The following is a 71,064-nucleotide window of genomic DNA, read 5'->3' as shown; positions in this document are numbered from 1 at the left end:
GTGTGAGTTTCCCTGGACGTCTGATCATGTGTTTGTTTTTTTCCAGAAAACGTTGAAGGAGAACAACCTCTTCAACTTCACTAAAACTCTGTTCAGTAACAGCTCTATCCATCTCAAATGTAAGAACAACTTTTCCTCCTCCAGTGTTTGTGCTTCCCGTCTTTAAAGGAGCTGTCCTACATTTTATATGGATGATAATCAGGTGTGTGTGTTTGTTGGCAGTGGTGGCAGAGACCTGTAACTCCTCAGCTCCGTTTCCGTCTGAACATCTCCTGGTATCTGAGGAACTCGCACTGCTACGATGAGATCAGCAAAATGAACGTAAGACGCTCTACTGAAGGCGTGACGATACGCTCAGCTGTAAAGAAAACTTTGATGACGTAAAAATGGAAAGATTCTTTTATTTGACTGAAAATCATAAAATGCCAAACAGTGCAGGTGCGTTTTGAAACGTCTCTGTATGAGTTTCTAACTTCTAAAAGTAAAAAATAAAATTTTAAAGTGGCGAAGAAGGAGGTTGACGGCCTCGGGAAAACATATGCCGCTTTTCCATTACAGTTTTCACACTACTCGCCTCTACTCGACTACTCTACTCGGTTTCAGTCGTTTTCTATTCCAACTGAGTGCCACCTCAACATGGGTGGGGTGGTCATAGCAAGGCGGGCTGAAACTCCCATGGCGTCATGACTCATCCAATGCACCACCACCTGATGGAGACCCCTAAAAACCGGGTTGAGTCGAGTCGAGTAGAGCTGAGTAGATGCTGCAGGAAATCCTTCAAGTTGCTCTTCTGGAGAACGCGTTCAAAACAAATCTGCTCCACCTGAACAACATCAGATTTTAATGCAAACACTTCAGGACGCAAACACTTTGTCCCGTCTGTTGTTTATTGTTTGTGTGTCTCCAGGCCAGATATTACTTCAGGTCGACGGAGGTCCAACCAGGCGGAGGAAGTGGATACTATGTGTTCCACCAGTATCCTGAGATCAACTGCCAAACACACGTGAGCCCCGACACCATCTCACACTCACACACTCACACACACTCCAAAAGTAAGAATCTAACAGCATGTGTGTGTTTGTTTTGTGTCACAGTTCGGCCTGGATACCTTTGACGCGAAGGCACGACTGAAAGAACAGCCTGTCGCTGCAGGTGATCCACTTCCTTCCACTTCCTGCCTCTTTGCTCTGTCGTAACCAGAGCTGCACTTATAAAGAAGAAGCAAATGGCAGATCCTGAGTCAGCATGACAACTCGCTATGAAGAAACTGACCGCACGCTAGCTGTGTTTATGTGTTTAGTTTGTGATATGTTGGGCTGCAGGGCACTGATAATACCTGAATATGAAACTGCTGTGTAATCACCCTGTTTGCACACAGTAAGTCAGTAATACAGAGCAGGGATCACAGTGAGCAGAAGGTCGACAGACGGCAAACAAACCACATTTTTATTAAAGAGGAAGCTCCTTTTTGTTCAACCAGAAACAACGCTGTTTATTAATACCAGACTCCATTGACAAAAGCAGCAATTTTAACTCACCAGAAACATGGGGAGCTGCTGGAGCTCTGCTGACTCGATCGGTTAGTTTGTTTTTGTTGTTGTGTGGTTACTCATGTAAAGTATCTGATTACTTCTTCCACCACTGAGAGTTACTTAAGAAAACAAACAGAGTGACAGGTTGAGGCAGCAGTAGATTAGTCAAGTCCCCTGTTCTGCTCGGTAAAAATCCTGTTTTTGTCAATGGAGTCTGGTATTAATGAACACAGATGTTTCTGGTTAAACTAAAAGAATCTCCCTCTTTAATAAAAAGGTCTGTCTCTGTAGAAATCCTATCATAATGTTGTCACTTAAACACAGCTGGTTGAGTTATATTTATGTATTTGTGAATGTGTTTCCCTGTTTTTTTTTCTTCTTCTTAAATCTTCGTTCTGTTTTTCAGACAGCCACAGAGAAGACTTCAGGCCGGAGGAGGAGAGAGGTGGCGCCTCCAAAGCCGAAGGTCTGCACATGCAACACACACAGTCAAAGTAGAGTACAGAGTAAAACACAGTAGAAGGTGATTTGATTGTCTGTTTGACGATAAATGCTCGACGTTCCTCAGCGATTTCTTCTTTGTAATTATTAAATCTCTCAGCCTGCTGCATCAGCGAAGGAAGGTGCCTCAGCAGAAACAGGAAAAGCTGCTGTCCCCTCTAAAAAGGTCAGTCAGCCTGCTCAGCTGGATTAGGAGGTTGCTGGTTTGAATCCTGGGATGTAGGTCTGGTATTACAGACACGGTATTTAACCAAATCCACGGCGCTAAGCCAGCAGTGTTATCTCTGCTGACATTTTCCTCTCCACTCAGACAAAGCTGCTGTGTCTCGTTGTAACAGAAGGATGCTGGTCTGGATGTGGTGGCAGAGAGCTGGGAGGACGGACCCTACATGTTCATCCTGAACATCCGAGAGATCAAAGACCCCGCTAACCCCCCCACGCCCTGGAGCCTACACCGTCAGTACACACCTAAACACAACACACACTTTATCAGTCGTCTGAGCAGGACCGTGCTGCCTGTTTAACCATTGACCATCAGTGACGTTACCTGTTAGCTGTGCAGCAGTGTGAATGTTTGAATCGAACAGCTCTGTGCTACGAAGCAGGATTCGCGGTTAGTCACCATGGTAACTGATGCTGAGTGATCAGATCACTGGAAAACTAGTGTCATCATTTCTACAGAGTTCACTATAAAGATCAATAGATATCTTTTATAGATCAGTGGAATCGTTTTGTTCCAGTCTTTCCATATGTCCACAACAACAAAAGCTTCTAACAAACAAAGAGTTTAACTGTTAGATCTTCACTTTGATAGAACAAAGACGCTTTTATCCACAAACTGTCGAAGATTTCCCACGATTCTAAAAGAACATTTCAGTCCGATCGACCTCAGACATGAACTCTCTCCTCAGCCTGACTCTGATAACTGGAAATGATTTCTAGTGTTTCTGTTGTAGTCATTTGATCCTCTTGTTCACATTTCACCTTGTTAAATGTCATTTTTCAACAGAAACGACCTGCAGCTGTCAGCATTACCTCTCATATAATATTAGATTCTTTTCTCATGGTTCTGACAACTCTGCCTCTGTCACATGAACCATCAGGAAATCCTGGGTCGACTTTAACGGTTGATAACCAGCAGTCGTACGACCGCTCAGCCAGACTCTGGTTCAATTCAATTCAGTTTTATTTATATAGCGCCATATCACAACAACAGTCGTCTCAAGGCACTTTTCATATAGAGCAGGTCTAGACCATACTCTTTAAAATAGGTATTTACAGAGAGAGACCCAACAGATCCACCATGAGCAGCACTAGGAGACAGTGGCAGAGGAAAAACTTCCTTTAAGAGGCAGAAACCTCGAGCAGAATAACACAGGTTCTTAGGTTTAATGAAGCAAGATAATGATAAGTTATCCTGGGTATGTTGAACTCACTTCGTAGCACGGGCCTCTGGTTTTTCCTGCTGTGCTTCCAGTGTAAGAGACTGGGTAAAATCCACGTTCTGTGTTCTGTGTATTCAAAAGTTTGATAATCAGGCAGCCATCTCTTAAAGTTACAATCTCCTGAGTATAAACCATTGTTTCTTTGTGTAGCTGTGACACAGAAAGACTCACACCAAAGACAGAGGAGAGGAGATTGTGTTCCTCTTCACTTCTTTCTGAATAGAAAGTGATCTGTGGTCGCAGCAGCTTAAGAGGTCTAATATTGTCTATTTCTGTTTGCAGTGCAGGTCAGCATGGAGGGTCCTCACGGCTACATCTCAGCCTCTGAGTGGCCTCTGATGGTGGTAAGAACACACACACACACACACACAAGAAAATAAATCCATCCCTCGTTACTTTCTGAATTTGAAACTCCTTCTCTTCTTCGCAGTTCTACATGGTGATGTGCATCGTGTACGTGCTGCTGGCGGTGCTGTGGTTGGCTCTGTCAGCCTGTTACTGGAGGGATCTGCTCAGGATCCAGTTCTGGATTGGAGGAGTCATCTTCCTGGGCATGTTGGAGAAAGCCGTTTACTACGCCGAGTTCCAGAGCATCAGATACGACGGCCTGCCAGGTCAGTGAAAACTCCCACAGAGGTGATTTGTTGTTGGTTCTGCTGACTGGTTGAAAAGCACGATAACGTGTCCTCCTGCAGTCGACGGGGCGGTGGTGTTCGCTGAGGTGCTCTCCGCGGTGAAGAGGACTCTGGCCAGGGTGTTGGTGATCATCGCCAGTCTGGGATACGGCATCGTCAAGTACGTTTTCACCTGCTCACAGACGTCTGGGATTTGTAGTCGTAACATCCTGAGGTTTTCTTGTATCAGCACCCAGAACCTTCAGGAAACTAAAAGTTCCCTTCAGGCCGTTGGTCGCCTGCATTTCCAATCTGGTCTAAAGACTTGGGGAGATTAGGAAAATTAGTGGCTGACGGCTTAAAAACTGACGCTGCAGGAGGCTGTTGCACTCCAATCCAGCAGGTGGCGATAATGTTAAAGCTCATACAACAGAAGTAAGGTGCCTGCAGTTTTCTGCTTGGTTTTCTTTGTAATGTTTAGAACAACATGTCTTTGGTTGAGTAAACAGATCTCAAACGCACCTGTTGACGCCTTATGAAGCGTCGGATTTTGCTTTACACATATAATAATAGAGTCGGCGCTCTAAATAAAAAACATGTTCAGCTGCGAATTCTTTAAAACTGGTGGCTGAAATGAAAGTACGACCCCTCCACCCCCCGAGCAGGGAGCTGTTCAGGGGTCAAAACTAATGATCATTTTCATTAATATACTGGTCCAAATTACAAATACTCATCACACATCATCAGGTTGTTTGTTTTATCAAAACTCTTCAATATTTAAACCCTCTCACTCTTGATCTGTGTCTCCATCAGGCCCAGACTTGGTGCCTTGCTCCACAGAGTCGTCGGCGTCGGTCTGCTCTACCTGATCTTCTCCATCATCGAGGGAATCCTACGGGTCAACGCTGTAAGTCACAGTGTGTGTGTGTGTGTGTGTGTGTGTGTGTGTGTGTGTGTGTGTGTGTGTGTGTGTGTTTTAACCTGTCTCTCCCTCCAGGATCGAGGCAACAACAACAGCAGTAGACTTTTGTGTGACATTGTTCTGGCCTTCATTGACTCCTGTATTGTCTGGTGGATATCCTTTAACATGTACACAAAGATGAACATGAGCATGCACGCACTTCCTGTATCAGTGCAACACAATGACACACAGCAGTGATGGTTTGTAATTAAAACCACAGTTGACTGCTGTAACAGAAGAATCTGGGCTGAGGGTGTTGAGTAAACAAGCTGCTGTAACTGCAGCGGCGTCTCGGCTTCGAAACCTGCGCAGCAACATCGTGTTGCATGATGGGATTTAGGTCTTTTTTCAGTGTGACCAAGACATCCTTTAGACTGTGTTGATACAGTCAGTGGAATGACGTTGAATTAAGGTTGTGTGTGACCAGAAACACACCAACATCTGATGTGTTTCATCCAGCTACAGTGAAGAAATCATGAGGGTTGGTTAATGATCATAAGCAGGAAATGCTGCAGTTAATCACCACACACAACTTTCACAACCGGCCTTTTTGAGGTCAGACAGTTTGTTTTTTCCAGAGCTGTCACGACCAATTTCAAACTCTCACTTTATGTCTGCTGGGATCAACCCAAACATGACCGCGTTCAGTTCAGTGTTGGCTGCGATTAAATCAAACGTCAGTGAGGAGAGACACAGGAATGTTTTATCTCCAGCTGCTGTTCCTGCTGCAGCCACAAGAGGGCGATAAAAGCCCAGAACCTGCTTCGTCCTCTGTCTGTCTTCCCGTCTGGACTCTGGCTCCTCTCTGCATGTCGGGCTCTGCAGATCTGACCGTTTGTGTTTCGCTCGCCGGGTGGGACAGTAAGGTTTTTCTGTGATGGCTGACCCCCTGTACAACCGTTAAACCCCGCCCACCTGGTGCCCCCAGTCAGTCAAAACAAACAAACTGAGGATGACCTGCAGCTGCTGTTTTACCTGTGTCTGCGTTTCTGTTTTCACGTCTCTCATCCCTCTCTTTTCCTTTCACTCTCTCTGTTCGCCAATCCACCCTTCATCAATCTGCTGCCTTCTTTCCCTCCCTCTCCCTTTCTTTTCTTCCTCTCTAGGCTGAAGATGATGTAGTTCTCCTGGCTGCTATTCCTCTGGCTGTGCTCGACTCTACCCTCTGCTGGTGGATATCTGCTACTGCACCTTCCCCCCTTTTTTACTATTACTGAAAGTTTGTTTATCTCTCTCTCCTCTATTTTTTTCTACGTTTCTGCTTCGTTCATCAGCGCGTATTGTCTGTGCTCAGCATTGTCTTATAATTAACAGTTGAATTAACTTTAATTTAGTGATGCATGAACAATTTTAACATATATTTAGCTGTTTACATTGATTCAACCTGTGGCTGATGTTCCTTGACTGCGTTGTCACATCTTTGTGAGTCTGGCTCAGACCATGAAGCTGCTGAGGTTGAGGAGGAACGTGGTGAAGCTCTCTCTCTACAGACACTTCACCAACACGCTCATCTTCGCCGTTATAGGTACGAGAAACTCTCTGATTGTGTTCATCGTTTGCTGGAGCTCATGTCAGGAGTTTAACGCTTGTGTGTGTTTTTCAGCGTCGGTCATCTTCATCATTTGGACGACCAAGACCTTCAGGATGTCCAAATGTCTGTCTGTAAGTAGCTGACGTTTGGATTTGATCAGATTAAACTGTGAAGACGGCTCAGTGGGAAAAGCTGCTCTCCAATTCCTCTTATTTTATTGATTCATTCCTTTGTGTTTCATTAGTTTTTTTCATTTTGTTTGAAGGTTGAACTAAAGATAATTAGTCATACATAAACTTATTCTGGCTGATTCGGTTGTTTGGGAGTTTACCTTCTTAAGCTTTCTCTGTTAATGAAAGTTAATAGTTAATTTTCTGACCTTTCTTTAACACCTGTAAAGTCTGTCACCCTTTGTCTGAATATTTCAGTATAAACTCATCATCTGTGTGACTTCCTCCTACTCATACATTTTTAAACTGAATGTGTTCTTTGATTTACTTTCTCTTAAGTTCTGTCGGGGAAATTTTCAGGCCAGCGGAGGAAGAAAAGCATTTCATCTTCCTGTGAATGAACATTTTGGTGTTTTCATTAAATAAACCCCTCTGTCTGTCTGTCTGTCTGTCTGTCTGTCTGTCTGTCTGTCTGTCTGTCTGTCTGTCTGTCTGTCTGCAGGACTGGAGGGAGCTGTGGATCGACGACGCCTTCTGGCGCTTCTTGTTTTCCATCATCCTATTGGTCATCATGTTCCTATGGCGACCGTCGGCCAATAACCAGAGGTTAGGGGATGTGTGTCGGGGCTGCTGCTGTAACTTCCATCCTGTTTCGAGCTGTAAAGTGAAGTCAGTCTCTCTGTCTGTGGAACAGGTATGCCTTCAGTCCTCTGGTGGACGAAGAGAGTGAGGAAGAGGAGAAGGAGCCCATGATGAACGAGGCCTTCGGTCAGAAACTTGCCGCTCTTTCTCTACTTTACTACTTAGTCAAATCAAATGTATTTTATCATGATGTAAATCACGTCTTCGTCTCCATAATTTCATCTGTTTCTTTGTATTTTTAAAATCTCTTAATGTCTCCAGAGGGGATGAAGATGAGGGGCGTGAAAAGTGATTCAAACGGCACGGCCAAGCCCAACAAAGTGGTGAGTGATGAGAACATTTGGAGGCAGTAAAACCAGGATGTCGTGTGTCGGGCGTCAGGCTTTTATTCGTTATGTTGTGTTTTCCAGGACGAGGATCTGAAATGGGTGGAAGAGAACATCCCGTCATCTATGGCAGACGTGTAAGTCATCATCAATGCTACTGATTGTTACACAGCAGAAGTTATTACTGTACTCCATTACTTCAGAGGTGATGCTGAAAGTTTTCTCTCCACAGCGCCCTGCCCCCCCTGCTGGACTCTGATGAGGTGAGTCCTCTGGTTTTCATTCATTAACTGCTCAAAGACAGTAAGAGATTAAAATAAAACAAAGTTCTATTCAGTGTATCAGGTATTAAACGGAGGCTGCTTTGGTCAAATTGCATGTTATCTTTAAATATCGCCTAAAGCTGAAATGAACTGAACCTGAAAATGAATGCGACTGTGCACAATTAAAACAAAGACAGTCAAACCCTTCTCAGTTATTGTTAAACATCAGGTGCAGATAGATGTGCATCTGCTTTAAACTACAAGAAAACTACCAGAAAAACATGTAAACACCAAAGAAGAAGAGAAGATGGTGATCTTTGTAAAAGATAGAAACTCATCAAAGTTAGTTTACTTCATAAATACTTGGCATGTATGAAGGTTAAAACACATTTTTTTACAGCAAAGAATATTTCATCATTTTGTTTTACTGAGACCAAGTATCACACACACACACACACGCACACACACACTTGTATTATATTTGTGAGCAGCAGGGGGCAGCAGACAGTCAGCAGAGAGCATCAGTCGCCATGGGTACGTCACTGAGTTGTTTATCCTCTTCTCTGTTGTCATGGCGAGCAGAACAGCATGAAGGTGTGACGCCTGTTTGTTGCTGCAGACACTGACGGTTACATCAACACAAAAATCCACAGAATATAAGAAAACAGATCATTTCTCTGATGTTCAGTCACTGTCTGTTTTATCAGACTTTATGTTGAAGATGTTTCCTGTTCATTCTGACCATTTCCCAAATTATTTACTCTTTGATCTCTGAGCTGAACCTCTCTAAGTCATCCAACAATCAACAAAGTGCCTCTTATGTAAAATCAGTTTCTTATGTAAGCTGCTGTGTGCTCACTGATAGATATTAAAATCCATAGAAAATATTAAGTCCTCGCCCTTTATACTCTCTGTGTTGTGAGGAAGGGAAGGAGGCAAAATGAAGATGATTCGATGATTTTATGTTTTCAACCACAGGCTGTTTGACGTGGGAGAGAACACTAACAATGTAATGAATCTCCCTTATTACAGGATGAAATTAAGGGGAAATAATTGCCTTAACTCCCCACTATTCATGTCCTAATGGCAGATTATGTAATGCACTCTAGTTATTTAAGAGGTAAATTAAGGAGAAATCTGAGCCTAACCTGCCCATTATCCCTATTATGACAAATTATGTAATTTATCCTGATTAAGTAAGGGAATTAAAGGGACAGTGCTTCGCCCTGCCGCCATCCCAGTGCTCATTAGACGAGAAACTTGAAGCATACCGCTGGTTTCTTTGGTTGGTAAATGCAGAATTTAGGGAAAAAAAGGAGCTAAAAATAAAAGGTTTGGCTTTGTTTGGTTGCTGCTCGTCACCTGACGTATTCCTCCATCAGTCTGCCTGAAATGGTAAACTAGTATTGAAGCAAAGAAGCAGAGCTAGCTTCCCCTTTAAACCAGACTTCTTATTAAAACTGGACAAATTGGCTTCTTCATGTCGACAGTGATCTCATCTGTCACTCGTCCGTTTCCGGCTTTCATCCATCACGTCTGCAACTAAAGGAATCATCTTAACAACGTCGGCCTCCTCGCTGAGGGGGCGGGGTGGGAGATGGGGAGAGAAGGGAGGATAGGGTGATTCAGAAAGTCTGAAATACTGCCACTGATTAAAGATGGAGGGAGAGCGGGGGGGGTAAAATGGTGTACACCGTCCTCCACCTTATTTTGCACAAGGATTTTTCAAAGGGACATTTCAAAACCTTAAGCTAACATTTGAAAAATGTAAACCCACTGTTAACAGCTTCCTGTGAAATGACTGACTTCACATCAATACAGTCAGAGTTTTACTGGAGCAGCATCTAGTGGCCATAAGTGGCACTGCAGCTGAATCCCCTTAGGTTGCATTCTGACCTTTACCCCTTCACGAAAACAATGTGCAGGTCCCGCATTCATCAGATTCAGACGACTCCATTGGAAGACATGAGCCAACAAAGATGGCTCACCTCCTTAGAAATGTAGCTACACAGGGGCGACCTGATAGCCGAGTGGTTAGGGCGCGTACCTCAAAAAAACCTTCAGCAGCTTGCATTTTGCATTGCTGAGCGATATAGACAAACCAGCACAGTGTGTTGTTGTTGACACATTTCCATCATATTGTGCTGACCATAAATGCAGCTTTAGTAAGTTTATAACCGTCTCTTTGCAGTAAATACATGTCGAGTGTTCAGGGTGTTTGTTTCTCAGACTAATGGCAGTCCACCTGAGTCCACATTCTTTCAGGGCTGTTTCTTTTGGTTTTTACTGAGCCCATTAGTTCACAGGGAAATCTAACCCTGCAGCGTACAGTGATATTTTAGACAGCAGTGAGCTTCCCACTGTGTGTTTAGTCCTTAACCTGTTCCAACATGACCAGACAAGATGTGGTCCACAAAGAAATTGTCCTCCCACTTTGGAAGAGGAGTGGAGGCTGTCACAGTAACACATTAATACTCGCACAAAACATACAAGATCAACCAGGTTCATCAGATCAGATGATTAGTACAGATATAAATGAACCAAGTTTCCTCTGGTAGTTGACTGATTGAATCATTTTCTGTTGCAGGAAATCATGACAACCAAGTTTGAGATGTCCAAGATGGAGTGAAGCAGAAGAACGTGGAGTTGGAGTTGAGTCTGGTAATCAGACGGAGAAATAATCCAGATTAATATCGGTGTACAAGGTGGAGTAGAAGAGAGGGATGGCTGATTAAATGCACATGTGAGGAGAGATAGACAAACTGGTGAATGAAAGAGGGAACGCAGAGAAGAACGAGTGTTTGCTTTACGAAGACGGTGGTGTCGGTATGTGATTAATCCCTGAATTTATCAGCTTTGTAAGCCTTGATTGTACATACACTGGGAGTAAAATCAATCACAGCGACACACAGACCCTTTTTATTTTTTCTTTTTATTGCCTGTTTGTATTTATATCTATATATAAATATATATATATATACATATACAATATATTTTGACAAATAATGCTAATGAGGTTCTTTACCTTCTCACCGTTTACATACAGAAATGTGATTTCCAGATCTTGTGTCGTCAGACATTTGGTGTGTTCACTGTTGCCTCGACAGCAGCTCCCCCTGTCACTGCTGTCAGGATTTAGTTTTGGTTGTTTTTCATACGTGGTGAGAGAGTTTTATTGGCATCCCTTCAACCTGTAAAAACCAAATCTGTAAATCAGAAAGGAAAAAAATGGACGTGAATGAGAATGAAATGTTTTCTTACGTTGAGGTCATTGAGGGAGGTTTTTCTTTGCATCCAGTCCAGTTTGAGCCATGAAATTGTTCACATTCGGACAATTTCTCTTTATAAACTTACTGATATCTTCTGTGTTTTTGCTGAGTGAGACTTATTGTATTTCCTTGTTTTTCTTTGTGTCTGTGTGAACAGGTTTTTGCAACAAAAGATCGACATATTTCCTCCATCTGACTCATCAAAGTCAGTGAACAGTTAGAATATCTTCGACTGACTTTAACAAAATACTGCTTTTATCTTTAGCGTTGGCGAACTGCAACCGCTGCAGAGTGAATCTCACTTTGTCACTTTACGTCCTCCATGTTGATGGTGTGTGTTTAGTGATCTGTGATCTCCTCAGTTTTCAGGTTTGCAGAACCTTGTTGAAGAGGTTTATAGGCTCTGATTCACCAAACCGACAATCAGCCGTTGGACGCCATCGCGCCGTTGTTGAGTGTCTTGTTGTAGATTGAGCCAGTTGAGCTGATGGCTGAGGCACAGCTTTTCTTTATTTTTCACCATTTTTTCTTTTCCTACAGTCACTGAATGCCTCCAGGCTTTGCAGTGTCAGTTGATCAGTCCAGTCTGAAGAATTTAAACAATGGGATGGACTGCCTTTAAATTACTTTCATGGAAACATGTCTGTATTGTATAGATTTCCATGAAGTTTGGTGGAGATATCCATGTTGCCCTGTGGATGAACCCTGGTGACTTTGGTGTTCCTCTGATTTTTTTCCTCTAGCTCAACCATAAGAATGACGTTTTTCACGTCACCCTCAAGATTAATGTAACTTCTCATCTTTTGATTTGGCCAATGCCAAACTAATGACATTCCCATCAGCCTCAGCTGTCCTCTGTGTTTAGTGCTAATGGCCGAATGTTAAAATGCTAACAGGCTAAGCTAAGATGTGTTCTCTCACTGAGATGCTAGCATGGCTTCAGACAGACAGACTGCAGGCTAGTTCCTGTATTTCCTCTCACACAGCCACGACTAATAAACATAAGACATGAGGCGATACAAAGAGTTTGATTGGCCAATCAAACGTTGGTCTTTGACAGGAGTTTTACTGAGTTTCTTTCTTTCTCTCTTTCCTGTCTCTGTTTAACAGGAAAGTAAAAATGATGATTTGTAAAAAAGTGCCAGACAAACTCTCAGAGTGTGTCCATCTGTTCAGGTGTCCGATGTCCTCCCCAGTGTCGTCTTGTTTGTTTGCTTCAACACGATCTCTAACTGTATAAACATGGTCACTTACACTGTCTGCTTCCACACACTCACACATATTTACTCCTTTCTCAGCCTTTTCCACGACAGCAGCCATTATTCCTCTGAGTGGCCTGTTCAGCTGGCAGCCAGCTCTCTGTGTACATGTGAACATAAAGACTATCCTCTATATGTGTGTGTGTGTGTGTGTGTGTTCCAGCCTTTTAAGTGTTGACAGTGACTTGTCTGAATGGACTAAATGCTCCATACATCACCAGTTCAGCCGCTGGAAAGTCCACTCTCCCCCTCTGCTGTCTGCTCCCATCAGCCTGCAGCAGCTCGCGCTCTGCTCGCTGTTATCACAAACATCACATTCAGCGTTTGGGTTTTTGCCTCAGCGAGGTTTGAGGCTGAAATTATGGATGTCATGATCCTAATCTGAGGTCTTTAATATGAGTATCTGGACATACTTAAGTCAGATTGAGTATTTTTGTTTTTACAGCAGAACTGGTGAAGCCAATTCAGTTTAGATTAGACAGGTGTGACATCTAGTATTGTTTCACTTTAAATCCAGTGTGCAGGAGTTCAGAGCCATTACAAGTGAAAGATGTTTCACTGTCTACATGCTTCATGCTCCAGACTGATATTTAAAAGCCTTGTTGTTATTTTTGCTGTTAATGGGTTTGAAAGGCTCAGTGTGGATTCTGCATCAGTTTGATGTCTCCACAGCTTAAATGTGTTCCAGTTCATAGTCTGTCGTTGTCCTGGGTTATGTAAGTTACTGTGCTGTTTGGTTTGCAATTAAATCAAAAGTTAATAATAAAAACTGGGAAAGTGATAAAACACTGGGTGTGGGTGTTGTGACTTTGTGTCCTGTGTGTGTTGTCCTTCAGGATTCAGTCTCCTCAGCTGCGATGTGAATCAGACTGTCCAGAAAAGCAGCAGTTTTATCTCCATCTCTCATTGGATTGGTGCTTATCAGCCACTGTACCTTGACCAGTCCTCCTGCCTGATGCATGAATGTGAACAGCTGCTCGCAGCAGCAACACACAGTCATACAAAGCAGCTGTAGATCATTTTCCAACCTGCTTTTCTCTTCCTCTCTCATATTTTCTGTTTTACTTAAGATGTTTTTTTCTCAAGTCCTGGAGAGAAGAGTTACTGTGAATTCAGAGATTTTTCTCATCTCGTCTACTTACCTAACTCTCTCTTGCTCTCCACGTACGTCTTGCTGCAGTCACTGCTGCAATGTTGTGGAACTTTATCCCGACAAGTTTCTCCTCGATCGACTGTTTCTTGCAGCGCTGCTGTGGACAAAAGCGTAAGTTCAACATCAGATGCACAACCTGGGTATAAAATGCGTAGTCCTATGATTCTTGTGCATTCATTAAAGATGTAGCATAACGAAAATTAGGACTCGAGCTGTGTGTTGTTCTTAAAGCAGCGCGGTGTAACTTTTACCGAGCAGCAGAACGAGTTGTAATTCATTCTGTTGGGCTCTGAGTCAGAGCAGTTAAGAGGTTTTTGTGTACAGAAAACAAAGCCAACAAATTGTTCTGATCAGAGCTCCAGCTGTATAGAAACACGGCTGAATGGTGTCCAGTATATTACCCATGATCCCGCTCTCAGGACAGGAAGTGCTGTGGCTGCACCAAACTCTGTTTCTAACTCTTGATGTTTCCGTCAGGTTTTCTGGATGTCAGAGATGAACGCTGGGTGTTAATGACTTCTCAGTCTTTTTTACTCATCTACAACTTTAACTCTTTAAATATTGTGCAGTGTAATGACCGTTGCCGCCTCTAGGGGTCACTAGTAGGAGATTTAAACGTACAGTTCCCTCTTCACAGCCTCTGTTAACTCTCCTCTCTATCTCAATCCGAACATCATCTCTGTGCTTAAAATGTCTTTAGTTAAAATGACTTTCATTTGATCAAATGATAGCAGCTGTGTTCTGAATGTCAGTCTCAGTCACTCAGTTACTAAACTCACATATTCAATCCACTAATGTTATTTAATCTAATCATAAAGACAGAAGCCTCTCAGCACACGTAGGTGTGGACTCTATATTTAGCAGCTGGTGTCTTTACGTTATAATCCTGACATGTAATCCATCTGTTCTCCCTCTTTCCATGTCTTTGACCTCAGCTGCAACCCACTGAAAGACAAATCCAAAGATAACTGTCGGATATTATCATTGTCCCGACGTATTCTCTGTTTGTTATTCAGAGCTGTTTCCACGTTATCGTCTGGATTTCATTACTGTTCATTCACACTCCAACACGTCGTCAGAGCTGACGTGATTAGCCTTCTTTGTCCATTAAAACATCTTTAAATGACAAATCATCAGGTTTCCTGAGGTTGTTTCCGTGTGTGTGTGTGTGTGTGTGTGTGCAGATACTGTACACTGGCATTACGGCTGTAATAACATAATCCCAGAGATTTGGCCTGACAGCAAGACAGTATGCTGCCGATTTCAACTGACAGTAGGGAATTATCGTCACCAAACATTTTACAGACGGATAGACATGTGTTACTGTTGCTGCTGTGAGTCCCAACATGCGGCCCGTGGACCCTGTTGGGGATGCTGACAGTGACAGTATAGAGTGATCAGGAAGAGAAGGAGTTTCTGGATCATCAGGTTTATTGAACCTTTTTAACACTGTTGATGTTTTCTGTCATATCAGTGGTAGAGGAAGTATTCACATCCTTTACTAAAGTAAAAGTATCAATACAGCACCAAATCCTTCATTACTAATAAAACTGAAACGTTACTTAAGTAAAGGTGTGTAAGTTTTCTACCCAATGAACTTAAAGTATTAAAAGTAATGGTCTGAGATGTTATATTGTGAGATTATGAAGCTGATGCAATAATGTGCAAGCAGCTTCTTACTGTTGATGTTGGTTGGTGTGTGGATAATTGAATTCTTTTATGAACAGCTGTGTAGCTTCATCTGTTTAGTATAAGTAGAAATAAGTAAGTACACATACCCCATGTTTCTACTACAGGACAGAAGTCTTTGTCTTTTCTTTACTTTGGTTTGAACTCAGATATCTGCTGCAGGTTTTACCACATCACCACTGGAACGTCTGGAACAACCCTGGCAGTCTGACCTCTCTCCGATCTCCCCCCATCCTCCTGACACGCTCACATTTTGATTCGACATCTCCTGTTTGCCTGACATGTCTTGCAGTTTCCTTTGTGCATTTTAAAGGTGTCAGCAGCCTGACGCTCAGATCGTTCGCTTACACTGGGCGAACAGGTTCGGTGTTTAGCTCAAGGACACTTTGACAAGACGCCTCCCCACTGAGCGCCAGACATGATCTCAATAATGATGCTCTGGCTGTTATATCACCCAGGATCTGTTAGTCTGAGCAGCAAAGACTTGTTCAGAAAATACAGAAACTGTTGGAAATACCAGACACCCTCAGCAGAAACCAGGGAGTTTTCTTTTGAGGACAAACTGCTCTGACTTCTGCCCACCTGTGCTCCAACTGTTTATCTTTGACTCATGTAAAGTGTTTCTAATGTTAAAATACCTGCTTTAACACAGGAAACAGAGGAAATGAAGCCGTTCATCAACAGACTGGACAGACCGGGCTCCAGAAGACAAAGAAACCCACGCAGCAGCTACGAGGACATCGAGCCTCCCAGAGAAGGTAAAATTTAGAAGCTGAGACGGTGAGAAAAAAACGTCTCATTTCAAAATGTGAAAACAAAAGTGAATTGTGATCGACGTGTGAAGAGAAATTGGAGACAGGAGCAGCTGAGCGTGGACTGGAAACGTTCTCTTCCCACCACGTTAGATGAAAAGAACATTTTCTTCCTGTTTCTGCTTTTTGTTTCTCTTCTGTTCTGAGCGCCGCCTCCCACCTATTCACCACAAAAACTCCTCTCAAAGCCTGTTCATTTACCTGAAACATACCTGTGCAAAGAGGTGCACCACATGGCCAAAAGTTAGTGGACAGCTCAAAACTATTCTCATTGATCTGCTGCCTCAGCTCTTTGAAGAAGACTTTACTGAGTTCACATGGTGTTAACTGCTGTTCTCTGAGTGTGAAGACAGAAGAGAGAAACGAGTGCATGTACAGCTGCAGGAGATAAAGTCAGGATAAGACAGAAGCAAACACTCAGTCCTGCAGAGCAGACTCATTATTTCTTCTCACTTTTATCTTCACTTTGCTTTATTACAACCTGCAGAATAAAGTGACCTCTGAGACTCTAAAGATATGCAAATGAAAACCTGATGAAATGAGCCTGTTGGTGGAACTTTGATCGTCCTTACAGCCGATCAGGTGTCACCAACCCCCTCTGATGTTAGTCTGTGTGACCGATTAAGTTAGACCCTCCTGGTTTGATATGAATGGTTGGAGTGCAGATCACATGGGCCTCAGTCCAGCCGGACCTTATTTCCTGTCTCCACTGTGCGATCCAATAAAGACATAAGAAGCCCCACAAACTAACTGCAAACTGTTAGAAACTGGCTGTTGTCTACATTGTCTTGTTAGCTCAGCTCAACCTTTTGAAAAGAAGCGACGTCAACTCCCAATAAATAAAGAAAATACTCTGTAAGAAGCAACAGGTCTTCCATCTTGTTAATCATCTAGTGACACCACTGAGTTTTTCCAGAGGCCCTTTGCATTGTCCTGACCCTCAGTTTGGGAACCAGAAGCAACAAGGTCTCAACAAATCCACGAACAACCACCTCAGTTTGTGGTTTTTTCCCCGAACCAGACTCAACTTAAAGTTCTGTCGTTTTTTTCTCGACTAAATTTCTGAAAATATGTCTTGGTCAAAGCTGAGTTCTGTGTGAAGGTGTGAGATATAAATGTGGAGGTGGAGGTGGCGGGCATATGGACGTCCTCACTTGTCTCCATGAAACACCAGCAGCCTGCTGCCAGATAATACACACAGATCTACTTTAATACAAAGAAATCTCATATTATTCTGCCCATTACGTAAAAGGATGAGATTATCGATACGCAGATTAATGAGCGCCCAATGGTGTTCCAGCGTTAACGCCCCGCCCTCCGCCCTCATCATCCAGATAAAAATAGAAAACCCCACAATGACTTGCAGTTTAGTTGTTAGATTTTAGTCTTTATTGTACTATTTTTTTTCTTGACAATTTGCTAGCGGACATGTGAAAACTTGGACCAACAAAACATCATCATCATTATTATCATTATTATTATTTTTTAATTACAGCGTATCGTCAGACTGCGGTAACAGTGAGAAGATGTGTTTTTAAAAAATAAAACAGAGAAGAAAAAAGAAGAATTCAAACCAAACAGGAGAGAAGAAAAAAAAAGAAAAACATTTTGACTTTAATATTGGATGGTGGTTTTTTCTTTTTTTTTTCTTTTGTTTTTTAATTCATGTACACAATATAACAGTCTAAAAACATTAAACACACAGAGCTGAAGACATTGCAGTGTTGGTTGGGAAGTGGCAGTCCTCAGGGCAGTTTATATACTGTAGCAACATGGTCCTGCTGTACTGTCAAATATCTACTGGGATGGATGGGGAGGGAGGGAAGGGGGGGCGAAGGGGAGTTGAGGTGGGAGGGAGGGGGGGGGGTGGGGGGGGACTACAAACCAAAATGGCCGTCGATATAAAACTAAGTCTTTTTTTTCTTTTCTTTTTTTTTGTTCTTTAAATCCACCAATCAGGAGTCGGCAGAGACAGAGAGCAGAGTTTAAGTTCAATGAGGAGTTGGAGGAGGGGGAGGGGGAGGGGGGTTGAGGGAGGAGGGGGGAGGAGGAGGGGTGGAATGTCTCGATTTTCATTTTTTACATTTCTGCGTTTTTCTTTTCTCTCGTAGACAATATAAAATCTCACAGACAAGCAAAGAGAAAGAAAAATAAAAACACTGGATGTCGTGTGTGTGTGTGTGTGTGTGTGTGTGTGTGACGGAGGGGGATGGACGGATGATGGATGATGGATGATGGATGGATGGGGGGGCGAAAAGAAGGGCTTGAATTATTGCTTTCTGAGTAATTATTATTTTTCACTTCTCATCTACATGAGTTGCATCTCTCTCATTCTCTCAGTCTCTCTCTCTCTCTCTCTCTCTCTCTCACCATGATCTGTTAACACGTTTGTTCGGGAGGAAGGAGGAGGGATGAAGGGAGAGAGGGGGAGGACGGGGGAGGGAGGAGGAGGAGGAGGAGGTGAGGGGAAGGGAGGGAGGGGGGCGGGGCTCAGAGCTCCTTGCTCAGCGAATCCCGGGCAGTTCTAATCCTCTTTGTGTGGCCTCACACGTTTCCCGCCTTTTTGTCTGGTAAATGATAACAGAAGAGATCGAAAAAAAGTATTAAAAAATAGGTCTTTGGAAAAAGGAGAATAATAATAAACAGTCACATAAAGAGGGTTACATGGTGTGTGTGTGTTTAGTGGTTTAGTGCAGATGCCGCTCTCTCTAACGTGGAGTTAGTTTATTTCTGTTAAAGGACGCAACACAACAACAACAACAACAACGACAGTTTCATGAGAATATGACAAAGTGTGGTCACACTGTGGAGGATCAGCATCACATGATGAACAACAGGAAGACGCTCTGTCTGTCTGTCTGTCCCTTTTCACCCTCTACCTGTGTTTGTTTGTTTTCACTGGAAAGAAAAGATTTTCCCCTAACACCTGTCTGTCTGTCTGTCTCTGTCTGTCTGTCTCTGTCTGTCTGTCTGTCTGTCTCTGGGCGTCGGCTCTGGAGAGAGAGGAACAAACAGAGAGAGAGAAGTTAATCTGGTTCGTTGAAGGGGCTCTGTGACACTTTGATTTTGCTCACTAATCCGTTGATGGACTCAGCTCTTATTGATGTCTGCTAAACCAGATTTTCTCCTGCACTGCAAACACAGAGCTAACTACCTAGTTAGAGCTAGCAGCTAGCAGCTAGCAGCTGGAGGACCGACCAGGGTCCAGGACCGGCTCTGAAGCTGCTGCTGGTTTTAATCGGGAGTTGTGTTGGTCCACGTTGGCCCTGGTGTTTGGAAACATGAAGTATTTGGAGCGACTCAGCGTTTCCAGGACGAGTTAATGGTGCAAAATATTTCCTGAGATAATCATCATTTTAAAGAAGACGACTAGGAGAGGAGAAGAAGACTTGAACTATCTCTGTGTCGACTGTTCAGGGCCGGGTGGAAGACTGGTCCGCTCAGAGAGGACAATCAAACGTTATTTAAATTCAAATTACACATGGAAACATCAGATTTGATGGTGAGCACCTGCAGCCATGTTAACAAGCACATCACACTCCTGTGACCAGGACCTGAAGCTTCACTTTAAGTGAGTTTTGCAGGTGGATCTGTGCTGATTGTGTGCCGGGCTCTGACTGTGACTGTGATGTTGAAGAACCAGTAGAGGGCGCCAGGTTCACAGCTGTTTCAAGCTTTTTGTGCTTTTCTTCTTGAAAAAAGTGTCAATTAAAACCTGAGAGCTGCAGCACACAGTTCACAGTTCACTGAGTCAGTGTGTGATGAAGCCGCGTTCAAGAGTTACCATGACAACACGGTTACAACCTGGAAATAAAACCGTTTGCGCAAACGTCCGCGTCCTAGACACGACTCGGGAACCAACATGGCGCCGCGGCTGCGCAGTGAATCAAACACTATATACATATATATAAATATATATATGTGTACGAAATAAATAATACACAAACACGATCAGCTGCGTTATCCACGTCTCAAACGCTCCGCTCGCAGAAAACTGCGCTGTGCTGCGCGACAAATCAAACGCACCCTGCACCAACACCGGTCCTACCGCTGCGCGCGCATCCTGCTGCGTCACCTGACATCAAAACCAAAATCAAATGTTTGGAGCCGGAGGGGAAGAGCGAGTCGCTTGTTGTTAATGTCGGATTTATTTATTTTTTGCTGTTTTTTTTTTTTTTTTTTTTGGCGGAGTGATGTTAAACAAGAGCAGAGAGCGCGTGGGACACCTGTTGAACACCTGACCAACACAAACTGAGGCCACGTCCCTGTCCAGAGTCAGCGACCTACACCGGCTCCAGCAGACTGACTGCAGTAACCTGCAGCCCCGTCTCACCTGTCCACAAAGGTAAACACTCAGAGCTCCGCTCGGTTCGTTTGGTAAACGTTGAGGCGGGTCTGTGTGAATCAGAACCAGAGGAGAGCGTCCTGTTTATTTAATGTGAGAGTGAGAAATAATCGTGATCTCGATATTGATCGGAATAATCGTGATGATTATTTCAGCCATGATCGTGCAGCTCTGCAGGGTTCTGATTTAGACAGTCAAAGCCTAATGTGATGGATGTTGTGTTGTTGCAGCTGTTTTGACTAAAGTGGAAGCACCTACAGTGAAGAGCATCTCCTGTAGTAAAGGATGTGTGATGCTCTTCAGCCTGTGCTCAGTCTTATTCTCTTCCTGGCTCAGGTTCAGGCCTCAGGTGTTAAACAGAGCTCAGTTTTAGCAAAAGAGTGTGAGCTTCAAAGAGGCTGAGGGTAAACCGTGGCAGGAGCCGCGATGCTCTCCACCAGCATCTGCCGGGGCCGTGTGGTGGGATCAAAGCCGGACGTTTGCCGGACACCGAGCCTCACGCAGCACTTGAACGGAGAGGATAAATAATGGAGGAGAGAACAGAGCGGCTTCACCTCCTGCTGCTCGGCGTCCAGCAGCTCCCAGGTGGAGACGTGTGAAACAGGAAGTGAAGCGCTGGTGGGAAGGAGCAGGTACGCTCTGCAGACCACCTCCAGATTCAAACTCCCATCATCGGATTTCACCGAGACTGCAGCGAATAAAAGCTCAGATTCTGATGTTTCTATTAGCTGCCCTGGGAATCTGCTCTCACCACCTGAGTCCTTGTTATCGGTGGATGGTTTTGTTGTTCGTCTGTCCATGAACTCGACTTTCTAATGAAATTAGCAGATGCTTCTCTCTCTCTCTTTCTCTCTCCATCTCTCTCTCTCGTCTTTCAGGTTATTTACAGGTGAACAAACACTTATTTAACAACTACACTACATTTTCTTTAAAGGGATTTTGAATAACTGCATTATTTTCTCATGCAATCACCCAGAGGAGTCGACATGCCTGTGTATGTGTTTGTTGTGGCTTTGTTTGCGTGAACAGTTCCTCTAACATGCGTCTCTGTGAGTTAGCTTGTGCTAATGTGTGCGTCTTTAAATTTGGCACATTAAGTGTGTTTCCATAAACGTGTGTGTGTGTGTGTTCTTAGTATCTAATGTCGCCGTCGTAGCACCCGTTTAAACCGTTGTCGACACACAGCTCCCTCTCTAATTGGTCGGTTGCTGCTGACATCACGTTCTGAACGATGGCCACCGCTGCCTCGCGAAGATCCCTCTTCCTCATCTCCTCCTCCTCCTCCTCCTCCTCCCTCTCCCTCTCTCTCTGGTCACCACCGTTCTGTGGAGACTCTGCCTCCCCTCCTCCCTCCCCCTCCTCCTCCTCCCTGCTAATGGCTAATGCTAGCTCAGGTTGTTGGCAGCTGCTATCGTTTGTTAGTGCTGGTGCTTCCTGTTGTTGTCTGTTGTTAGAATCTCCTTCTTTGCTGCTGCTGTTTTGTGGCTCGTCAGAGTCCCGGTCGGCGTGCTCTAACTCACCGCTGTTCACCGCCGCCGTGGCGTTGATGATCTTGGCGTTGGCCTCCTCTTTTACCCCCCCCGCCTCCTTGCTCTTCTTCACGGGGCTGCTCCCCGTCGTCTTCTCCTCCTCCTGGTGATTGTGTGTGGCGTTCTCCTCCGCCGTGCCGTTGGAGCAGCCGTTCTCTCCGTTGGTCACCGGGGCTTCGGCCGGCGTCTTCTCCGCCTCCTTCTCCTTCTCCTTTGCTGCCTCCCCTCCGCTCTCCTCCGCCGGCGTCTTCTCAGCCGCCGCTTCTTTGTCATTGGTCTCCTCGGCCGCTGTGGCAGGAGCCTCGCCGTCGGCGCCTCCTTCCTCCGCTGCCTCTCCTCCCTCTCCTCCCTCTGCGGCCTCCTCCTCCTCCTTGGCGCCCTCGCCCATGTCCACGCTGGTGGACTTGCCCTTTCGCAGGATGAAGTTCTTCAGGGAAACCGCGCGGCCGAAGTGCGAGCGCTTGGCCTTGGCCGACTTGCCGTCTTTGGCCTCCTCTGCTGCTCCTTCCTCACCTGCAGGAGGAAGAGAGTTCATAGTTAAAGCTTCTGTATGAATAATGACATTTTCATTGATTACCTCTGGAAAATCTGCCACTCAGGAGCAACAGCGCTCCTCCCTGCAGGATGACCATTAATAGGCGTTAGGATTTCTGAGCTCTGGTTGGATCAGTTTCATTAGAAGCTACGGCTTCGTTCAGCAGCTAGATTTGATTAGAATATAACAAAGGTGGAAAAAACCCACAACTCTGTATTTTTATCCACTCTGAAGCAACTCTGCCTGAATAATCAGCTTCTCATTTGTGTTTTGAAGATGAGCTCTGCTCTTCACAGGAGGAAATAAGGAGAAACTGAGTTTAAACCAGTCTCCCGTTTTTAAAGAATTACAGGTATTCTCCATCAGCTAACAGTGAGCCTCAGATTTGCTCAGTTTCGTCCAGGGTTCAGTGTTTTGTGCAGCCAGGAGCCGAAATAACCTAAATTTAGTCTTTACTGTTGACTGAAGCTACAGTGTGATTTGAATTCCACATCAGATGTTGAATATTTTATTTGGGAGAATGTTCAATTACATTACCTCCTCCAGAGTTAGCAAGCCACTGACTTCAGTCTGAGCTCCCCGGACAGGGAGTGAACACGCTGCCAGCGTCTGAGTCCATGTAAAACCACACTGAACAATAAGCCTGTGTGCAGATTTAACCCTGCCACACTGCTTTTTAGATAAACAGTCTGTGGAGATAAAACCTGGAGTTGATGGATACCAGAGCACCTGTGGAGCAGTGGTTCCCAACCTCAGGGTCGGGCCCCCTCTAAGGGCTCACAAGATAAATCAGGCTGCTGTGAGATGATTAATGGAATATGAAAGAAGAAAAAGCAAAGCTGGACTTCTTCTTCTCTCTATTCATTGTTTTGTGAAATATTGTGTGAGGCGGGTGCGTTAGCGTCTCCTCACCTGAGGTGGCAGCTGCAGCGGCGTCCTCCTCCCCGCTGGGGGCGCACTCCGTGTTGGCTCGTTTGGACTTGGGGATGACGCGCTTCTTGAAGGAGGTCCAGATCTCGTTGGCGTGTTGCGTCACCGTCCCGCCTCCCGCCGCCTTCTCCTCCTCGCCTCCCTCTGCCTTCTCCTTCTCCTCGCCTCCCTCTGTCTTGGCCTCCTCTGCTGCTCCCTCTGCCTTAGCCTCCTCTCCTCCTTCCTCTCCTTCTGCCGCCGCCTCCTCTGGCTTGGCGTTGTCGGCAGAGTCTTTGTCGCCGCTCTTGGTCTTGCCGCTGATGCCGACCATGGACGGGTCCCTCTTCAGGCCCTGGAAGGTCCAGGAGCGTTTCAGCTTCCACCTCTTCTGCCCAGACTCCTTGGAGTCCAGCGTGGAGGAGTCTCCGCCACCTCCTTCTCCTCCCTCTGCTCCCTCCTCCTTCCCGTCCTCTCCTCCTCCGCCACTCTTCTTGTGTGTCTTCTGAGCCATGAGCTTCTTGAAGGAGTGCCAGCGCTTCATGTGCTTGGTGGCTGCTGAGGAGGACGAGGCTTTCTGCTCTCCCTCTGCGCCTCCCTCTGCTCCTGCTGCTCCTCCCTCCTCTATGGTGGAGTCTGCAGTGGTGTTAAGTGCCTCAGGGTCTTCCAGCCGGTCCAGGGACCTGGACCGAACTTTTACTTGTTTCTGGGGTTCTGCTGTGGCGCCATCCTTCTTCTCGGTGCTGCGATGGGAGAAGATCCTCGCCACCGGTTTCCTGATCAGATCCCGAACCGAGGATTTGGTCTCCGCCGCTTTGCCCTTCTCCGCTTTCTTATCCTCCTCCTTCTCTCCATTTTCTGGAGCTTTCTCTATCGCTGCCTCTCCTTCTGCACCTCCCTCTGCTCCTCCCTCAGCTGCTGCAGCCTCCTCTCCCTTCTCTCCCTCCTTCTCCCCTCCTTCAGTCGCACTCTCCTCTCCTCCTCCTGCGGCCGTGCTCTGCTCCTTCTTCTTCCTTCCTCCCATCACCTTCCCCAGGCCGCTCTTGTTGAGGAACGAGTCCAGGAACGAGGTCTTGGGCTCGGCAGAGGAAGCGTTTTCTGAGCTCTGAGTGGCCGCCGCCTCTCCGCTTGCTGCCGCCGCCGCTCCTTCCTCCTCGGTTCCTGCTGCCGCCGCTGTGTCGTTATTCACAGTCTCTTTGTTATCGACCACCTCGCTGTTGACAGCAGTGCCGTCTTTATCGACAACTTCGCTGTTGACAGTCTCTGAATTTGCGTTGGCGTTTTTAGCCGGTTGCTCCGCCTCTGCCGGCTTGCTCTCGGGGGTCTTCCCGTCTTCCTGGACCACTGGTGCAGCGCTGGCCTCCGTCGCCGCCATTTCACAAAGGGAAAACAAACAATAACAACAAAAAAAGTGTGTTCCTTCCTTCCTTCCTTCCTTCCCTGACCTTCTGCCCTCCTCTTCCTCTCTCTCTCTCTCTGGTGTTTCGTTCCTCCCGCTGTGGTGGCGCTCTCAGGTCATGGAGAGCTGGGTGGAGAACAGTGGCAAGGAGGAAAGATACTCAGCATCCTACTAGTCCTCCAAACTCCTGCAGAGGAAGGAGAGACAGGGAAGGTGGAAGGGGTGAGGAAAGAGGGATGAAAAGGGGGCAGAGAGAGAGAGAGAGAGGCACAGATGGTTGATAGTCTGAAGCAACACCATAGACACTCAATTAGTCTGGTCTAGACTGTGCATTGAATGAGGAATGAAGTGTAACATAATAGAGGATCTCAACGGGAATTGCAACGCAGTTATGATGTTTCCTAATCAGTCAGACTCTGTGATCTGATGTGGGACACACTCTCTCCTTTTATTTCTTTTTAAATGAAATGGCAGAAGCTGGAGGTTTTTGGAGACGAAAACTTGGACCAGACGGCAGCAGTAAAGCCCTGGATTTATTCTGTTAAGAGTTTCAAAACCAGATTCCTTTCAGTAGTTCTGAGTTGGTGGTTGTCCAGATATTAAACCATCTCTCATGTTGTTTAAGCAACACTGAACCATCACAATGACTCTGAAGGTAAAAAAGGTACACAATGCTGCTTTAAAGAGTTCTCCAGCATCTTAGTACTGCCTCTACTGTGGATCCTCCATTGAAATCCTCTGAAATCACCAGGGTTACATTTTCAGATCCTCTGGAGCCACAGAGGACATTATACAATTGTTTTCTGAGGCTGAATAGCGCTTTTTGTGATGAGTAAACTTGGTGGAGTGCCCCTTAAACACTGAAATAAAATGGAAGCAATATAACTGATGACAGCACTGATGGGTTTGAACCAGAGTGTTTGCAGAGTTCATGCACCCTCTACCCTCATCTACTAATGTGGCTTTTTTGGTTAAACTAACCGATCGAACAGGAGGATTTGTAGATTTTGCAAGCACTGCTTTGTAGTACCCACAGGAGCAAACAATTCCTTTTTGGGGGACTATTTTCAGCAGTGGATTAATTCACATTTTGTGCTTTAGTGCGTATTTTGGCAGCATGATGGCTCATTGTTTTGTTTCTAATGAGATACATCAGGCTGTGGAACAGGTTGTTGCTGACGTGGCTCTGCACATGGACTTTGTTGTCATTAAGAGAAATACAGCAGACACCAGACTTCTCCTTTAAACGCCGGCTGGTTGTAACACCTTTGGAGAATTTAATGAATGAATCAGCAGATCAATGAATCTGTGAGTCACACTCTGATGTGGAGTAGCCGAGTTTCAGCTGTGAGAAACTGTGGTGAGTCCAGACGTTTGGCGAACACGGTCGCAGCGCTCTCAGAGGAGAAGGTGAAGTGAGTGAGTCAGACTGAAGGAGGCAGAGAGATGCAGACGGAGAGGCACTCAGGTGGAGAGACAGTCACACGGGGGGAGGACGGAGGGGCGAGCGAGGGAGGAAAACACAGACAGACAGACAGAGAGAGAGAGAGCGAGGTGTAAACACATACATCACATGCTCCAGATAATCTCACTCTGCTGTTGCCACAACTGACTGACTGACTGACTGGATGGCTCGCTGGTTGACTGGCTTCCATACTGGTTCTCTGTGCTGCCTGGGAGACGGCATGGCTGACTGACTTACCGACTTACTACTATTATCTCTTGACAGCTGACGACTAAACTGTCTTTACTGACTGATACACTGACAGGCTGACTGGCTGGCTGGTTAGGATACTCAGTGACTGTTTTAAAAGAACAGCCTGGTGTGAAAAAACACAAACCCTGTGTTTGGGTCAGTCTGACTTGAACCTGGCTCAGCTTTTGCTGCAAAGCAATAAAACATAATCCTGCACCATCCAGTCATTATGGAAACACACATGGTGACATGATTGAGTTGTGAGTTGTGTTTGGGCATCCAGTTGTTACCTGGACGACTGACGTCTTTGCCCTCTGATTGTTTGTCGTGTTAAACGGTCGAACTTGTTGGCTTGAAGCAAGGTGTTGTTCTTTAAAAGGAGTCTGGTTTCTGAACTTTTTGCCGAGTTGTTTTGTGGGTTTCTCATATTACCTATTACCTTATATTGTTTAAAGAGGCAGTCTTGCTAAATCTCTCTTGCAGCAGTTAAAACGACCTGGCAAACTTTTCAATTATCACGTTGCACGAGTGGCCAGTGGCCCGAACAGCTGGTTGCTGCTGTGTGAGACAAGGTTTGCTGAGTGGTGATGTTGCTCTCAGGTTCCTGACCACACGGTGTTGCCTCCTCCCTCAGTGTTGCTCTGACTCTTGTTTACTACTCTGAGCTTTAAATCGCTCCTAGCCCGTTAGCTCTGACGCACACAGCTCATTTACTCTGCCTTCTAGTAGCCTAAAGATAGAAACGGATGTTTCCACCTAACACACAGAAACGGCTGCACACTTTTACCATCAGGCAGTATTAGAATCAAAGTGTTACTCAGCAGGTGCAGAAAATGTGCACGAATTAGTCTCAGTGACAACGGCAAAAATGCTAGCAGCAACACTGTGCACAGCACATGCATTTGGCTTTCTGCAGTTGTCCGTTCAATTTCTTTTTCTGCTGTAATTGAATAATTTATCCTCAAGAGTCCACTGCACTTCATCAGTGAGTTATTTACCCCGGATGCCATATGCTGGACTCTTTGATTCCACATATTCAACTAATTAGTTTGTGTTTGCAGACGATGAACAGCTTTCATTCGTCCAACGACAAGTTTGCTCAAAAGTGGCATCAGCAGCTGTATTTGGACAGAGATTACGAAGCTCTGGATCTAATATTCTGCTTATCAATAATTCAGCCGCTGATGGCGTGTTCATCAAAATACTTCACACAGAACAGTAGAATATGCTCTCCTCTGCAATACTCTGTTGTGCTTTATTTTAGTCCAACATTCTCTACTCTCGTCTTTGACCTCTTCTCTTTTCTGTCTTATCCAGGGCCTCTGAAACGATCTGAACTCTGTTTATTTCTGGGCTTCTGACCGCTTCAATTTTACCCCAATCTTAGATACTAAGGATTGACTCGGCTCTGATTCAGCTGACTCCTCACACCTGTCCAACATTTACCTTCCAAAATGATCAAACAAGACGTTGTACAAACTAGTTCTGCTCCAGCATACCCTCACCTTTAAATCCAAAAAGTGTGGGAGGGGGCAGGATGTGGAGTGGAGGGATGGCACAAGATGCAAAGGGGAGGATGTAGACTGAAGCTAGCGTTTTACTTTTACATCTGCAAGAACGTGGGGGTCCGTGTGACATGAATTTTGCCGTCAAGGGATGTAGGCAAGGCTCTATGCGGACATTTGCGTAGGATCTGCACACACCACTTTCAAGCTCTCTGCACTTTTCTTTTCTCAAAATGTTTTTGTGCTACGTACCGCAGAAGAAGCAGCTCTTCTTGCACAGATGTTGCCATTTTGATTCGATTCATGCTGTGTATGTCGTTAATACGCACACGACGATCTACTGTGCATGTAAGGAACTTGTCCTTTAAGAAGAGTATAAATGGAAATAACTACATGCCTGTGGTTTCTGCAGCTGTCTGCAACCTCTGAGAACATGTAGCTCAGACAGTACAGGTGTGAGACAGAGAACTGATCATCTAAACCATTGATTCAGTGCTTTACAGTCATTAAATCGGATTTTAAAGATTAATCTAACAGCAAAGTCCTCAACACAGCAGCTTTAAACAGATGTTATAATATTCATACATGTGAGTTTGTAGTGGATTCTCGTGCAGCCACACGAGACAGAGCTCCACCGTGGTCGTCTTTGTTTCAGTTTCTCTTTATTTTGGGTGGTTGTTTTTTTTTCTTGGCAGGCGATCACGCTGCAGCAGCAGAGGAGCATTAGTGTGTTGGATGGTGGATGTGAGGCTGAAGCCCCGAGGTGTTGGAACAGCATCAGACAGAGGAGAACGACAAAATGGTGGGAGGGGTGGGAGGAGGAAGGGGGGGTGCAGGATGGGAGGAAGAGGAGGAGTGGTGCAGACACTGGCTGATTGCGAATCGTCTCTGTTTCTATTCGTCCGTCTCTGCCTTTCATTCTTCAGCTCCGTCTGTCTGTCTGTGTCACTGTCTGGTTTTTCCTCTCGTCTGTCTCTTTTCCTTTCATCTCTTTCGTTTATTTTTCTTTCTCTGTATCTTTCTGTCCGTCTTGCTTTTCCTCTCGTCTGTTTTTCTTCCCTCTCTTTTTGACTTTGTTTCTTTATCCGCTTGGTTTACCTCTGTTTTTTGTGTCTCTGTCCGTACCTTGTTTTACCTCCCTGTTCTGGCTCTGCTCCACCTGTCTCTCTGCCTCCTCTTTTCGTGTTTGTCTCTTTGCCTTTTTTTTTTCCTTGCTGCTTCTCTTTCATTATTTTGCTCATTTCTCTCTCTCTGTCTTTCCCTCTCACTTTCTTTCATTCACCTTTCTTCCATGTCTGTGACATTCGTTCTGTTATTTTCCTCTTTGTCTCGTTTCCTGCCTCCTCTCTCTCTCAGTATCTGTCGCTCTGTCTCGCCATCGTTTTATCTTCATGTTTTTTGTGTTGTCTTCTGTTCTCCTTCTTCATCTATCTATCCTTCTGCATCTCTATATATTTGTGCCTCTCTAACCACCTCCTCTAACCTGTCTGTCTTTACCTCTCCATTTTTCTGTTTGTCATTCTGCCTGTTGATGACCTTTTTGTCTGTCTGACTCTGTTCAGTCTAAAACTCATCTTTTTTTAAATCATTATAACAGAGAGCAGAGGCAGAGCAGCACTTCCCTTCACCTCGCTATAAATTCATATTTTAAAAAGGATAGAAAGTAAAAACAAGGACACACTGTGTCACTGCTGTTAAAACAGGTCTAAATCCTGCAGCTGTTTTCACCAGTTCTGCTTCAACTCACAGGCAACAGCTGCCACAGTTTAAACACTTGCGCCACCTGAAGGCAACGAGAGTCACAGCTGAAGTTACAGTTTCCTACCTGAACCTGTAAAATATCTGGATTGTTAAGTGGAGAATATTTTCTGCTGAACAGTGAAGAGTCCTTGTCTTTGCTCTGAGTGAGTCATCAGGTTTCCTCCGTCCTCTAGGACTGTGGTAATGCCAGGAGGCATTCCTAACCAGGTTTAAATTGTTGAAAGAGCTGCTCCTGTGAAAGGTAACTCTGTGGAGTTTGCTCTCAAAAAGTCTGAATTATTATAAGAGATACACAATTGAATTTACAGCGGCACAAACTGGATTTTCTCTCACCTTTAGAAATTATTGTTCCTTTCTGTATGCTCTCCTGTTATAGAATAAAATAACTCTTGCTGCAGTGATACTGGGATCCTAAAGTGGCTAACGCAGCACAGAACTCAGCCAGGTACCACCCTACACAAGGTGACAAATCTCAGAGCGTATTTGGACAGCTGCTTGTTAATGTGCTGGTGTTTAACCTCCCATTCACCCATGCAGGGATTTGACAAAGTCATCCTCATGCAAATGGACTGTGAAACAATAGTCCTTGTTTTTCCACAGCTGACAACTGTCCAATCAGATCTTAACATGTAAACGACGTGGTCAGTACATGGACAGTACAGCCTGAGCGAGAGAGACGGTCTGCCTCTTTGTGTTACCGCCACAGGCTGATTTGTTTTTCTATTTGAACTGGACTGAGACACAATATTCAGCTCTTTGTCTCCTAGGAATTATGTGTATCTAGTAATTTACAACAGCAAATACATTTTCAGAAAAGTTTTTAATCAATATAATGAGAAAACACGTGAACAAACACGTCTGTGAAGCTACAAAATGCTCACTGACCATATTGGTTCATGGCAAACAATGCGTGATAAATCAGATTTGTAGCTAAGTTTAGTCAATGTGTGGTTAAGGTTAAGTAAAGACAACGACAACATGGCGGATGCAGGATGCAAACACTGGACTTCAGTGCCAAACCCCTGAGCTTTATGAGCCCACCATCCACCCAGACCATGTTCACATACAGGAAAAACAGCATTTATTCTCCTTCCAGAACATGAGCATCATTCCTGGGAACACAGTGCAGCTCTATCTTTGTCTATAGGTGGCGACATTGACGTGTCTACTGGTACTGGTGCAGGTGGAGAATCTGAAACCTCAGAATCAGGGCTAATCGCTCCTCTGCAATCTAATATTCCACCACATCAAACAGGTAATATCATCCTGTCAGCCTCCCGTCTTCACAGATTTCCTCTGTTTGTTTTAGAAAGTTTCGAAGGCAAACAGCTTCTGATGCAGATAACTTTGTCATTATATGAGAGGCCTCAGCGCCTCTTGGGTGCATTTCCAGCTGCATGTGTTTTCACTCTCTGTGATGACAATCTAATCCCCCAGGAAGCCTGTTAATGCAGCTATAATGGGGGTCAATGGGGAGATGGCAGAGTGGCCAATCACTGTTTCCCACTTCACACTGTGATAATAGCCTTCCTCTTCACACCTTCCTGCTATCAACTTAGGACTCCAAGTCCTCAACCACTGCATTCACATACAAACACACAGCTCAGGTTCCTCACTTTAACCCTTTGTGGTGCAGATGTGTGGACGTTTCAGGGCTGAGTATGGAGATGCTGTGTGAAGAGTTACAGAGCACTGTCATTCCCTCTCTGCTCCCTGAGCACCTGTTGTTTCTCTGCGTAACTTTGGTTTTTCAGGTACGATCTCCCTCTAACTGAGTGAGTCTACAAACTGCTGGAATCAGACCCAGAGAGTCCAGAGTAATGCAGAACTGTAGATCAGTTAAAAAGACTTAGAAGTCTTGGAAAACCAGCGTTCATCTCTGATATCCAGCCAGGAAACTGACAGAAATTGGAATGGAAACAGAGTTTGGTGTTACTTTCTGTTCCAGACACCGGGGATCATGGGTAATGTACACCGTTCGACCATGTTTAGGTTCAGGGACTGGGACTACGCAGTTAGCGCTCCAGGTAACAGATTGATAGGGTTTGTTTTCTGTACATGAAAGCCACTTATCACCACTTGCTCTTATCTGGGTGGCAATGGACTGCAAAACAAAGTGTTCCCTGCTGCTAGAAGTGGAGTTTTGGTTGAAGAGAACATATATTTGGAACGGCTTTCTCCCTACAAGAGGCACTTCTGACCTCAAAGGATTTACTGCTTGAAAACCCAACAGCAACCCAAAGACACATTTCCAGGGGAAAAACTGCTGCTCAAGAGCAGGCGACAGTTTCATTCGTTTCACTTCAGACTGACAGTCGTCCAGATGGTGATGCACGGCGCTTCAGTGACTGCACATGGTTCATCCAGTTTGGCATTTGCAAATTTTAAAACTCTAAATAGTAGATGGATCAAAAAACTGTTTAAAACTATATTTGTAAAGGACAATGGCTAATTTGAGCCTTTTGAAGCGTTTAGTTTTATAGAGTTTACATGCTGTAGCGATAATGACAGAGGAAAAGCCTTAATGTATGGAAATTCCACTGAAAGTGACATTTCAGGTGATACATGGAGTTCTGCTTTTGAAATATTGAGCCATGAGCACCAGGCATCTGCAGCGTTACGTAATAAAAAACATCAGTCATGTTAAATGAAATCAGGCCTGCAGGAAAAGTGCTCCAGTCCAGCCAGAGCGTTCACACTTTAACATTTCAGTCACAAAGCTGATGCAGCTACAGCGATAAAGAGCTGCCGTTTCGCTCTAGGACACGGCAGCGGGACACGGTAGCTGCTGTGGGAATTGAACCTGTGACCTCGCAGACGGGGGCTAAGCAGAGTGGGAGCCGTGTCCAGACCGAGACGAGAGCGAGTCGTATTCATTTGTACGGTTTATAAACAGACCAGCCTCTAATCAGGTCTTTCACAGCAGCCGGACAGCGATCCTGTGACCAGATGAAAGATTATACCAGAGACGATCTGAGGAAAAGAAATGGAAATATGCTTCCCGCGTTTTCATTAACATGATGCACTAAATGTGACAAAATCCAACTCTAATTGAGAAAATTGATGTGATATAGACATTTTTCAAAGACAAAATGCATTTAAACTCAATTACAATCCCAATTACTAATGTTTGTATCTTAATTACTAGCAAATAACATCGGTGTGCTTCAAACAAAGTGCTTTTTGTTTTGTCTAAAGGGTTCAGTATGCTCCAAAGGTACGAGCTTGTGACTGTCGGATTTAGGAAAGTTGAAAAATTAAATGGATGCAACAGTTTTGATTCCTGTGTCTACAGCCAAGTCTAACAGACACAACACAAAAGTCTTCATGGAGAAACTGTCCAGAAGCGTGTGCTGCATTTGTACAATTCATCATGTCGAGACTACAAAGAGACACAAGTGACAGATTCCTCGCAGAGAGCTCAGGGAGGCAGTGGGATGCAGCCAGGAGGAGAATGTGACTGCAGGCTTTTCACTTCACCTTCAACTGTGGCATTCATAACAGCTAGAAACACTTTAGACACGGTCGGATGGCAGGTTGTACAACGCAGTCTGTTTGAAGTTTGAAGTTCTATTTTGTCAAGCAGGTTTTGTTGATTCTTTTTTTTTTTGGTTAATAGTAGGTTGTAACAGCTGAAATGCAAACAAAACCATTAACACAGTGAATATCATCACCAGAGGAGCAGGGTTCTCTGGTGTTAATTTTCTAACCCGGGTCACTAGTCCAGTCTGTTTCTCAGAAACTGAATCTATTGCCAATTTCAGAATGATAATGTATAGTTGTACGTATATTTTGGCAGTCCAACATCGTACAATTTCTTCTGCAAAGGTCAAGATGAAGACTTGGAGAGGTCTTAGATTTTAGACTGCAGACCTTTTTAGGAGCCTTCTGCCTTTCTGTCTTTCACTTGGATTTCTCTTAATTCTAATTTTGTGCTTTTCGATCATATTTTAATGCAGTCCAGTGAAGAATAGCTGCTAGTTTCATCCACCTCAGTCATACAGGGGGAATATTAGACAGACTATCCTGACTCTGGCACAGCGGTCAGTGCACATTTAGTCATTTCAATTTAGCTACAGCGGCTCAAAACTGAGATCTGACCTCAGGGCAGCAGAGATATCACTTTTAACAATGAGGAAACAAACCACTGCAGTTGCTGAACAAAAATCCAGCCTCCTGTTACATCCAAATGCTTTAGTCTTTATTTCTTCTGTTTATGATAAATTGTGTCTATTGATGCTGAAAACGTTCCTGAAGAAATTTGAACCAAAGCCTCCTGTCCTTTCATAGCTGCACAACAAAATCCCACATCCAAATCACTATAAAAATCTAATCAATTGTTCCTTGGCTCGAGGCCAAACAGTCTGCAAAATATCACAGAGAACGGTTCGAAAGGTTTTAGAGAAATCCTGCTCCAGACAGAGCAGACAGACAAACTGATTCTCCAACAGCTCCTGCTGACGTCTAGCAGAGATTCTCCACCTGCTGCAGTTTCATTTGGAGAATTGAACCTCTCATGCAGCTGTGTAACACACATCCAGCAGCTGTCCGTGTAATGATATCTCTCGAAATACGTTCTGCACTGTTGCCTCTCCGTCCTAAAGCATCAAGCACAATTTCATCTCCTCTGCAGAAGCTTTTACCGCAAACTGTTCAGAACGAATGGGCAAATGTTTTTCAATTTAAACAAAACCTGTCACTTTAAAGCCCAGAAAACATAAACAGCCATAATAAATACAGGGTGTATGAGTTTGTTCTGCCTTCAGAAAGGTTGTCTTCTTTGCTGACCTGCAGGTCATCCAACAGGCTGTAAGCTACCAGTCAGTCCAGACTTGGGGAAGATGAAACTTCCATCAGATGAAGGTAAAACTAATCATGTGTTAGATCTATCCAAACAGGATTCTTTGATTACCTGATTAAGTCTGATTACATCTTTGGTTCTTGCCTTCTGTAGTGTTTGTCCCTGCTGACCACCATACGCAGTCTGACTGTGAGCCAATCACTTCAAAGCAAAACAAAGGCTCTGTATCAAACAAGTTCCTGATTGGCTGCGCTGCACAAATTAGGAACATTCGATTGATCCAAGAAATGGATTCTCAGACAGAACCTGATTTCACAGAGAAATTATCAGTGTCAACAGGTAAGGTGGTAGATTTGGTGGAAAACTCATAGTTTTAAGAGAGAAGTTGAAATCTGTACCCATTGACCCCATGAAATAGTTTCCTAAAGGTTCAGTTCAGCTTCAGGTTTTTGTCCTGGTTTGATAGATTAGATGAGCCTGTTGTTGGAGTTGATGGTTAATATCTCTTTTTATTAGACGCTCTGAACTCTTTGTGATGATGTTTTCCAACAATTTTGACGGTTAAAACTGTTAAAATTGCAAGTCATTCTCTTGCTAGCTTCTCCAAAGTGAGGACTTTGTTTGATGTCATGTCAATCTCAGTACTGTAGGTTTTGGACTTTTGATTTGACAAAACAAGGTGTCCAGACCACAAGGTGTTGTCTCCAGACGTCGTCTTTTGTCAAACCAAACCAGTCCAAAACTCCAAAGATATTCAGAGAAAAATGGCAAATGTTCGCATTAGATAAACTGCAGTTTCAGAATGTTTGATAACCTCTGTCAATCAGTTCATCTTATGCTGCTGTTACCAAACTGCTGCTGCTTCTTTCACCCAAAGAAAGATGGCTCTCAGGAATGGATGCTTCTTACTCATCTGGTTGCGCGATGCAAACCAGGACTAAATAATTTCTACGTTTCCCTCACCTACCTAATCCTTTCCTCACGCTTTAAGCACACATTTTTAAGAATTTATACGCTGATTTCATCAGATGTGAGGCGTCCAAACTGGACTGTGAAGCGTTAACACGGAGTGAGGATGAGCAAGCTTGGCGTGGTGCGATCTGCCTTGGTGAGCTTCAGCCAGATAAACTGTTGTTGTTGTTGTTGTTGCTGTGGATTAAAGCCTGGTGTGTTCCTGCAGCAGATTGCCCTCGGAGGGAACGGACAGGCCTTTTAGTGTAAAGGTATTAAGCCCAGGTCTAATCCAGAGCTAGGAGAGCAGCCAATTTAAACTGGATTCAGCCCACAGGACGACACATCACTCAGTCGATCTCTCTCTCTAGTGCCTGTTTTTTAATGTCTCTGTTGCTACCTGAGAATCACCCTCCCTTTATGTCTGCCATTTCCATCACTTCCCTTTATATTTACATACTCTATTCAGTCACTTAAAGAACAAGTCCTGTGACATTTAGATTCTTCTTAATGTCAATAATTCAAACACAACAGTGAGCCACATACTGTGGTTTACTTTGACTTAGTCCCACACACACTATCCAGCAGTGGAAATACTCACACTAACCCTTGATATGGATTAATGTGTAACAGAAAATGGTCGCCTATAGACGTATTATTCCTCCTGTTTGTAGCTTGAGCCACACAAAGTAAAATACTGAGAGAAAGACTAGAACAACGCTGGTTTTGGTCTTTTCTTGGTTTTTTGTTTTTGTTTTTAAGGTAAAATATAGAATATTACCAGAAACTGGATGCGTTGATACTCGTTTGTTGTTGCATATTATCCCTCACATGCCACATTTATGTGATGCCTTCATGGCTGCGTAGATGCAGAAACAAAATGCCTCAGTGGATTTCAGATTCAGGATTTAAAACAATGCCTCAGTAATTTTGATCTTTTGAGGAAAATGTCTGAGAGTCCAGCTTCTTGAACTAAATCTGCGATGGTAAACCAAATAACTGAACGAAATCAAACTTTTTGAATATGTCATCTTGCAATGGGCTCTTTCTGTAGTGAAGTGACATTTTGTAAATTAAACGATGGACAGCTAAATAATGAGGAAAATAATGGTTAGTGTGAAGCCTAAACATGTCTGAGAACCCAGTGAATCAGACGTCGTCGTTCCCTGTGATCTTCCTTTAGTTGTGGTATAAGTTGCTGTGTTGTTGTTATTTCATTACTGCAGATGTCATGGCCCTGTGGAGACTTAACAGTGTGTGGTGTGTGTGTGTGTGTGTGTGAGATCTGCTTTTAATCCACAGACAGTAGTAATTTTTTTCTGAATATCTGCCTTGAAGCCACTCGTCTTCTCTCCGAGCACTTTGAGCTGAATTGAAGGTTTTTAATTCGCCGTTGTGCCCTCATTACCATGCAGACCTATATTTTCAAAATACAATTCCCTAATTATCCCTGCTGTCGTAGTTTTACATCAGGAGCAGGGGTGGGAGGGGGATGGGAGGGGGGTGCCCTGGAAAGGCTTTCATGTGCAATGCTGTTAGGGTCCATTTATTTTCAACTCAGTTCCTTCAACAAAAAGAAAATGGTGAGCAAGATTTCTGTGTGCTGGTTCACAGCAGAGTGTTTGTTCCTGATTATTCAGGGACAGAAAGAAAGATGAAGCTCTGCATTTTTTGAGGAGGGAGAAGAGTTCCTGTATTACAGCACAAAAGCACGGCTGAAGAGGCCACCATGAAAACCACATCTAAAAAAGGCATTAAAAACAAGTTAAATATAGTAATTTTCAACTGTATCAACAAATAATACTGATAAGGGACACAGCAACTGCCAGACTGATGAATCATTAACTTTAGCTTCCATTCAGTGTGTTTTTGTCCCTACAAGTTCCTGTAGATAAAAAACAAGCACCCTCTGTCTCATAATTAAACAAATCTTTTCCTCCCTGAGTGTGCTGCAGCTCTGTGGGGTGCATCAAGGACAGACCGAGGGTGCCATAGATCTCCATTTTTTAACACTTATTTGGTCGGCACCTGTCAGGCAGACTGCCGTGAAATTTGTTGCAGATATTTAAAGCCTCTAGAGGATAAATTCTGATGAGTTTGTTACTTATTCTGTCAGATATCTTCAGCGTCTGCTCACTGGATTGGAATAAAATTCAGTCGTGGCTCCCAGAGGATGAATCCTGCTGACTTTGGTTGATCCTCTGGTTTTTCATCTAGTGCTGTCATTAGGTCAAAACTGCAGTTTGTATTATATAATAGACACATTTTGGTTTACGACCACTGAGCTCCACACAGCCTCACTGAGCCAATAGCATGGCTGTAGATACTCTTGTTTTTTAAACAAATAAAAACTGAAAGAACATCAAAATCACCATATTTATCCACAGATGTCTCGGCTAAATATGTAGTTATGCTGCAGATTTCACATGCACAGCAGTCAGAAACAGTCAGTGTAAAGATTTGTCAATGTAATTAAAGGTCAAAGTGACAAGATTTCAGTCCTGACCATCAGACGTGATCTGGTCAAAAGACCTGAACTCAGAACAAACAGCAGCAGCTGCCTTGACAGGGAAAGATAACTCGTCCACGTGGAAGAAAAATCACACTGACACAGCAGTTTGACCAGATGGTTCTGATGTTTAAATATTAAAAGAGACGGCAGGTTCCACTCCTGTATTTTAGTGGCAGAGCGTCTCCTTTAGTTGAATGTAAATCACGGATTGTGCCTTTAACGCGCCGGCGGAGCTGCAGGATGATGCAACATCACAGAAACTGTCCTTCAGCCAGCAAACACCTCCACCACCCTCCCTGCTGATGTGTCCTTGAGCACAAACCTAAACCTGCAGGTTGGAGTCCTGATCTGCTACCGACCTTCACCTCTGACCTTTGCCCTCTGAGAGCAGAGGGGTCAAGTGGAACGAGGATTTCCCTCCAGGGAGCAATAAAGTTTCAAATGACATGACACTTGATTTAAGCCTGTTAAATCCATCAGAGGGATCAGGAGAGGCTGCACGCAAAGCTCTCACACAGGTTTCCATGTGAAGGAAGTAAACACACGGAGCTCAGAGCGGGACGACACATCAGCAACACAAAAAACTCATCTGATCTGATCAGATCTCCATCAGTCCGGTCATCGCTGACCTTCAACACCAATTCACAACTTCTAACTCCCAAAGATGCCACTGAATATTTTAGTGTTGGGTTACGTCCTGTAAGAGAGACAAACCTCCAGAGCAGGGGGATTTTATCAGTCGTGGTTTAACATAGCTAGCATCTAGACGCTCCCCAACAGTTTGAACATGGCGTCATTTTTTGTTCTTTGGTCTTGTTTTTTATGCAAACGTGGCGTCATAGAGACCATTTTGTCATTTGTATTCATGACCACATGAACCATAAATGTCAGACTACGCGTGTGTGAACACGTCTGTCTCTGCAGAAACTCAGCCTTGTATAAAAAGAATCAAGTGCATAATTGTGAGCCAAGAACTTAAAGTACAAAAGTGACTGTGTGTTTCTGAACTCCCTAAAACTACATCTCAACTCCTGTGAAAAAGTTCCTTAGAAAAAGGTTTTGGTTGTGTTGTAATCTCACTAGTGTTTTGTTAAGACCTTGGCTTTGCTTTACTTTCAGAGAGCTCTGTGAGGAGGAAGCTGTTGGACTGACTGTGACAAACGACCAGCTGAACCTGAGCAGGTGAGGGTTACCGAGCTTTTCTTTAAACGAATGAGACAACGGCAGTGTTGTTTCAATCAGTGCTGCTTTGATTTGAGGGCAGAGGTCGTATTAAAGATGAATTAACGGGTCCACTGGGTGTTTGTGTAACTTTGGACTCTGCCTGGTGTTTCACTTGCAGTTTGTTTAACAGGACAGATTACATTTTAACCACCTCCTCTCTGTTCAGACTGAACTCCAGCGAGTGTTACAGTAATAGAAAGTTTACTCATTAGTTTGTCAGTCAGCTGTGACAGGTATCAGGTGGCGATGCTCGGACTGAGTCAGATCTGAGGTTTGAAGGATTTTCTTCAGTCAGATATTCATGCAGGTGTCCTCAAAGTTTTTAATGAGAAGTTGAAGAACAAACATATTATGAAAGCAAAGGCCTCTGAGCCGCCGGGGCTTTATCTCTGACAGTCTGATAGAGTTTTATACATCCTCTCTCCACCACTATCTGCACCGTAGCTGCAGATAACAAACTCACTGCTGGCTAGAAAATTAAATATTATTCTTCCTAATGTAGACGTAGAGTGCTGTGGCATTTAATGGCGGTTATAGAAGTATCTGTGTTGGTAACTCCACAAACCCTCAGTAGCTGGCTGCTCACCTCATACATGTCTGCTGCTATTGATCCCTTCAGGCTCTTTGAGCACAAAATTGATTGGTTTGATTTTACAGCCACAACCAGGCTAACAGCTATTTGCATTATTGATACAGCTCTTAATGATGATTGGTCCACTTAAACTTTGATATATGTTGATGATCACAGGTTACAAGGTTCCTTTTTTCAGTTTCTAACAAATGTTTGGTTGGTTTTTCTTGGTAAACATCTAAAAATAATGAATCTGTGGTTAGGTGAGGATTGAATAATCCACTGTTTATCATCTGACTGCTTCGTGGAGTAATCCTAACTTGTTGATTCAGTCATTATTAGAGAAAACATCAGGGAAATGGAATCTGGTGATCACAGATTCGCTGCATGAGATAAGCAGTTTCTGATAAATCCAGTCGAATATACTGACAACTCACACTGACCTGTTGATTCTGTGCTGTTTCTGCAGTTATCAGACTGATTTTAAAGCAGTAAATTCAGAATAGATGTGAAAATACGTGAAATAAATTCATCAGTCCAACATTCAGACTGTACAGGCGTCTTCTCAAACATCCAAACCTTAACACTTCCAAACAACGTCAGATGTTTGTGATTGTTCGTCCAAATTCCAGCTAATTTCTAACAGAACTAAAGCTGCAGGAAATTCTCCAAAACTACACACACAACATTTACAGTTTCCAGTTGGCTGTATGACAATGAGATTGTGGGCGACTGGAAACTGAAGATCCATCATGGACCAAATCCTCAAGCTGACTGAACCTCCCCCCGTTCAAATCCACTTTCTTTGTTTCTGTAGCGGAACGGTTTAATCCAGAACGTCCACCAGGAGATTGTGCATCCTTAAACCTGAGCGACCCAACAAAAGTCAAGTCTTTAATTTGTCTGTTCGCCAACAGTCCAATCAATCAGACCTCCAGAAATAATCACTTTCCCAAACTACTCCAGGGTTCCACTGAAAGTTGATAAACTGAAACAGGTTTAAACAGATTTTAACACATACCAAGTCAGGATTAAAGTAAAACCTCAGGCTTTCACCGAGTGTCAGAGGTTCAGGCTCAAACAGAGTCCATGTTCGTCCGGGCCCTAAACTCTCACCCACATCAGTCTTTCTCTTGTTTTCACCAATCAACCAGCAGCTCATCCACCTCCATCTCACTATAGGCATTCCTCACAACAAGCCCCCCAGTTTAAAGGGACATTCTGTGTTTTCTTTTCCCCCCTCCCTGTCCATAGTGGCATCATTATAAGAGCCTATTATGGCGTTACAGAGGCCGACTCACAGACTAAATGCCTTGTTTCTGTCCGCCATGGGAGCCTTCTATAGAGCCGCGACTCCCTCCTTCAACAGAGAGGCCCCTTCATCACGCTGCCCTCCTCCTCCTCCTCCTCTCATCCTCCTCGCTCTCTTCTCCCTCAGACACAGACAAGCCTTTATCTGCCCATCATGTGCTCGCTCTCTCTTTCTCTTTTTTCTCCGGCCTGACCCTGTTTTCCACAGCGAACAGGCATGCCAGTTAGGATTTGGGGGGGAAACACACACACACACACACACACACACAGAGCGATGGGGAAAAGGCTGATTTGGAAAGCCAGCTAAATATTTTATCCATGGCCACGTTATCTGTCTGTGTAGCTTAATACCGATTTGATGTTATCTTCTAAGTCTTTCCAGCAGAGGTTTTTTTTTTCATATTTTATTTTCTGGTCAAATAATCTCCTATGTGCTGTGCAGCGTCTAAACTGTGTACCATGTCGTCTCGCTGTGCCGCTGTGCGCTGTCTTTGCTAGCTGGTTGGTAGATGTTGGGTAAAACATGGACTTCAATGTCCAGCTCATGATTATTATGAGGAAACAGCCACCACAGTGCACAAAAATCAACTGTGGGGCTGCACAGAAGTCGTATTTTTCATCTTTTTGTCTAAAAAAACATCAGAAAATACTGAAAACTTCCAACATAGTCTCAGGTTACAGCTTCAAATCATGTGTTTATCCAAACAGTTTAAAATCCAAAGATATTCAGTTTACAAGCCTCAATTTCAACATCGAAAAAAAGCATTCAGCAATTTTGCTTGATAAATGACTTTAACAATCGATTGATCATTAAAATTCAGCCAAAAATCTGAAATCAAGAGATTTCCATGCAGCGTTCACTGACAGAACTTTAAGGTTTTCCATCCATTTCTATTTCCTATACATGAACTGAAAACATCTGCAGCTACAATATCCCTCACCGTGAACGTCTCAACTCACAAGAGCCCAGTTCTCCTTCTCAGAAGCTTTATTTTTTACATTTTCTTGGGGAGTTAAAAGTCAATTATGAGGAGCTTTCTACGACGTTTAAAGAGCTAGCTTCACCTGTAGCAGCAGACATGACGCCGGCTGCTGTGGATCATTAACACGAGCTGAAAACACCGACTGTGAGAAATCAGTCCAAACACTGGATGTGCTTTACTGTACGTTACAGGTGATGTGGCGTCAAAAGGCTGAGCGTTTAAAGCCATCAGTCTGCAGCGTTTTATTTTACACATGAATCATAGATCACTTCAGCTGACACCGTAAACAGTTATTACACTTTACTGGAATCAAAAAGAAAACGAAGCTTCAGGGAGAGTGCAGCGGCAGGAGTTCACTCAGTAAATGCCAGATGTTTTATTAAGAGTGACTGTTGTTTAGGCGTCAGGATCTCTGCTCAACACTTCCTCAGGGAAAACGCTGGCGTGGCCCTTTTAAAAGTTAAATATTAAAAATACTGGGGGTAAACGTCTGGAGAGGAATGGGCTGAGTCCTGGTGGCCCATTTAGAAAATGAGAAATTTTATTAGTCTGATTTTTAAAAATGATTTCACATCATTTAACTCTTTGCAGCATCATTACTCTGTCGTATCACCAGGAAAAGTAGAGGAGAAGTTAAAGGTTTCTGAGGTGAGGTGAAGTCAGCCTCGTGCAGCGTGGACGACTGCGTGGGAACGAAGCGAATCGTTTCCACACGCTGGTTTCATGTGTTTTACAGAATTTAACTCCCCCCCATGACGTGCATGTGATGCCAGAGGAACGCAGGAAACTCTGCTGTACGTTACTGAACAGTTTCCTCCTTGTGCTCCTGCTGCAGACGCCATGTTCGAGGTCTGAACGACCATTTCACTCCATCCGCTCGTCTGATTTTTCACGGTTAGCTGGTGAGCATGAGGCCCGACAGTGAACGCAACACGACCCCCATCCTCCATCTTTACTCTGTCCACAAAACTACAGCCTTTAACAACTGCAACTTTTTCCTCCATTCACTCTCCTCCTGTCCTCCATCTTTGTCTTCTTACTGACTCACTCCTTCCATCCGTCTCCTCTCATCTTTAAATCTCTACCTCCTTTCTTTCCTCATGTCAGTTCTCCTTTTCCCCTCCTCTTTTCTCCTGTCTTCCATCTCTGTCTCCTTCGTTCCTCTTCTTTTCTCCTTTCACTTATCCACCCTCCTTCTCTTAACCTCTCCTCTTTCCCTCCTTACACTTCTTTTTCCCTCTCTTCTTTTCTGTCTCTCGTCAGGTCTCATTCCTCTTTTCTCCTGTAATTTGTCCTCCCATCCTCCATCTTTGTCTCTCTTTTACCTTTGCACATTTCCCTCTCCTTTCTTCTCCCTTTGAATCCATCATCCGTCCTTTTGCTCCTCGTCATTCGTCTCCTGTCATGTCCCTCTTTATTCTCTCCTCCTCTCATCCTCCTTTCATTGTTCTAACATCTATTTTCACTGTCTCTCCATATTTTTCCTCCCTGCTTCTCTCCTGTCTTCCATCCATCTCCTCTTCTTTCCTTTGCCCTTTAACCTTTCTGTTATTTGAACTTTGGTTTGGGGTCAGGGGTCAGGTGATGTTTGAGGTCAGTCAGACAACAGAGAATTACAGGCAAACTACTATAAAACTACAGTGAGAGAAACCGACGTATGAAACATGTTATATGAAAATGAATCAGAGCTGAATTCTTCAGTTTTATAAGACTTTACAGTAAATCAGAGGGAAAGGTCCACAAAGGTCACATCATAAATGTAACATGGTCGATCAGTTTCCAGTTAAAACTGGCTCCACCTCGACCAACTGCGACATTAAAATGCAGCTTTTTACTGCTGTTCTTTTTTCTTTTACTTATAATGTGAGTTTAGAGTGTTAACTAAGATTTTTTATCCCGTCACCTCCACCTGGTAAAACCTTCCTTTAACTCCATGTGTAGCATTTATAAGCAGCAGCAGCTCGTACATGTGATTTAAAGGATTTAAAGTGTAAACTTCACTGACGTCTAAACAGATAAAAACATCGCAGATGGAATAATGAAAGATCCATGTCTTCATCTGGGAAATTACAGTCAGACTGTTGATAAATACTGGATTATTTAACACTGAACGTCCTTATATCAGCTCATAACCACATTACAGAGAGTGAAATATTCACACTGAGTGTTACCTCACACTCTCCTCCTCCTCCTGTCTTACTTTAACTCATCCCCTCACATTTCTTTTGTTTTTAAAATGACCTCCCTCCCCTTTTATGTTAAAGGCTGCTGCTGCTTGTGAGCGCGAGACACACACAGACGACTTTAAAGCGGAGGAGAAGAGCGCTCGAGCTCCTCTTCTTCTTCTTCTATGTTTTTTTTTTCTCATCCGTCAAAGCTCCGATCGCGAGAGCGCGCCGTGGAAATAGAACATAATTCTAATGAGAGGGAGGGAGGCGCGCTCCCGGGGCTGACGGGGGGAGGAGGGAGGGAGCCAGTCTACCATCCAGCCGCGCGCGCATGCTCGAGACAGCAGGTGCCCGAGCCCCCGTTAAAGAGAAAAAACTAATTTGCATTGCTAATGAGCTCCTCTGAGCCTCCTCCCCCTCCATTTTGGGGGGCAAAAAAAGCTTCTAATATGGCGACGTGTTTTTATTGGCGTCTTCTCCAAAAACACACACAACAAAGATGAAAGAGAAATCAGGCTGCGTTCATTTGGTTCACATTAACTCGACATTTAGAGCCGAAATCAAACTCTGCTCACAGTATTAGAGAAGCCAGGACTTCACTGCTCACTGCACCTGATGAAGACTCACTTCAACCACCACTGAAATCTGATTTTACAAAAATATCATGGCGTCTTTTCATGAACGACTCGCCTGTGAGGCGATTAATCAGCGTTAATGAACCGGTTTAAACGTGTTTTCCAGCTTCAGAGTCACCCAGGGAACAATAGGCGGCACAGCCCCCCCCCTTCACCCCCCCAAAAAGGACCGTTCCATGATCGATTAATCGAGTTTAATCGAGAGAGGGATGATAAGTTCAGGTTGATGAAGGCTTCAGCAGCAGAGCAGCTCACACTGAATCCTCACTGAGCAAAACAAGTGAAGCGCCAAATTCCCAACAAGCAGCCCCCTTGTCTATTGTGGGGGGAGAAAGGAGGCTGACACACTCCTCCCCTCAAACCTCCAACCCCCCCACAGGAAGGAGAGATAATACAACACATAACAATAACAATAATCATAATAATCAATGATCTGTTTCAGTGTTTAAAAATCCTGTTTTCCGTTTTCCTCGCGCTGACCTCGTTCACATTTCACACATGGTCGCCTGCCTGTGATTATGATGTGATTTCAGTCTGTCGCCATGTGCGTGCGCTTTTACACGCGCTCCATCGAAAATGGCTGAGAGACCCCCCCCCCAAATCCCCATTCCCCCCTCCCCGCCCCCTTTTCAGTCTCTCTCTCTCTCTGCGCGCGCACTGTATAATATTCTGGCTTTTATTGCACTCCTGTTGTTGTTGTTGTTATTGTTATTGTTGTCCAGGCGCATAAACAACTTCACGCGCCTCGGGATTTTGGTTTTATTCTTTGGACTGCACGCGCTCAAAGCACACACACACACACACACACACACACACACACGAACAGATGACAGACACATGTCAGATGCACAGCAGCAGATTGAACATTTGACCGTATATGTCAAACGCTCCTATAGCACGTATCCAGTGTGGAAATAAACGACCCTGCGGGGCGTTTATTACCGAGTCCACATGAGACTACACACACACACCACACAGAGTCCTGTTGAGCCCCCACATCAACATTACACCACATTCTCCAAGCCACCAACCAGACACCCAGACCGGAGCCAGCCTGTGTGATTGATCCGGGCTCTGCTGGGACAGATCCGGGACCGTGTGATTGACCCGAGCTGCCGCTTCACCACAAACTGCTCATATTTAAAGAAAATAAAATCAGAAGCGACGGTGTTTGGGCACAAGGCGCGCGGCGTCGCCAAACAACAGCCCCGTTTATTGTCCCCCTCCGCCACCACCAACCACCACTCTCTCTGTCTCCTCGCGCACAACGGAAGACCCTCCAAACCATGACAAAAAACAAGCCCCTCTTGCACGAGGACCACCGGTCAGGGTAACCTCCGCCGCTCCCACCGCTGCCGCTACCGGGTTAATTTGACCGTTAACGGCTAATTACCCGCCGGCTAATCGCCATTAAACGCATTCCCGCGACCGACCTGTAGCCTCCCAACTGCAAACCGACGGGGGTGTGAGGGGGTGGGGGGGTGAGGATGGGGAGGGGGATAAAACCGTTAATTTACAGGGGTGAGGAAGAATAAATGAAAGGCAGAGATGGATGGAAACAGCAGAGAGGTGGAGAGAGAAATAAAAGACAAACAAACCTCCGTTCGTGCGCGTAAATCCGTTTCCAAACGCGTGGAGAGAAAGGTAATAAGCTTGTTGTGTTGGACGGGAAAAGACGCTGCCGAGGCTAAATCCTACCAGCCATCCTCTCTCTCCCCCTCTCTCTCTCTCTCTCTCCGTCTGTGCTTAGGTCTCTCTCTCACTGTCTGCCTCTCTCCAGCTCCCTCGCGCGTCTGCGTCTCTCTCTCTCTCTCTGCTCTCTCTCTCTCTCTCTCTCTCTCTCTCTCTCTCTCTCAGCCAATTGTGTGAGAAGATGGAATTGGCGCGAGGGGTCGCGCAGCGGGACATCGGCAGGTCCCACACGCACGCGCCGCACGCACAAACAAACACACACACACTTATGCGCTCACGCGCGCGCACGAGCACGACGCCTTCTACCTCGCGCACTCCCCTATGGTTGCCCCTAGCAACCACGAAGACCATCACCGACCCCGCCCCTCTCCAGACCCCCCCCCCCACCCCCTTAATTTTCATCCCCCCAGTTAAGAGGGTTTAGAGGAAAAATTATCTTCTCGGGGGTTAATTTCCTCGCGGCCGCTGAGAGCAGAGTGTGATGCGCGCGCGAGCTTTTCAGATGGGTTTAAAAAAAAAGACGGGATTCTGAGAGAGAGAGAGAGAAACTAAAGGAGAGAGAGAGAGAGTCAGCACTAGTCTGCGCGCCAACAGCTTACAACTCTCCCTGTGGCTGCTCCATTCACGTTTCAGGCATTGTTTTGTACCAGTGTGTGTGTGAGTGTGTGTGAAGGCAGGAGAACAATGGGGGCAAAGCATCAGGGGCAACAAGGGAGGGGGGTGGGGGGAGGGGAGAAGTGGGAGGGGGCGTGAAGAAGCCCCCCCACCTCACCCCTTCTTTCAAACATCAGCCATTCAGAGTGAAGTGGAGACAGAGGAACGACGTCCACACATTTCTAAATGCTGATTGTTCCGTCCTCACCAGCTCCGCAGGTTCACTGCTCACACTGTTGTTCCAGCCCAGAATCTCCACTCATTATTGTTGTGTTGCATTTACGTCACAGGTCGGACCTGGGAGTGACGTCACCTCCGAGTTAACGCTGTTCCAGTTGAGAAGGCGTAAAAACATGGACGCTCTTTTGGAGTGTAGACAACTTCAAAACAAATCTGTTCCACCTGAAGAACAGCTCAGTCACCAACGTTAGATTTTGATACAAACACTTGAGAATGTTCTTAAAAAGACGTTCAAAAAAGAAACATAACGTTAAGTCATCATTGTAGTTGCTAATTTGTTAGCAACAGCAGTTGATAACAACGCTCGAGTGTTCACTACTGTTGATGTGAGTAGCAGCCATCTTGAATTCTTATGTCGGGGTCGTGGGGTTGCTCCAACTTGGAACTTGGAAACTTGTCCATGTTTCATGATTCTGCACCATTCAACTTGCATCCAAAACCAATCACCGCAGCAACAAACACAGGAGGCTGTGTGTCCTCTATAGCGTGGATTTCTTGCAGGAGACTTGCAGGATCCTTCTCAAACCTTAAAGGTGCTATGTGTAAGTTTTTTTGCTATTGCTGTGTAGCCAACATCAGCATTAACAGCTGTTTACTGACCAGTCAAGAAGAAACATCAAACTTCATTCCTTTACTCACCAGGAGCAACACCGATGTTCTACCTCTAGTTCTATCACTTCTTTTCTACTGAAGTTAGCATGCTAACCAGCTAGCCGGCCTGCTAGTCTCGTTACTTTCCGATAGCGACTCACTGTAGCGTCCAGTCTTCCCTCAGTCCAACATGAGAGGATGAAGACGACGGTATATTCTAACCTCGTTTTTTGTAAACACAACGACGGCTGAAGCTCTTGGTAAGTCAGCAGTTGTTAATGCTAATGCTAGCTACGTAGCAATAGCAAAAACTTTCATACAGCACTTTTAAGTGTTTTATTTGCCACGACCGCCATCTTTGTTTTACTGTGCTGCAGTATCCAGATATTGTTAAAAAGCCTGTCACTGAATGAAATCTGGGGTTGAATCAGTATCAACATTTCAGCTGACGACAGTGCTGGTTTTTACAGTGTATTAAAACCACATTTGCAGCTCGTTCATGATTAATGTCATAACAGATACTTTGTGGCTGCACTTTACTCATTTTAATTACCATATGCAGCGAGCTGTCTGATCTTTATTTTGTGTCTCTGCTTGTGTTGCCCCACAGAGGACCACAAAACTGAGGACAAAGTCAATAACAGCTGCAGTAAATCCTGACATATTAAATTCACGTCAGCTGACTGTAAATATTCGTATTTGTATACATTCACCGACGTCTCTGCAGAGCAGAAGGATCACACTCACTGTTGTCTGCTTGTTGAGTTTCTGAGAGCAGGAACACAAAGGTGTGTTTTCCTGATGTTCAGGTGTTAAACTCGTGTGGACTCACGTTGTTTTTATATAGAAACAAAAACTGTCTTGAAGTGCATGTAGTCACAGAGGGAGACGTGTCAGCATTGTCCTCTTGTTTGATGTGAAATCAGAATTAAGCGAGGGATTCACAGAGGGATACAGAGCGAGAGAGCAGGACTGAGATGTGTCACTCGTGTTGTCGAGTCTGAATCCTGACGATGATTCGACACGACAGCCAGCAGCCTCCTTTTCTCCTCCTCCTGTTTCCCTTGCTCCCCTCTTATCCCTCCTCTGCTCCTCTAGAAGGAAGGAGAGGAAATGAAACAAGGAGAGGAGGAAGGTGATGAAGGGAAGGACAGGAGAGCAGGAGCTGAGGGGGTGACTGTAGAGAGAAGAGGAGAATGAATTTAGCAGAAGTTGTTTTTTGCGTTGTTAAGCGACTTGTACGAGTCATTGTGTGTCGTGTTCGTAGGTTCAGATTCCTTCTGGTTTTATTAAAGCTGAATTCTCCTCAGAGGTTTCGACCGCTCCAAGACAAACAGACCTGATGATTAAACCTGGAAAATAATGAATAAAGTAATGTCACTTTTAAAATCAGGGTTTTTCTGGCGCTCTTCAGTCGTTAGCCAAGCTGCCGCTAACATTAGCTTAGCATGTCTTTACTGTGAGATTCCTTCAGTGTTCGTGGTTCAGGAGGTTCTGTAAAACAAACAGACCAGCTGATTAAAATCTGTTGAAAAAACACTGAATAAAACAGTCTAACGTTACAGTGTTAGCGAGAGCGAGATTACTCCAGAACCAGATCAGTCTTTTTAAAAAGTGACGGTGACTTGTAACAGTAAGAAGGTAGTCGGCTGAAAATGTGACTGACTTCACTAAGTGTTTGTTTCTGTTTGTTTTCACTGAAATGTTTTTCCATATCCTGCACATCTATGTGAGACATAAACTGATTCAGTGTCAGAGGCTTGTTGGCAGTAATTACACCAACATTACAGCACTAATGATCTATAGATGTCAGACTCCTACACACTCTGATATCTCCAAACATGAATCCCTCAGGAATTAACGTCCACCGATCCACGTGGTTCTTTCTGCTCTCGGGGTCATGGCGTGGTGATGTGGCCGCTGCTTTGAATCCCTGTTTCAGCTGGAGAAAAAATATCCCTTGCACCTGTTCAACAACTGCTGTCACGATACCTTTGAGCAAAGCACCTGACCAAAACCCCCAGGAGATCCATTAGAGCTGCTCAGTGACCCACAATAACAGGTTGTTCCTGCTCAGAGGACACTTCCTGTCTGGAAACAGGTTAAAAAACGAATTAAAGCCATTCAGTTTCTACCTTTTAAAGACGATGTTAAATCCTCTGCTGGCCAATAAAAAGACTCATAGATATGTGAAGGCAAGTCAGGCGAGTTTTAGTGCAGTCTACTCGACTCCATCATATTAAAAAGTACAGAAAGGGAAAAACCTCCAGCTGTAATTCAGCGGCAGGAGTGCTGAGTCAGACTCGTTTCTGCTCCACATCATTGCCGGATTGTCTGCAGATCACGCCATATGCTCACCTAATGAGGCTTTGAGACCAGGAACACCTACCTACACACAAACACATAACAATATGCACTCCTACTGTATATTTCAGTTTAATGTTATTCTCCCATATAATCCTTGTGTATAGCACACATGCAGGAGTCAGTCAGTCACTGGCTGCAGCTTAAAAACCAGTCGAATCTGCTGATTATTAATCTGGTTTACACGCGTCTTCTCTTTCCTGCGTTGCAGCAATGTCAGTAAAAGTTGTTCAACGTTTATTAGCTCCATGGGTCTGCATTGATCCTCTGCTGAAGTATAAAGCTTTAGGTCCTATTTAGGTTATCAACTGATTGGTTTGCTTGTGTCTGGAAAAAAAAAGATGGGTAAATCGTAGGGGTGGGACGAGATCTCGCGATATTAAAAATGAGGTGAAAAGTTTTCTCGCAAGACAGTATCCAGCTGCAACTAGCATGACCGACCAAATTACCACCACTTTTAAATCTGTGATATTTTGTATAAAGGAGTTAGTCAAGCTTCAGCTGATCAAATAAAAAAAACAGTCAAATGTATTTAAAATAAAGTAGTCTGAAAATCTCTTCTCTTCTCGTCTCGTTCTCGTGAGCTGGGTGTATCGTCACACCCCTGGTAAACAGGTGATGGATAAGTATTAGGCCTGGTAAACGGAGCTACAATGGTAGGAGTAGATCTCTAATAAGAATGAAAAATGGTACAGGGATCGTCCGTCATGTCGAGGTCGGTAAATCGGTGAAGTGGTGCCAGTTGCTACCTCTGAATTATTGATCCTGTTTAAGAAAGGTTTAACCATGCTTTGTTCTCTGAAGAACATGTCAACTCATTTTACAGTAGCATTGAACATGCTTAAAATCTGGAAATATAAAAGTGGTGATAGATAGATTTTAGTGAGCACTGTGTCCAGACCTAAGCCTGATAGTCTTTCAGACAGTTATCACATGCAGACTGTTAAGTTCTCCCAGCAAGCTCAATAAATTGATGAAATGGTTGTTTTAAGCTATTGGGTTAGAAATGTTTCAATGGATCCACAGCCAGGCACTAAACTGTACCGGAGAAAATGACTTCAGGGGATAGACAGTCCCTGAGATGTTTATATATTTGTAATTACGCTGGTTTGTGGAGGTCGAGGTTTGATTTAAATTCAGTCGGGCTCTTAGTTTTGAAGGCCAGAATGAGGAAGTGGAACAAACTTGCAGACATTCTCCTAATGTGACCATTTGTTGTGGAAATGTTGTGGGGATTACAAAAAGATATCTGCAGAGATCAGTTACATTTGTGTTAATTAATTGTGATTGCAGGATTGCAGATTCCTGAAGGGACAGACGAACAGAAGAACCAGCAACAGAGGAGCCGTTAAATGAAGAAGTCAAGGAGACGCGTCATTAAGGTAAGAAATACTTTTCCATCATCCAATGGACGGGTCTGATTCCTGGAGTTTGAAACTAAAGTGCATACTTTATTGGATGGTGATGAACCTGGTGAGACAGGTGTGTGGTTGAGTTTCAGAGTTTATTGTTGACACAGCAACCTGTCTCAGAGGTCCATTTAGTAGCTGCTCTGGAGCTTTTCATCATATCACATGGTCATGGCTTTGCCCAGTTGTTATTGAGTTGTAGGTGTTTTAATTCCCAACCAAAGTTTGGCAACAAGGCCATCTCAGTTTGAACCTTTGGTGGAGATGGAACAATCCCATTGTGACCTGCTATAGGAAACTTGACCATCCCACTTTGGCCCTGCAGTGGAAACCAGAATATTCCTCTTTGGTCCTGTAGTAAAAACCAGACTAATGAGTGTGCTGTTGAAGGCTAATTAGGCTCCACAGCTGTAAGTGGCTGTAATTGCACACACACACACACACACACACACACACACACAGCTTCAGGGCAAAGTTGACAAACATGCCAACATGGTTTCATCTTTAATTCTCTCTTAAGTCTTCCTCTTTCTTCCTCCCTCTCTCTACACCTCCTCCTTAATTCCCATCATCCTCTTCTCTCACATCTCGTCTCGCTCCCTCTCTCTCTTTATCTCAGCATCACTTCAGTGCCGCCTCCATTCTTTCATTTGTCCGTCACTCCATCTCTTAACTCTCTAATTAGTGAAAACATCCTTTATTTTTCTGTTGACTGACGTGTGCACGAGGAGTTTAAATAATGTTTCATCACGATACGATGTTACAGCGATTAGGGCTGAAGGATTAATCGTAATAAAATCGCGATCTAATTTCTAAATGGCAGCCATTCTCTTGCGTTTTCGTTGCATCAAAACAAACGCTCCTGTCTTCTCCCTCAGCAAATGACAATGCACCGTTACACCACGTGATTCAGAGCAGCAGAAATAAACCCAGAGAGAGCGAGCGAGTGTGAGGCCAGAAGTCGTGTTAAGACAAATAAAAACAGCAAAATGAATCCAGAAGAAAACCCAGCTGATGGTGCTTTTTTACCTCTCACCTCAACCGGGTATTTTTGCAACTTTACAACTGTTGACATTTTTTCTTAACTTGTCATATCGCCGGTAGTTTCCTCTTTAGCTGTGTCCGTTCTCGCGGTCGGCATGCAGCTCTCAGCAGGTAGAACTCACCTGACACCTGAGCTCTGTCCTGCGTTTTCATCAAGTATCTAACTCCACAGCTAGTTTTGTTGTTTGGTCATTTTAAGACCAGACGTGGTTGTAAAGTTTACAGCCTGTCGCTCTGTGTGTGAACTGTGAGGCAGTTCAAAACAAAAAAAGTAAGGATTCGCCCGCTGACGCTCTGTCAGTCCAGCCAGGGTCAATGAGTCCAAAAAGCTTATAGAAAGAAATGGTGAAAGAACCATGATCTCAATTCTAAGCCAAAATAAAATCATGATTCTCATTTTTCCAGACCCGCGCAGCCGTAATTCATCTGATGACTGATCGATGTTTTCATTTTGGATCGATGCGATTGTATCGTTGAATCGATGTATCGATTGTGGACATCTATCTGTCTGTAGATCTGTCTGTCTGCCTAGCGAAGAGACATACACACAGACAGATAAAGACAAGAGGACAAACACACACATGCACACGCACAAACTCAGACACACACACACACATCCACACACACACACACAGTCCCAATGTCGTCTGGATGTCACCAGACAGAGAGGTGTCTAGAGAGAGTCCTCTGCCTCTGGTGACAGCAGTGTGTGTGTGTGTGTGTGTGTGTGTGTGTGTGTGTGTGTGTGTGTGTGTAAACAACGAGTGGAGAAAACAAACAGAGGATGGAGAGCGACAGGGAAAAAACAACAGACAGAAGGCAAGACAGAGGAAGAAATGAGACAGAGAGAGAGAGAGAGAGTACCAGACAGTGGCATAAAAAGAGAGAGGGGGAGAGAGAGACATTGACAGAGATAGGGGGTAATGAATGAGAGAAAGAGGGAGAGAGAGGGAGAGTTTGCCTGAGGACAGAGCGACCAGCCTTGGCATGCCTGGCTAAAGCAGGGGCTGATGGGTAGTAAATAACAGTCATTGGGATGTCAGACAGACAGAGGGAGAGAGAGAGAGAGAGAGAGAGAGAGATGGATAGAAACCTATCTGATAAGGATAGAAAATGGTGATAGGCTTGGTAAATGCTACTAGAGATGGTAAACGGGTGTTAGAGAAAGCAAACTGGGGGATAGTTATTTCTCTGTCAGATGGTCGAATACCTCCCCCCCTCCTCAACACCTCTCCGACGCCAACATTGTCTGTGTCCAACCATTTCTCTAACTTTTCCAAACTGACAATCCATCGGCATCCATTTTATGCCGTGATTGGTCAGCTGTGTGGAGGTGAGAAAGTATAACTGGGTTTAAACTTCTCTCTATAAAAACTTTGTTGCACATTGTTTTCTAGGACAGACTGTCTGAATTATCCCCTGTATTTAAATAATATTGTGTTTCCTTTTGCATCATCCCAAAGCATCTCATAAGTTAGTTCTTTTTGAGCATAACCCAACCCTTTGGGATGCAAAATGATAAGCATCTGGGGTTAGAGGGGTTTGTAAATGGTGTTGTTGGTAAATTGGTCTAATGTTAAATGAAAAAAATGAATTTAGTTTAAGCAGTGCTGAGTGCAGTAAGTGATGTTAGGACTGTGAGGTTGGGGATAACAAATGGTGTTAATGGTAAATGTGTTTGGTGAGTGGGGATTGTAAATGGTGCTGTTGCTGATAAATTGGTTTCATCGTAAATGACTAAATTGAATTTAAGCAGTGTTAAGTGAAGTAAATAATGTTAGAAGGACTGTGAAGTTGGGGATAACAAATGGTGTTACTTAATGATACGTGTGTTGGGTGAGAAATTGGTAAAATGGTATAATGGTAAATGACTAAACTGAATTTAAGTGGTGTAGAGTGAAGTAAATGATGTTAGGTGGAATGTGCGGTTGGGGATAACAAATGGTGATAATTGTAAACTGTAAATGGTGTTAAGGTTGGTAAATTGGTCAGTATGTTATTTTGCGCATGGTAAATTGCTTTGGGGATAGTAAATGGTGTTGAGAATGGAAAACTGGCTGTTAGAGATCAGTGGTGATGTGAATGTTAGGGTCTTAGGGATAGTAAATGGAGCTTAAGAATTAAAGGTGATCTCAGGAATAATAAATGGCAACAGGGACACCAAATGGTCTTGGGATGGGATGGTTCATTGAATTAGGGACAGTGGTTAGTGCCACTAATTTACAAAGATTGTTGTTATTGTTGGTTAATTGGTCAGTAAATGTATTAGGGATGGTAAATTGCTTTAGGAAAGATTAATCGGGTGTGAAATTGGAAATGGTCAGTGGTGTTGTGTACAGTAAATGAGTGTAAGGGCTTGAGTGGACTAAAAAACGTTAAGTGTCAATGGAGATACCAAATGGTAAGATAGGCGGTAAAATTAGCAGTAGATGGTGTGATTAAGTAGGAAAACCTAGAAAGTAGTAATTGAAAACACTGGGTAAATGGTGTTTGGGTTATTAAAATTGGTGAATTGAGTTGGGATAGTAAACACTGTTGGAGCACTGTGCAGGGAAAATTTGCTGCAGATAGTAAATGGTGTTTGTAGGGACTTGTAAGCAGTAAACAGTGTTGGGGATATGAAATGGGTTTTGTCCAGTGTAAACAGCGTTGGATATAGTCGGTGTTGTTGGTAAATGTTTGGGGTTTGCAGCAGTAAATGATGTGGAGGTAAACAGTGCCATGGATAGTAAATGCTGTAGGTTTGCTGGGTTGAAAGTTCTGGACATATTACATTGTATTTGGCTAGTAGAACTGTAACAGTGCTTTGGGACAATCAGTGGAGCTGGGAAAGCTGGTAAATAATCTTGTGTAATAAAGTAATATTAGCCAGTGAGCTGGTAGATAAAAGCTGTAGTAGTTTGAGCATTGACCTAATTCATAATTCATAATTTAACTTGATTTCCTTTGTCAGAATAAGGTTTTTTCTAATAAATGGAAAATGAGCGAGCACAATGAAATTGGCTTTCGAGAACCACGGTCGAGTTTTCTTTTCCTCATTGATATTTTTTGTGTTTGCAGTGTTGAATTCCCAGTTTCTAGTATTAAATAGAATAATATTTCTCGAGAGAAATGAAAGAGGAGATGATAGGACCTGAAAGAAATATGATGTGTATGTGAATGGAGCTGGATGTGGATGAGTTCAGGGGGATTTTACACTGTCATCTCTGTCTTATCTTAGCTCTGAACTGAGAGAGCAGCTGTGAACAACCAGGACACACTTCTTCCCTCCCACACATACTATCATCATGTATTAGGCAAAACTCATCACGGTCTGTGTGTGAGTGTTGAACGCATCACATCTCCTGTTTACATCCCTGTGTACAGATCTATACCTGTCTCCTGGAGTCAGGGAAGTTTCAGGGAAACTGTCGTTATTGTCTGACTTATAAAAGGCAGTGAGTGCCTGTGCAGATGTGTCCTGTATGAATCATTTGTGACTATTTTGTGTCCTAATTGGTAAAAAATGGAAGTTGGGTGGCAAATGAGTTTACAACAAAAAGCATTGTTTCTAGGAGACAGGACTGGCAGGTCAGTACTGAGCAGAATTAATGGGCAGAATTGAAAAATTTGATCGTAATGCTGAAAACTAAATGACAAAACAGGCTGTTTTTCTTTGTGTTGTTTGTCTTTTTGGTCCGGCACTGGAAACATTGTTTCTAGTGCTTTCTAAAATGCATATGACTGTTGCACATATGAGTCTGGAGCATTTTCTGGTTAAAACTTGATTTGACTGGGGAAATATAGCAATCAATAACCATTTTAGTCAGAAGACGTGCTCAGTTAGACACCGTCCACCCTGACAGTTAGGAGTCTGAACTTTTATGTTCTGTTGTTTAGCATAGAAACCATCAATAATACACAGAAACACAGTATAACAGAAGTTTGTATCACAGACAGACATGTCATGTAGCCATTACTGAAATTCAACAGGTCTCCAAACACTGCAGCCACAGCTGAAGCATCGATACATCAATATTAACTAATACAATGACAAAGACGTAAACAAACACTCTCAGCTCTAAAGTGAATTAAAACCAATGCCAGACGTACGACTGGGCAGACTGGACTTTCAGCGTCAGCCTCCATGGTGATTGTCGAACTCTTCTTCCTCCTTCAGCCGTTGTGGGTTGAAACAACAGCTATTCAATCTATGCTCTCTATGAAGAGAACAGATTACTTGGGAACAATTTAAATTCAGATTTAAAACTAGATAATGTGGAGTTGTGTGATTTAATTTGTAATTTTTTTCTTAGAAGCTCTGCTGTATATTATATATAACTTCATGTGACTTATTTTCACTCCTTGAATCTGTGTATGTGAGTGAGTGTACATTCACAATATTTCCCCTTTCTGCTCCTCCTCATGCTAAGCTACATGCTGTAGGTGTGTATATGTCGGGGGTTAGGGGGAAATGTGTGTGTGTCGTATCAAGCTCTCAGCGCTACCTGTCAAATTCATTTTCCGCTCGCCCATCCCGGCTCGCTTATTTTCGGACGTGTGGTGTGCACGTGCGCCAGCACACAGCGCGGCCGGCCAACCAGAAAGCAGCTTGGAGCCCCCGTCTGCAGCAAGCCACGCTGTCATTGGTGGAGGCGAGCGGGGCTAAAAGCGGAGGAGTTTATCTGGGATTAACTTCAATATCTAATCAATGTTGACTGGTGGAATAACAGAGGGAGAGAAGGGGGGGGACAGGAAGGAAAAAAAGAAAGAAAATGGGAAAAGAAAGGAACATGAGGAAGAGAAGAGGAGGTGAAAACGTGTGAATGTGGCAGAAAAATGTGAGTGTGTGTGTGACAGAGAGAATAAATCAGGCATGAAGGGAAATAAAAGAGCATGAAAACTGTGCATTAGAGGGAGAGAGATGAAGGAGAAGGGGTGAAAGGAGGAGAGACGGGGGAACAGGAGGATAAAAGGGAAGAGAGCAGGAGCAAGAGAAGAGAGGAAGACGGAGAGGAGGAGGAGAGGACCGAGGGGGGAGAGGGTGAGATGGGAGGAGAGGAGGAGCAAGATGGGGGAGTAGGGAGAGAGGGAACTGAGTTTCTAACTTCTCAAGAGGATTAGTGGCTGGGGAAGGAAGAGAGGAAGGACATGGAGGAGGAATAAGAAAAAAAAGGAGGAGGAAGAGACATGAAAGGAGGAAAGAGGAGGAAGGGAAGTGGTGAGAAGAGTGGTGGAGAGGAGAGAGGAAGAGTGGACAGAGAGCAGTAAGAAGGGATGAGAGGGAGGAAGAGGAAGAAGAAAGAGGGATGAGGAGGGGAGGAGTTAGAGGAGGGGCTGGTCTCCATTCAGTGGCTGTGCTCTGATGCATGTCAGCGTCCTCCTCCCCCAAACATCCCACAGACCCACCATTCACATGAATTAAAGGCTCTGTGTGTGTGTGTGTGTGTGTGTGTGTGTGATGAGTCATACTTTTGTTTTGTGGCGGTCTTTAGTTCCAACGAATGGCTTGGACCGCTCAGGGTGACAATGACACACACACACACACACACACACACACTCAGAGCTGAGGTAATAGCAGGGAAATGAAATGAAGAATGAAAGGTTGGAGGCTGGAACAGCAGACGGAGAGAGAGGGAGAGTGTTTTACTAAGTTTACATGGTTTAATGTGTCAGTGTTTCTGATTAGAGCACAGAACTAATCAATAAATGAAGATTCTACCAAAAACGAATGATAGAATCTTTTTGTTGAACTAAATTTAACGTTGAAACGTTGTGTGCAAATGTGTTGCACTCCACCTTCTGTCCAGTTCATCCCAAACCAGCCCCATGTGGTTCCAGTCTGGAGCCTGTACTGGTCTTCATCATGTTCCTGCTAAAGTTTTGGGTCATTATCCTGCAGTAGGATCAGATTCAGATCTTTATTGTCCTGACTCCAGATTCATGCTGTAGCCACTAAATGGACCGATCAGTCACGACATTAAAACCACCTCCCTAATATTGTTTACAGCTCTGACCACATTGGCAGCAGATCCGTTGGGTCCTGTGGGGAAACTAGCTGATGTTAGCTAGCCTATATTCCCCCAATGCTAGACATGCTAACTCTTGCAGCGGTTGCGTACATTCATTCCAGGACAGTGTCACCTTGAATTTAGCAACTGACCTCCCTCCTCCAATACCTTCCTCCTCAGTATGAACGAAAGTATTTGTGGTTTTGAAACCTATGGTATACCTTGAAACCGGTAACTAGCCCATGCCTAATTGCACGGTGGAGGGCCTACGTGGATCTGGTTTGTTCCAGAACATCCCACAGAAGCTGGATCCAGATTGGGGTCTGGGGAGTTTGGAGGCCAACACCTTAGGCTCGAGTTCCTCAAGACATTTCTGAACAGGATTGGTGGCATAGTGGGTTTGTCCTCTTGGGGGAGGCCCCTGTTGTCAGGGGGGTGGGTGGTGCTTGGTCTACAACAATGTTTAGGTGGATGGTACGAGTCAAAGTAACGTCCAGATGAATGAAGGAGCCAAGGTTTCCCAGCAGAACACTGGATTGTGACCAGTTTTTCGCTCAGTGTTGTGGCTGATTGGTGAGAATCTAACTGATGGGAAACCAGAAAGAGTACCAACAATAAGAAAACACAGGTTAACACCGGACTGGTTCTTTAAAGGTAATTAGACAACCTGTGGCTGGAGTGGTTGAATGCGCCTGTCATCATCTTCTGTTCTGTCCGGGGTTTGTCACCTGGCACAAAGACAAAACGTTATCTTAAAATGGACTGCTGTGATTTAGCATTGCACTTTATATAAACATAAAGTTGGAAGGCATGCAAGTACATTGTAAAATAATGGTGAAAATTGCAGCAGCAGAGGCTGAAGGGTTTTAAATTTACTGTTTACCTCACATCATTGAGACAGAGGATAAAATGACTGGCGCTGTGATAACCCTCCACTGCTGTAAAATAGTTTCTGTGCAGTGTTGTGGTGTCTGATGAGCCTTCAAACTCGTGGATCTATCAATCAAACACAACTGTCTGCATTTCATCTTCTCCCCAGTTCCAGACGATGACAATGATCTGTACAAAAAACCCAACCTGTAAATCATGATCAGATCTTGGCAGTTTCTTTTTCTTTTTCCACTAATTCCTCCTTTAAAGTCAGGGGGTTCTGCGACTTTTCCCATGAGCTGTTATTTTGTCCAGCCACTTAATACACTGAACTGTGCTTTATTTCAATAAAGCCCATTGAATTGAACTGAATTGAGAGAGAGAGAGAGAGATAGATGAGAGAGACATGAACAGAGAAAGAGAGGGAGAGGATAAAGTATTGTGCTGACACATCCTGTCTAACGAGAATGAGCGAGAGAGGCTGAGAGATAGAGGGAGCAGAGAGAGAGCGAGTTGGAGAGTCATCTATTAACATTTAGAGTTTTGAGTGTCATGGAGTGTAGTAGTCTCTCTCTCCCTCTCTCTCTCTCTCTCTCTTTTTAGTTCATTTGGGTAACTGCTCTCTCCACGCCACATTAATCTGTGTAATTAGGTTTGAGGCTCGTTTTACCTCCTTTCCTCTCTCATCTTTTCTCTTCCTATTCTCTCTCTTTCTATCCTCTCCTCCACATCTCTTTTTTCTCTCCTTCCTCTTTTACATTTTTAGTTCTTCCTTCTCTCATTCGTCTGCCCTCGCTGTGTCTTCCTAAATTCTCCTCTCCTCCCTCCACCCCTCCTTATCTCTCTCTATCAGCTCCAGCCTCTCTCTTTTCTCCCTGTGTAAATCTCTCCAGCCCCATTCACACAGCGAACCTGGGAGGACCGAGTTTAATTATTCATGTTAGAAAAACACAGGGAACAAGGTTAAGAGTCTACAGCCACAGTGGCAGCTCTGCCAGGCTGCGCTGAACACTGACATCAGCATGCTAACATGCTCTCAGTGACAATGCTAATGTGCTGATGTTCAGCAGGTGTAATGTTCAGCATCGTCACCATTTTAGCTTATTGTGTTAGCATGCTAACCAGGGCAGAGCAGAGCTGAGGCTGACGACACTTCCACAAATCCTGAAGGGAACTAATGTCAGGGCAGTTTATCCAGTAGTTGTCGGAGGTCGGATCTGGGAGTGACGTCATCTCTGAGTTAACGGCGTTCCAGTTGAGAAGTCGGAAAAACACGGATGCTCACAGGAGCCTAGTTCTTTAAGGAGTATGGACAACTTCAAAACAAATCTGCTCCACCAGAGGAACACCTCAGTTGTTAACGTTAGATTTTAATGTAAACACTTCAGAACGTTTTTAACACGTCGCTCATGATGCTAACTATACGTCATCCCTGCAGAACTCTGCTTTCAGTCAGGAGATGGCCAAAGTAATTATACCTGCATTGTTTTCAATCTGAATCCCGGCTAACCCCTACAGACAAAACATGGCCGGACTTGGTCTTCAATCCGTGATAGTTAGCTAATCTGTTAGCTTTTCTTGAAGTCTTACTGATCATAAATCATGTAACATAGCTATCGTATATCAACTATCATTTAAATCCAACGACACTAATTGTAGATTAGATTTGAGACCTTGACTGCCTGATGTAATAAATGGCCTGTCTCCAGTGACTGTATTTCTACACAAAAGTTTCCCATTCACTTCAATACAATCAGTGTTTCCTTTGAGCTAGCGTCTAGTGTCGCTAAAGGGAGCGGTAAGGCTAGAAACAGGGTCAGTCCGGGTGGCTGGCTTTATAAAGACTGACATGAGGATGTTGTGTAATTCAGCCAGAAATGTTGCCGTTATTGTTCCCACAGGAGCAAAGGAGGAAGAGTTCATGTCTGCATATGTGTGGAAAACTGCTAAGAGGCTTGATGTAAAGGGGAATAAGTCACATACACAATCTCTCTACGTATTGTGCATCTCTCTCCTCCTATCTCTCTTTGTCTACATCTCTCTGTCCTTCCATGTATCTCTCTCTCTGTGTTGCTGATTCATGGCAGAGCTGCAGGCGCTGACATGACAGTCAGTCTGGTAGCACTCAGACACAAGTCCTGCTGGCTGCTCAGCCTCTGTGTGTGTCTGTTATCAGTGCTGACTTCTCCTCTTTGGGTCACATCCCCAAACAGCCTGTAAACCTCAGCAGGAGGACAAACCAGGTCAGGACAGTCGCAGACAGAAAATAAGAATTTTGTTTGTTTCTCGACTCAGAAATGAAAATATTGGCTTCTCTTCCCGTTGTGTTTACAGACGTTACTGACATAAACAAACCTTGTGGAGCGTCATAAAACCACAGCACCTCATATTTAGCTTTTGTATAGTGTTAGTCCCTGTATTCACACTGATAGCTCGGGTTTGAAGAAAGGATGTGTTATGGATCGGCCCTGTTGGTGGGTTCAAAACTACTTTCACAAAAAGCCACACTAATGTCTATGAACAGCAGCCATGAATGTATATTTACATGCAGCCCAGAAAACTCTTTAAAAATATGTCTGCAAAAACAGTAATTTTACTGAGCAGAACACCAGGAGCTGCTGGAATACTGCTGCCTCAGTCTGTTGGACAGGTTAAAAAAATACCAGAAAATACTTTCAGTTTAACCAGAAAAATCACTACATAGATATATGTATGATTACCAGACTCCATTGAGAAGTGATTAAACTAAAAGGATCTTCCTCTTTAATGAGAAGCTCTGTCTCTGTAGACACTTGACAATCTGAGTCTGTCAGTGGTAAAAACAAGAAGTTTAATGGACGTACTTTGACGTGGACGATCGTCCACTGGATTACTGCAAAGATTTTTGTCCCTGTCAATCATTTACACCCAAAAACATGTGGAAGTAAGGCCCAGATTCAAAAACACTGGAGTTAAGCTGCAACATTGAAGTTCTGGAAATCAAACTAGCGCTACTATGAGACCACTCCGCTCTTCCCAGGAATCAGAAAATTCCTGCAAACACGAGCCATTCACGTCTGTAAAAATCGTCCAGACTGTACAGGTGTTCAAGATGAAATGACAGGATTTATTACAGGTGTGTTTTCCTATCACGTGGTCACATTTAGAGACACTCTGGATGATCATGGTGGATATTTTACAGCGATGTGAACACTGGCTGTGGAACCGAAACACTATCCACTCTCTCTGCTCTGACGAAGCTCCTCTCACCCCCTCTCTACACCCGTCCCCCTTCACTCCCCTCTCTCTCTCCATAATCCCATTATGTGTAGCAATGACCTGTCAGTGTCAATCAGTGTTGTTGTCATGCCAACCTCCCGCCATGGGCCGGCCTCTGGGCTCCCGGCAAATGGGAGTCGTCCCTGCTGATTAGCCGGCAGTGATCTCGTTAGGTGGCCCCGCCCACTCCAGGAGAGACACGCTGGAAGGATGGAGGGATGATGGGTGATGGGCGGGTGGAGGGATATGCAGAAAAGAACAGAAGGATTTTCAGGTGACGTAACACACCTTCTGGCGGCCATATTGGAGGTCCTGACAGGGTTACTACTGAAATGAGCAGCCAGAACTTCTGTCTCTGTGACTGGGAACTGATCGTTTCAGCACTAAGATCCTTTTAGTTTCACCAGAAACATCACTATATATCACTACCAGACTCTATTGATGGTGAAATGGTTATTTTACCTCGCTGAACAGGAGACTTTCTCCTCACTTTGTGGCTCTGTAATAACGTCACTGTATCTCCTCTTTTTCTCCTATGACCACAACATGTCTTTGTCACTTTAATATAAACACATGTTGTGTTTCTGCTGCTGCTTCTTGGGAATCTCCAGAAAAGAGCTAACAAAGAACAAATGGACAGTCACTCTGATTACTGGCTACTTTGCCTGCTTCTAAAAATGAGACCAGACTGGTGCAGCCAAATTGGACACCTGAACCCAACCTGATTTCCTGAGGCTGTGGCATATTTATTTTCTCTCCTGTTCACCCTGCCCACTCTCTAGTTTAGCTCACCAGTTAAGGTGGATTTGTCTTTAAGGTGGGATTGTGGGCAGTGGGAGTAGAGGGGGACGGCGAGCCTGAGTGTTTCTTAAGAAAGTTTTAACACCTGCTTTGTTAGTGACCCAACACTGCAAGCTTAGCCAGAGCAAATTACCCATAATGCATGTAACCTCTGCTCCTACTGCTAAAACCCCTCAACTATGCTTCACCTTTGACCTCTGTCAGAAACAAGGTCAACTACTCTAACCCAGTGTTCCTGTTGCACCGCTCTGTTTGTCCTCTTTTACCACCTGCCACCACTTTTACTGATCAGCCCCTCCACCAAACCACTTTCTGCTCCACAGAGAAACACAATGTTGTTCATTTACGAAAGATCGTGTATTAGATGGTGATTTTGAAAATCTATTCAAACTGAATTTGACCAATTTGACTCAAAACAGCTGCGATGTGTTCAAGTTCAAGCAATTTCACTGAGCAACCTGTAGGTTTTGTTGACAAATACAAAGAGTTTCATCTCCTGTAATTCAGAACAGTGGAACATCCTAAGTCCAGTCTCACAGCTGCTCATATAAGATTATTCGTCTGTAGGAAGATTCCCGTCTCAGTCAGGCTGGTTTTCATAGAAGTGAAAGTAGTGGCTTTCTAAACCCTCAGCGTCCTGTCCTTTCTCTCCTCTCTTTATCCTCGGCGGCGGTAAACTCCCTCATCGCGTGCCACCCTCACTCTTCACCTCCTCGCCTCTGCAGGTCAATAAAGAGCTTGTGTTTATACTGTAGTGACTCAGTCTGTTAACCTGTAGTAAACTCAGTGACTTTAACCCCCGCTCAGCTGGGGGTCATTGGCTGAAAACTATAAATGGATGTGGCTGTGCTAAGCTGAGCGAAGGCTGAAGCTGAATTTGGCAGGAAGGAAGGAAGCCTGGAAAACCAACAGCCTGTTTATACCAACGAGTTTCAGACACAGTTTTCAGTTGTCTGTCCAGAAGAAGCTTTACATGGTTAACTGCATCTTAGCTTCTCTTTAGGCTTCAAGTCTTGTCATTTGCTCACATATAAGTACTCGTGTTTATTGTGTTTTTGCAGTTTGTGTTTATTTGCCACAAAAAGCCAATGAACCATTAGCTGTAGCTGTTAGCTATGTAGCAACATGTACTTTTATTCTTGTTGTGCACATTCAGTGGAATAAAACTGCTTCAGGAAAAGCTGAGACATTTTTATACCTTCATCTTAATATGCAACACGTCAGTTAAGTGTTACACAGTGGTGGCTCAGTGGTTAGTGCTGCCTCCACACCTGTCCAGGTTGCCATTAGCTCCACCTGACACAGATCAGAACAAGCAGGAACACTGGTTGGTGCATGGGTTGAGAACCCAATGGCCCCACTTCCTCATCCCTCTACATCGACTGCCACAGTGTCCTCAAGCAAATGGAATCACCCCGGACGACTCTGTCTGGCAGAGGAAGACTTGTTGTTGTTGTGGTCAGTATAAACACGGTCTGTTGGCTCGCCAGCGGTCAGCCGTACACATCAGACTAAAGGCTACTGCAGGCTAATCTGATGGCAGTAAACATGGCCTGGTACACTGGTTGGACAGCAGGGCAGATTTAGAAGCCAAACCAGGATGATACACTGAGCCCGGACCGTGGCTCTATAATACTGTAACTGAGACCGCAGGCTGCAGAGGTAATGTTAAGTAGTTACTCACATACACAGTATTTGTAGAACACATATCTTCCTATGGTTCTTTAAGACGACTTACAACTTTGAGATGAAGCCATAATCTGCTTCAGTTTTGTGTCAAAGTGGGAGAATATCTTTGTTTTATTGCCTTTTTTCACTGACAGACATCTTTGTTGGAAATTTAACTGCACAATCAGCAACCTTTCAGGCATAAAAACACATTTTAAACACTGTCAGACAGGAGAAACATCCAGAACATCGACCCTGTGAGGTTAAGATACAGCATATATATATATACTGTATATATATTCAGAGAGAATAGGCAGCCTCTCTCTGTGTCTTGCCCTCGTTCCTCCTCACAAACAAACTTAAAAATATAACAAATGTGTTGTGAAATGTGACAGAAAAATGTCGTAAACCTGCTCTGACTGTGGACAGCTGCTCTTTCTCTTTAACTCGTTTAAGCCTGAATGTCAGCACCATCGTCTCACACTAAACTCAGTTATCCTGACTACAGTCAGCTAATTTGAGTCAGGCTACACTCTCATAACAAGACTCCTGTCAGACAAAAACCTCATATCTCCAAAACTAATCTCATTGTTTTATATTCATGATAAAATACAGCTGTGAAAAACAAACACACATCTGTGATAATATGCTGAAATGTATTGCTTACCTTATGAACTTAAAGTGAATGAACCTCAGTATGTGACATTTGGAGTTACGAGGTTTCCACACAGGAGCAGACACACTAACTGTCATTCATGCAGACAGATAATCTCTGAACTGACCTCCAGCCTGTTTTCAGGTTGGCTAATGCTAACTGTGTTAGCTGCAGTTAACAGGTACAAATATGGTTAAGTAGAAAGCTCCTCTGACACACTGCTTTTAGTTTTTTTTTAGTTTAAGCAGTCCAGATATTTTTATATTGTTCCCAAAGTAAACAGGATGGAATTCAAACGAGGCATTTACACGACAGCCAAACAAACTGTGGCATATTATCTTTATCCCCCACAATTTGTTCTCTCCACTTGAACATATTCAACATGTAAGTGATCATCTGTGATTTTTTTAAAATCCAGATTTGAAGCTGATTCAGTCTGCTCAGGAACGTTTTCCTGTTTGCTGCTCTCAGACTTTTGCTGGCAGATCTTTAGCAGCTGATGATCTTGTTCCTTGATGTTGTGATGTAGAAGTGGACTGTGGGAGTGTGCAGCTCATTACGACTCTATATGCAGAAAGTGTGTTTGATTGTATTTGGCTGCAGCGCTCTGCCGTCTCTGAAAGCTCTTTGAGCAACTTGATGGTGGATGTTTCCGCATATGGCAGCTTCTTCCACTGTATCCTCTGGGCACTGAGAGTTTGATAAAGCAGACGATGAGCAGGGTGGTGGACCACATCTGGTCTTAAGGTGGTGGTGATGACGTTGATAAGTCTTGAGGTTTTTCTGTCAATTGAACATTTAAAGCAGCGATGACGCCATCATCACTGGCAAAATGGCGACCACTGAGCTCCTTCTCCATCTTGGGGAAGGGGTGGTAGTCTGAGGGGGCAGATCAGGCGAACAGGGCAGGTGTCAGACGAGTTCAGGACTACATTTGGAGGACGATCACATAGAGTCCAAAGTCCATTTTCTCAGACAAAGCTGACTGAAACAGAAAAACCACAGACATTATTAACTTCAAACTTTCTGCAGAATCACCTCAGAGTTGAACTGCATGTGCAAGCTTCTACCCTACGACACAAACTTATCAGTCACCCCTCGTGAGTCCTGTGTAAGCCTGAGACCATCAGGACAAATGAATAAATGTCATATAAATGTATTTGTTCTATTTCCTCCTGCAAACCATGACTGACTGTCGACTGTTCCTCTTTGATGGAGCATTATCTAGAACGAGATGATGTGACACAGCTAATATGAAGGTGCCTCAAACTGAGTGTTTGCAGCCGGTCACATTTATGCAAACGCTCTGCACAGGTTTCATCCTCCTGCTCTGTGAATCCTCAGACTGCTGAGATTGAATTTCTGCTGCCGACATCAAGTCGGAGATGTGAGGTGTCACTGACAGCCTGTAAATATTAAGACAGAACGGAGCCACAGGTTTGATAGAGACAGGGTGAGATTCCTGCAGTGCAGAGCTTTTGGAAGTGACCAATCAGCTTCCTCTCCTGACACTGTCCAGAAACACTGCTTCACTGCTTCAGCCTGAGAACACACATTCATTCTACACTGTCGCTCCAGCTCCTACTGAGATCTGTCCCAGAGAGACAGACCTACTGCTGAGTGTACAGTACACACACACACACACACAGCTTTCATCTCTGAGTGTGAGCTCTATATTCTGTTCAACTGGGACAGTGAGGTCTTAACTAGCTTGGCCTAAAAACACTGTTTTCTCTCTTTTTCTTCACATTTTTCTCTTTCTCTTTTCATCTCACTGTGAGCAGAGCTGTGTGATCTGACAGGAGGCAGCTCCGAGTGTGTGTAGCTACACTGCATGTGTGTGTGTGTGTACAGTAACTGTGCATGTATATGATGTGTCTGTATATCTCTGTGCTCCTGTGAGGGCATTTTCTGTTCAGTGAGGACGATCTGATGGAGCGAGGACAGTTTGGTGAAGCCGCCATGTTTTGAGGAAATGAGGACATTTTAGTTTAGTGAGGGCAGTTACCTCTGTGGTTAAGGTGAGAATTACAGATCACAGTTAATGTGCTGAAGCCACATCTCTATGTGAAGCAGCTAACTGTGTCTTTTCCTCTCGTCTTTCACCAGCCTGACAACACTGGTCCATCTGTGCATTCAACAATAAACATGCTTTTTCAGCATCAGTAACCTGAACCAAAAACCAGAACTACAGTCAGTAGGTCTGGTCTGCTGCTCCTCTATAGCAAACTCCATGGTAGCACCAGGCTGATTTCCAGATACTGGATGTTGTAGTTTTACAGGATAACTGCAGTGTGTTGAACCTATACTTTGGTGAAAGGGACAAAAATCTTTGGATTTGACCAAAATGTCAAAATGACAGGTTCTGTGTCTGACAGCATTATGGATAGGATTCCTACAGAGACATCCTACCAGACTCCACTGACAAAAACAGGAATTTTACCAAGCAGAACACAGGAGCTGCTGCCTTGATCTGTTAGTGTGTCTGTGTTACTGTGTGACTTTCAGTGGTGGAAGAAGTAATCAGATACTTTACTGCAGTAAAAGTACCACACAGTAACACACACACACTGACAGATGGAGGCAGTGGTATTCCAGCAGCTCCCAGTAAAATCCCTGTTTTTGTCAATGGAGTCTGGTACTGATATATATTACTACCAGACTCCATTGACAAAAACAGGAATTTAACACAGGATCATTTAACTTTCTAAGACATGCTGCTGAGCACTTTTTGTTAGAATTTTAAAACAAAGATGTCTAAGATAAAAAAACTTTTAACATGATGCAAATCTGAAAAGCTGTTTAATAAACATATGTTTAAAGGCATTTAAACAAAGTTAAGTGTTGGAGTTTGTATTATTCAAAATTTTAACATCAATATTTTCACTTTTACTGCAAATGAATATCAGCTCCAGATATCAGTTATCGGCCTCCTTGATTACTAATAATCAGTATGGCCCTGAAAAAACCCTATCGGTCTATCTCTATCTGTACACACACTGCATTGTTTTCAAGCTAAATACTGACACGTGTGTTTATGTGTGTGTGTGTGTGTGTGTGTGTAAAACAGACACAGTCTCTTGTGTGAACATGTTTTCATGTGACCAGCCACGTGTGTGTGTGTGTGTGTTTGAAATGATCAAAGTCCTGATATGTATACAGCAGGTCACTTGTGTATATGTATATGATCCAGTCTTGTGCTCTGTAGTGTGTGTGTGTGTGTGTTTAATTGTGTGGTGTCGGCGGTCCCTGGAGTGCACTCCACCAGTCAATAGAGAGCATAATGTTGTGAGTTTATCCATAATGCCCCGGGGGGATCGGTGGTTGAGTGAGCTCATTGCGGTTTGACTGGTGCACTGAGTGGACACTTGGAACGAGAGACATGAAGAGAGACAGAGAGAGAGGGAGGGAGAGAGAGATGTGTGTGTACAGTCAAATACACACATGTGATTGTTGTTGATCCAAAGAGTAAAACCACAAAGATTTTAGACACAACGCCGTTAATTTTCATGAACCTTATAGAGGCTATAGAGTTCCTTCATATGGTCGGTAGTGCTAGTCCCAGTCCACTAAAGGACCTGTCTGTTCTTGTCTCCACAGGGAGGACCGAGGCGGCCGACAGACTGAGTGGTCGGAGCGGTGGGAGCAGTCAGCTGGGTGAGTCCTAATCTACTGAGGCTTAACGCAGGTTAACCTTTGACCCCAGGGAGCTGAATGAAGATCACTCCTGTCTTTTTCTACCGTCAAACCAACTCCATCCCCTCACTGTCCCTTAGAACCAGTTCACATAAATCCAGATTTTGTCCTGCCAGCTTTGTTTCTGGGAGATTCGGCCTCATCCACCATAGCCACGCAGAAAAAGCCAAATCCAAAACGTTGTTATTGCAGGTGGGAACAAAACACAAAGGTGCACTGATTTAAACTGCACATTATTTTTACAGTTTTCTAAACAGCGTGGTTGGGCGTTGTAGAAATAAACAGGACATTAAGGCGACGTCCTCACTGACATGTTTACACCTCCAGAAGTTTACGAGCCCCTGAAACAGAGACTTTTAGAAACGCTGCTCGTTTTAGTTTGAAAACTGGATACTGGATAACTGACTTACGTACCTGCTGTCATCACCTGTGTGTACTGCGTCTCCCTGTACTTGACACTGATTGGTTTATAGGTTAACAGAACGTCTGACGTCAATGTGTCGTCAGTTCAACTCATCTTCGTCAGTTTTGGCATTTTTATGTCTTTTTTCAAGTTCGCTTTTGATTTCATCAAATTACAGTTAAATATTTCGTCTTTTATTTCTCTTCTAGTTATTTTTCTTCTTCTCTTGTTTAACGGGTGATGAGCCTCAACTTCCTGTAACTGGTCCAAAAGTCCAAACCATCCAAAAAAGTCTGCAAACGAACCAAACCAATGGTTCAGTTTGACCAAATGTTGGTTCTTCTGCAGGAGACTCATATTAGGGAAACATATTAATGAGGACGTAGCGTTAACTCCAGATCCCATGCCTGAAACCAACCAGAGAGAGAGGAGAGAGAGAGAGAGAGAGAGAGAGAGAGGCAGGGAGAAATTTCCTGATTAATTAGATTTAGATTAAAAAAAAAAACAGATTGAACCCAAACACAAACACAAAAGTAAAAATCTGACTGTGTGATCCTTAAATGCAATTAGAGTTAAATTTTAATTCCTGCGTCCTCTGGATGTGTCCTGTGTGACGAGATCCCAGCGCGTCCTCGTTTATCTCGCTGTCTTGACTTTTTAATTTTTCACAGTCTGTCTGTCACAGTCTTTGTTTTTTTAATCTCTTTCTTCAAACTCTCGGGGGAGGTCA

At 44.1% G+C, this 71,064-nt stretch overlaps 2 protein-coding genes across 4 annotated transcripts in view; one reads left to right on the top strand and one right to left on the bottom strand.

Annotated features, from left to right (window-relative positions):
* The window catches only part of zgc:162698 (Transmembrane protein 87A-like), a 14,970-nt gene extending 1,669 nt beyond the window's left edge, over positions 1–13,301 (top strand). The window contains 21 exon segments of the mRNA XM_051065607.1: positions 47–119; positions 223–254; positions 256–321; positions 908–1,015; positions 1,092–1,145; positions 1,939–1,998; positions 2,152–2,184; positions 2,372–2,489; positions 3,761–3,822; positions 3,909–4,092; positions 4,174–4,273; positions 4,906–4,999; positions 5,090–5,169; positions 6,472–6,578; positions 6,657–6,715; positions 7,257–7,360; positions 7,449–7,522; positions 7,658–7,719; positions 7,807–7,859; positions 7,955–7,985; positions 10,573–13,301. Of these exon segments, the coding sequence (XP_050921564.1) occupies positions 47–119; positions 223–254; positions 256–321; positions 908–1,015; positions 1,092–1,145; positions 1,939–1,998; positions 2,152–2,184; positions 2,372–2,489; positions 3,761–3,822; positions 3,909–4,092; positions 4,174–4,273; positions 4,906–4,999; positions 5,090–5,169; positions 6,472–6,578; positions 6,657–6,715; positions 7,257–7,360; positions 7,449–7,522; positions 7,658–7,719; positions 7,807–7,859; positions 7,955–7,985; positions 10,573–10,614 (1,596 nt within the window). The 3' untranslated portion in view covers positions 10,615–13,301.
* Positions 13,302–18,031: 4,730 nt separating this feature from the next.
* On the bottom strand, positions 18,032–46,861 carry si:ch211-137a8.4 (uncharacterized abhydrolase domain-containing protein DDB_G0269086). 3 transcript variants are annotated; one of them, XM_051065605.1, is made up of 5 exons: positions 46,598–46,861; positions 24,729–25,068; positions 23,489–24,692; positions 22,033–22,554; positions 18,032–18,734 (listed from the first exon to the last, which is right to left on the bottom strand). In XM_051065605.1, exons 2-5 carry the CDS (start codon positions 24,855–24,857, stop codon positions 18,712–18,714), a joined length of 1,878 nt encoding a protein of 625 aa, XP_050921562.1. In that variant the 5' UTR covers positions 24,858–25,068; positions 46,598–46,861; the 3' UTR covers positions 18,032–18,711. The 3 variants fall into 3 exon arrangements, with proteins under 3 accessions (XP_050921562.1, XP_018540783.1, XP_018540784.1); XM_018685267.2 differs by having other exon boundaries at positions 23,489–25,068; positions 46,598–46,857; XM_018685268.2 differs by lacking the exon at positions 46,598–46,861 and adding an exon at positions 41,204–41,350 and having other exon boundaries at positions 23,489–25,068.
* Between the last annotated feature and the right edge of the window lie 24,203 nt (positions 46,862–71,064).

This window comes from Lates calcarifer, linkage group LG21 (genome assembly GCF_001640805.2).
Source record: "Lates calcarifer isolate ASB-BC8 linkage group LG21, TLL_Latcal_v3, whole genome shotgun sequence".
Lineage (NCBI taxonomy): Eukaryota > Metazoa > Chordata > Actinopteri > Centropomidae > Lates > Lates calcarifer.
The sequence above is the reverse complement of the archived record's forward strand: the minus strand, read 5'-3'. Positions and strand labels throughout refer to the sequence as shown.

Excerpts from the sequence above, each read along its gene's own strand:
- si:ch211-137a8.4 (XM_018685267.2), bottom strand. The coding sequence starts at position 24,857 with ATGGCGGCGACGGAGGCCAGCGCTGCACCAGTGGTCCAGGAAGACGGG. Across the intron at positions 22,555-23,488 it reads CGCTGCAGCTGCCACCTCAG|GTGAGGAAGGAGCAGCAGAG; the intron begins GTGAGGAGACGC and ends TTCCTCCTGCAG. Across the intron at positions 18,735-22,032 it reads CACGGCGGCGGTGAACAGCG|ACAAAAAGGCGGGAAACGTG; the intron begins GTGAGTTAGAGC and ends ATCATTTACCAG.